This window comes from Chlorocebus sabaeus, chromosome X, assembly GCF_047675955.1.
Source record: "Chlorocebus sabaeus isolate Y175 chromosome X, mChlSab1.0.hap1, whole genome shotgun sequence".
NCBI classification, from domain to species: domain Eukaryota; kingdom Metazoa; phylum Chordata; class Mammalia; order Primates; family Cercopithecidae; genus Chlorocebus; species Chlorocebus sabaeus.
The window spans coordinates 4,682,742-4,754,830 of record NC_132933.1 but is presented as its reverse complement, the minus strand read 5'-3'; the positions used below and the strand labels follow the sequence as shown (position 1 = coordinate 4,754,830).

Sequence of the window (72,089 nt, the reverse complement as noted above, 5' to 3'; positions counted from 1 at the left end):
CATGAGTCCCTTTGCTCCTCTGCTGTGACCGCCCATAAATGCAGCTGCCCCCTTGGGCCCTGCACCTAGGGACTCTACTCTGCTCTCAAGAATTGTGGGCCAGAAGCATAGCCTCTCCCCTCCTAATCTCCATGGGCCTTCTCAGCTCTCAAGCCCTCTGGGTTTTCCCAGCCTGGCTTTTAGTCCTCACCCAACTGCTCCTCCCTTGCCAGGGACCCCAACACAGGATTTTCTTTCTTTTTTTTCTTTCTTTCTTTTTATTATACTTTAAGTTCTAGGGTACGTGTGCACAACATGTAGGTTTGTTACATATGTATACATGTGCCATGTTGGTGTGCTGCACCCATTAACTCGTCATTTACATTAGGTATATCTCCTAATGCTATCCCTCCCCCTTGCCCCCTCCCCACAATAGGCCCCAGTGTGTGATGTTCCCCTTCCTGTGTCCAAGTGACCTCATTGTTCAATTCCCACCTATGAGTGAGAACATGTGGTGTTTGGTTTTCTGTTCCTGCGATGGTTTGCTGAGAATAATGGTTTCCAGCTGCATCCATGTCCCTACAAAGGACACGAACTCATCCTTTTTTATGACTGTATAGTATTCCATGGTGTATATGTGCCACATTTTCTTAATCCAGTCTGTCACTGATGGACATTTGGGTTGATTCCAAGTCTTTGCTATTGTGAATAGTGCCGCAATAAACATATGTGTGCATGTGTCTTTATAGCAGCATGATTTATAATCCTTTGGGTATATCCCCAGTAATGGGATGGCTGGGTCAAATGGTATTTCTAGTTCTAGATCTTTGAGGAATTGCCACACTGTCTTCCACAATGGTTGAACTAGTTTACAGTCCCACCAACAGTGTAAAAGTGTTCCTATTTCTCCACATCCTCTCCAGCACCTGTTGTTTCCTGACTTTTTAATGATTGCCATTCTAACTGGTGTGAGATGGTATCTCACTGTGGTTTTGATTTGCATTTCTCTGATGCCGAGCCAACACAGGATTTTCAATTGGCACAGGGAAGCCACATGCAGGGCCCTGGCTCCTGCCTTTGCAATGTTCTTCTCTTTCCAGTCCCTGGCTCTGAGAAATTCCCCTTGGTGCCTACTTCCTGGCAGCTTCCCTCCATCCCTCTGTCACCTAGCACTCCCTGAGTACTGCCTTGTATCTTATCACCTGATTGCAGTTGTTATGTATTCACACTGCAAAGCCTCGGCTGACCTCGCAACTTCTCCATGATCCTTACGTTCGTTACCTGTACCTTGCCTACAGCTGACTTTTTACATCTCTTCCCCCTCAGGCCAGGCAGGGTGCTAAGACTGGCAAAGGACATGGTAGTGGTGTCTGAAATGCCTTTCTTTCTTTCCCCACTTTCTTACAGGCAAGCTTCTCCACCTCTCGCTCTCCCTCACCTTCAATGCCTGGACTTTATCTGGGCACATCAGTTACTCCATCTTGAAAGTAGCTCAGGTATACTGTCCACAGATCTAGCTCTTCCACAGCACAGTGTGGAGGCCATATCTCTGATTTAAGGTAAGGTTTATCATAACTCTTCACAGTCTTAAACTCAGGTAAAACTGCACTTAGCACTAGGCAGGAGTGGCCCTTGCCCTGGGACCTGCCCTTTAAGGGGTGGCATGGCTGGAGGAGGGCCAGAGCAATACCTGTTAAAGTGAATAACTCGTGGCAGGGTCAAGGAGTCCAGAGGATCAAGAGGTTGCACTAGACTAGAGCTGATACCTCTCCCCCCACTTCTAGACCATGCTCTAGTTGCCCAGGATGGAAGAGTTTCCTGTCCAAACTGCCCTTAGCCTTCTTTTAGGTACATCTTCCTGAAGGTGAGCTGAGACATTGACAACATGCAAGATGTGGCCAAGTGGTGGCTGTTTGTGGGGAGTTTGGCCAAAGTGTGGATGTGCATGCTCAGGTGTCCACAAGCATGTAAAGGGAGCCCCTCACAGTGTTGGATAGAGTGGGAGTGGGAAGAGAAAGAAGGTAGCCTCAACCAGGAGTTGGGGGATGACTATCCAAGTTTAAGAGTAGAACTCTGAGGAGTCTAAGAATTTTAAATTTGGACCTACACTTTTGGTCATTAGGAAGTTATAATTGCAAAGCTAGGAGAATAGAGCACATTTTTATTTAATGTCTTATTACCTTCATTAAAACTTAAATATTTAGACATACAACACATGGCCCTCCACTTTTTCTCTTGCCCTGGGTCCCACAAATGTTAGGGTGGATATGGACTCAGGAGTCAGCTCTTGTTTCACCAGCCAGCCTGTCCTGCCATTCTAACTTCCTCTTTGGCTCCATGCTATTTGGAGAATATATTTTATGACTCTTCTCTGAGGGGGCAGCAGTGGGGCCAGAATGAAGGGCAGTCTTTAGAATCAAGAGGGCTCTTGGAAACCATTTGCTTTACTTTCATATGCACTCTGACTCCAAGATTGCATAGAGATGGAAAACACTAAAGTCTATTCTCTGTAACTGCAGGCTACTACTGTAGCCAGGAGCCACATGTGGCTATTTAACTCTAAGTCTAAATTAATTAATAATTTAATACAATTTAAATATCACTTCCTCGGTTGTACTACCCACATTTAAAGTGTTCAATAGCCACAGGCAGCTAGTTGCTACCATATTGGAGAGCACTTCCATCATCACAGAAAGTTCTGCTGGACAGTGCTGGGTTAGAAATCAGGCTAAGTCATCCTGAGAGTGCTACAGATATATGTTATCTCTCAATTCTTTCTGAAAAACCATTACCAGAAATGAGTAACATGTCTTTTCTTCAATTTGAGCATAAACTGCTGTTTATTTTTCCCAAACGATCATGTATCACATAAGAAAAATTAAGCTAGTGAAAAATGGCAGTGTATCTGGGAACTTTAGACACAAAAATAAAAGACTGGTGGAAAAACGCTAGTTTCTTTCCCCTCACCATCAACATTTCACAGTGGTTTGATTTTGGATCCTATACAAGATAGTAAATTATAAAAGGATATATCCCATAATTCTTACAGAGTACTGAAGATACACGATTCATTTGCTGGGAATTAATTTTTCCAGATAGCCCTCTTAATATATCTCTCTGTCAGCTAGGATATCACACTGTGATCCAAAGAAGGAACCAATGCTGTGATTCTTTTGCTAATCCTCTTTTTGACATAGCCCCAAGTAAGGTTACTAAATACTTCTGCTTAAACCCACAGTCCCACACAAGACGGGGGTCTAGGACAAAGCATTTGGTCACACATCACGCACAGCTAAATAAAAGCTGCTGAGCCCCAAAGGGCATTTGCTCCTCTAAGGGAGTCTCTTTCTCCAGAATAGAGCATTAAGCATTGTTGTTTGGAACTGGTGTGGTCCTACTAAGCTTTCATAGAAATTATTTACTATCATTTCCATTCCTGAAAAGATCTTCAAAAATATGAAATTCTAAAAACTTAGAGCTGGCAATGCTTCTAGAAGTCATATACCGAAGTCTGCAGAGTCAAGGCAATTTGTTCAAATTGAATAGCATGAGAAATAGAGATCACGTCCTTTAAACTTGAGTTCAGTTGCCCATTGACATGTTGGTGAGAGGAAAAGAAAGAGCTGGAAAATAAATGGCCAGAGGAGTAAGTAGAGAGTCTAGAGAGTCAAGAGAGTATGTTGTCACGTAAGCAAAGAGAAGAGAGTGTTTCAAGAAGGGAATGGTTAATCTTATCATATATGGTAGAGATGTCAAAGAAGATGACTAATGGAAAATATTCATTGAATTTAGGAACATAGAGGTGGTTTTTGCATGACTTTGCCAAAGTCAGTTTCAAGAGAGTGGTGGAGATGAAATCCAGGTTATAGTAGCCTGAAGAGTGAAGAGGGCTACCATGTAAAGATGATAGACTGAGCACTCAGGTTTATCTTTAAGCCCTATTGAGATGCCACTAAAAATAATAAAAGGGAAAAAGTATAAATCAAGGATCACAAAGAGAACATGAGATAGTCCCATAGTAGAGAGATTTCAGTGACTGTTTGCAGGGCATAATGCAGATGAAAGAGCGGCAACTGACAAATAGAAATGAAAGGAACTGTCTGCTGGAGTATATGAAAAAGGGGCTGTTAAGGAGGGAACCAGTTTTGTGGAAGAGCTCTATAGACAATTAGGATTTGGAGATCCAAAGGACAAGAGAGAGATGGGAGGCTGAAAAAATGGAGGAAAGGAATGGTTTGGAAGTCTGTACATAGTGCAGTTGGACCATGCACTCCAGAATATAAATCTGTTTTCTGGCGTTGGGAACTCTCCTCATAGAAAATGAAATGGATTGAGGACTTCCGATTCTAGGAATATGGCAGGCTAGGTTAATTGAACCAACTCATCTGCTGAAAACAACCAGAGAAGTTAGACAGAATATATATTTTAAAAATCTTTGAAGCATACAACATCTGAAACAGAGAATGAAATTACAAGTCTGAAATCTAAGGAAATATGATAGCTCACAAAGTTTCATGGAATAAAACATTTGCTTTGAGGGTATCCTGGCAAACTTGAACTTAGGATTTGACAGCCTCATGGGGCAAGGGGTTCAGAAGCTAAAGGCTGGAGGGAATAGTCTAATAGGAGATCTTCCCTCAATACACTGGGACCCCAATATCAAGCTATAACCTCAAAGTAGAGGTAAAACAAAAGTATACCTGCCCCCTGCTAGGTGACTGCAAGATCCAGAGGATCTGTTGATTGACTTAGCAGCCAAAAATCTTCCAACAAAGAAAAGTCCAGGACCAAAAGCCTTCAATAGGGAATGCCACCAAACATTTAAAGAAGAATTAACACCAATGCTCCTCAAACTCTTCGAAAACACTGAAGAAGATAGAACCCTTCCAAACTCATCCCATGAAGCCAGCATTACCCTGATAACCAAACCAGGGAAAATCACTACAAGAAAATAAAACTATAAGCCGACATCCCTTATGAATATTGATGCAAAAATGTAAACAAAATACTAGCAAACCAAATTCAATGGCACAGTAAAATGATTATACACCATGATCAGGTGGGATTTATTCTTAGAATGCAAGGATGGGTCAACACACAAAAATCAATCAGTGGAATATTCATTAACAGAATGAAGCAAAAAACCCACATGGTCATCTCAATTGATGCAGAAAGAAACATTTGAAAAAATTCACAACCATGTCATGATAAAAAAAACAAACAAACAAAAAACAACAACAAACTGTGAATAAAACAGAAGGAAAATACCTCAACATAATAAAAGCCATAAGTAAAAATCCCACAGCTAACGACATACTCAATGTGAAAGACTGAAAATTTTTCCTCTAAGATCAAGAATGAGGCAAGGATGCCAACTCTAACTGCTTCTATTCAACATAGTACTGAAAGTACTAGCTGAAGTGATTTGGCAAGAAAAAGAAATAAAAGGCATCCAAATTTTAAAAAGATGTAAAATTAGCTGTGCTTACAGACAGCATGATCTTATGTATAGAAAACCCTTAAAGGTTACATAACAAAAAGTTAGAAGTAGTAAACAAATTCAGCAAGGTTGCAAGATATAAAATCAACACATAAAATTCAATTTAATTTTTATACACTAACAATGAACAATCCAAAAAGGAAATTAAGAAAACGATTGCATTTACAATGGCATCAAAAAGAATAAAATTGGCCAGGCACGGTGGCTCATGCCTGTAATACCAGTAATTTGGGAGGCTGAGGCGGGTGGATCACCTGAGGTCAGGAGTTCGAGACCAGCCTGGTCAATTTGGTGAAACCCTGTCTCTACTAAAAATACAAAAATTAGCCAGGCATGGTGGTGCGTGCCTGTAGTCTCAGCTACTCAGGAGGCTGAGGTGGGAGAATCACCTGAACCCAGGAGGTAGAGGTTGCAGTGAACCAAGATCATGCCACTGCATTCCAGCCTGCCTGGGCGACAGAGTGAGAGTCTGTCTCAAAAAACAAAACAAAACAAACAAACAAACAAAAAACGCATAGAAATAAAATTAATCAAGGAAGTGAAAGACTTGTATCCTAAAAACTACAAAGTATTGCTTAAATAAATTAAGAAGACACAAACACATGTATAAAAATTAGACTCCTACTTCACACAATACATAAAAAAATCAAGCCCAGATAGACTAGAGACCTAATGTGAAAGAAAAAACTAGAAAGCTTTTATAAGATAGTATAGGAGAGTATCTTCATGACCTAAAGGTAGGAAAGAATATCTTAAGAGCAGTAACAAAAAGCACTACCCAAAGCAGCCCAAGAATAGCTGTCGGTAGCCAGCCTGAAAAGAGAGGCTTGGCTGTCTTGGCAACAAGAAAAACAGCCCAAATATTCCCAGATATTTGACCAACTGACGCCTACTCAAAGGCAAGGTCAAAGGGATGCTTAAGGGTATGTTCCAAGTTCCCTCACCCGTCTCCGTGTGGGAGTTGGTGGAGCAGTGCTTGTGGTAGAGGAAGGCATGCATGCCCAGCCAGCCTTTTGGCTCAGCTTTTGAAGCACAGCAGCACTACCAGGACTTCAGCGTTTCACACCAGGGCAGCTGGTGCAAAGAAAACTGGGTGGAGCTAAGACTACCTTCCGGGACCTGGATAAGACCTGAGATCCTGGGGCTTTCTCTGCCTGCTTAAGCCCAGGGAAAGCATTCAGCTAGTCAGTTACATCCCAGAGTAAACCATCCCCCCATCATGCTGACCACAAGTCCAGCTCCTGGGTCTATCTTCACTGAGAGTGGACACGAGAGAGAGGAAGTTTGAGGAAAGAGAAGATGTGCCTGATAGGAAAGATGGCTTCTTCTCTCAGAGCCTCTGTTCCCTCATAACAGTGCCAGTGATCTTACTGGGTTTCTGTGAGGAATAAATGACATGAGGCACTGTGCGTAACACACAGATGCTATTGAAAAAGAGCAGCTGGCCAGGCACTGTGGCTCAAGCCTGTAGTCCCAGCACTTGGGGAGGCCAAGGTGGGTGGATCACGAGGTCAGGAGTTCGAGACCAGCCTGACCAACATGGTGAAACACTGTCTCTACTAAAAATACAAAAATTAGCTGGCTGTGGTGGCATACGCCTGCAATCCCAGCTGCTCTGGAGGTTGAGGCAGGAGAATCACTTGAACCCGGTAGGTGGAGGTTGCAGTGAGCCAAGATCTCGCCACTACCCTCCAGCCTGGGCAACAGAGGGAGACACAGTCTCGAAAGAAAGAAAGAAAGAAAGAGAGAGAGAGAGAGGAAGGAAGGAAGGAAGGAAGGAAGGAAGGAAGGAAGGAAGGAAGGAAGGAAAGAAGGAAGGAAGGAAGGAAGGAAGGAAGGAAGGAAGGAAGGAAGGAAGGAAGGAAGGAAGGAAGGAAAAGAAAGAGAGAGAGAGAGAGAGAGAGAGAAAGAGAAAGAGACAGAAAGAAGGAAGCTAAGGTCATTACTCCTCCTCACACATGGAGGGCAGCTAAATTCTGCCTCTCTGGAGAGGATAGGTAGATCCAGAAGCCTTCCTTCTCCGATGCAGTAGAATGTGACTGCAAGGAAGGAGGGAAGGAAAGGGTTTGGTGATCACCTCAAAATCCTTTCCAATCAAATTACTTGAGTTTTCCGTGAAAGCCAAAGGAGATGCCAAGTGGAAGGAAAGTCATAAGAATGTGTTTTGTTTGTTTGTTTGTTTTTTCATTTTGGAAAATGTAATGTGTCACAGTGATATGGTTTGACTCTGTGTCCCCAACCAAATCTCATCTTGAATTGTACTCCCATAATTCCCATGTGTTGTGAGGGGGACCTGGTGGGAGATAATTGGAATCATGGGGATGGTTCCCCCATACTGTTCTCGTGGTAGTGAATAAGTCTCACGAGATCTGATGGTTTTATCAGGGGTTTCCGCCTTTGCATCTTCCTCATTTTTCTCTTCCCATTTTTCTCTTGCTGTCATCATGTAAGAAGTGGCTTTCACCTCCCACCGTGATTCTGAGGCCTCCGCAGCCATGTGGAACTGTAAGTCCAATTAAACCTCTTTTTCTTCCCAGTCTCAGATATGTCTTTATCACACAGTGAGAACAGAAAACAGAAAGCAGACTGGCGACGTAAGGCAATTTTGACTAGAAAGTGGAACTTAACTATGAACTATTTGTTTCAGAGAGGATAGAAGCACCAGAACTTCTAGCTAATTGTCAGCAGGCAGTTATCTAAGGATGCAGGAGAGGAGGGGGCTTCTTTTTGACACCTACTTCATCAGGTGCTCCTCAGATCAGAGCCTTGCAGGTCAGGCCAGAGGGAAGACTCAGAAAGTGTTTTTGGTGTTTGTTCCAAATGGGAGCTCATTGTGGGCTCTGTGTCACTGGAATTACAATATCTGTTCAATCTAATTCCCTGGGGCTTTAAGTCTTACAAATTGGCCCTGGCCTCAGCAATGAGAAAAATTGGTGAAGTCTTGGAGTCTTTTTGACCCAGGCTAGTGTGGGATTGTTTCCTCATTTGCATCCACTTACAGAAAGTTCCAATGATTTCCTTTGGTGACTCTACAGCCAAATGAATGGTCCTGCCAGCGTGTTTTATTGTGATTTGTCCTTTTGCTTCTTTAATATTCCAGACAGACACATCTCCCCCTTGGGCCCTCCACACACTTTCCTCTCCTTTCCAGTAATACTTAGCTGAGGAGGTGGTACCTGTATATACAATTCCCCACCTTTCACTCATGGACCTCCCTGTGACTGGAATGGATATAGATGTAATAAGAAAGTCTCGACCCTCTGGCTTAGGTGACAAAGTTATTTCAATAAAAGTATACTTTTTTTCCCTGACTGCTCGTGCATTATAACATCATGTGAAAATGGCTAGATAGATGTTCTCTGCATTTGGAGGTAGCTTTACAATGGTCAGACTCAGAAGATATGTTACATGGAATATACAAAATTGATTTGAGTCCTGGGAAGGACCCCCAAAAGCTGAGTCTTCCAGGGCAGCTGAAATTGAGGTTCTGAGAGAGACTCACCATACCTATGAGATGGCATGGATACAAAACACACACAGTGGTTTCAAATATAAGCCCAATTCAAAACAGTATGTACATTCCTCAAATGCCAGGGGTCAATTTGCAGTTAAACTGCTACGTACAGGGGCAATTCTACAGTAGCATACTACTCAGGCAAACAGGAGACAGGTATGTTTTTAAGGATGAGTTATGAATCTCCTGAGCAAACAGAGGAGGCTGGCTAAAGTGAGTAGGAAATATACCAAACCAGTATCTGCCAGAGGCAGATGGCAAGTTGGTAGCCAGAACTGGGCCCCTCCAATCCTGAATCAATAGTTCCTGCTCCCCAGGGTTGACTGAGCCCCTTGTTGGGGGGAAGGGGAGAAAGAAAATCCCATTACCAGCCAATGCAAAGTCCTCATATTTTGCTCATTTAGGATCAGCTACAGGTGGTCTGCAGCTATAGAGCTGCCAGATAAAGTACACGGCAGCTGGCTAAATTTAAATTTCTGATAAACGGTGGATAATTTTGAGTATAAGTATGTCCGAATATTGCATGGAATATACTTATACTAAGAGTGTACTTGAAATTCAAATTTAACTGGGCATCCTGTATTTTTGATAAATAGGCAACCCTACTCAGGCAAGCCATCAGGATGAGTCTGGTAGCAGGAAGGTGGCCATAGTCAGGCCTCTGGTTGCCCTGTTTTCAGGGAGCTGGTCAGGTTATTATCAGGCATTGGGCTGGGAACCCCATCACCAGAACTGTGATAGAGGGTAGGGTTTAGTCTGAGGGTCAAAGCAAGATCTTATACACTAGAACAAGTTTATAAAGTCCCAGCAGGTACTAACATATAAACCCTCAGGAGGAAACTGGGCAGGAGTCACTGGATGACAGACCTAGACATCCCTAAATTGCAAAGGGCTAGGGGCAGGGCTGAGTTAAGAGCAGAATTTCTCTAGAAGGGATCCCTGGGCTGCTTGCATTATAATCACCTGAGACACTTGGGAAACATGCAGATTCCAGGACCCCGTCCACACCTGCCAAGTCACACTCTCTAGGGGAAGGCCTAGAAAGCTGCAATTTCTTAAGTACTCCTGTCTGCTCTATCATATACTAAATTTGAGACCCAGTGCTCTAGAGCCAGGAACCAGGTGTGGCCTGTAAATAAGCCATGAGGCACAGTGGTTAAAGCACAGACTCTGGAGCCAGACTGCCCAAGTTAGACTTCTGGCTCTACCGCTTATTACCTGTGTGACCTGGGGCAAGTGACTTAACCTCTCTGGGCCTCACTTTCTTCATCTGTGAAGCAGGCATAATAATAGTGCCTATTTCATAGGGCTATTGTGAGGATTAAATGAGAATATATAAACAAAGCCCTCAGAACAGTCTGACATCTAGGAAGCACACATTCATATGTGTTAGCTATTATTAGGTACTGAGTGGACTTGCAGGGTTTGCAGAAAGAGGACTGGTTTGGGCCTTAATGGGTACCCATGGCCTATGTCCTGCAGTGGGGTAAGCTGAAGCAGAACTCACAGAGCAGGTGGAGGAGGGCTTGTTTCATGAGAAGTCATGAGGATGACTAATAAAAGGGACAGTTGTTAAATGCACAGGTGATCATGCTTAGCTAGAATGAGAAACTAAGAAAATGGATATTGTTCATTAAGCTCTAATTAGTAGATAAATTGTACAAGGGGAAGGGAGTCCAAGTGTTACTATAAGTAATTAATGTGCTGCTTCTCTCCCTGGTCACCCTTTGATTTGAACCACCTAACCTGTACTCTTTATCAGACACTAAGATCCTGGAAATACTGGCTTCTAATTATTTTGGTGAGCCCCTCATTGCACTAAACAAAATAGATGTGTCCTGCTCTCTCTAATGACTCAAGCACAGGGAGAAGATAAAGTGGTTCTAACTATGATGAATTAAGCCTGGAGGAGTTGGAGAGGACAATCATTCTCTCTGTTCACTTAATAAATGTGAACGGTGCCTCCAAGTTGGTAAAGTAAATGTGACTAGACGCAGTCTGATTAGGAAAAAAATCAGTACCTGTCCCAAACTGCTCTTGAGTTGGTTAATGTCGTGACTTGGCTGGTTCTCAGTTCCAATGACTTGATTCCTGCCTAAATCCCTACTCATTTCCTTTGAAGATTCAACCTTACCATTGGAGTCCTGGCCCCACCTTCGACCTGGAACCAGAGCTCCCTTAGCCTGGACTGGCCCCAGGCTCCGTTGAAACCCAGCTTCTCCTGCCTGAGCTCTCCCAGCCACCTATGCACTTGGGATCTCACCTATTTCTAGGCCAACCATACTTCCTACTTTCATACTGAAACGATGTAAAGGAATTTGATTGTTCTTTCTTGTGGAAAAGGATACAAACTATGTCAGTGAAGCATCTCGGGGGTTGTGGGGACAGTGAAAAGGCAAGTCACTCTGTATGTCCCTTTCCATCTGACACACTCACAGGGGCCTGGGATGCTAGTGAGTGCCCATTGGTTGGCTTCTGCCAGGAATTGGAGCCTGGGTGTGCTGGGTGCAGAGTCTCCTGATATCGCAGAGAGCCCCTGTTCTCAACGGAAGTGCAACAGAGTAGAGTCTAGACAGAGTATTAGAAACTTTCAGGATAATAATCATGATAATCGCCAGTGGTTTTTGAATGCTTACTCTGTTCTGGGTAGTGTTCTAAGTGCTTACATGCATTATCTCATTTAACTTTCCTATCAACCCTATGATGAGACACTGTGATTATCTGCATTTTATAGTGAGGTAACTGAGACATAGAGAGGCTAAGTAACTTGCCCAGGGTCACATATCTGACTAGTAGTAAAGCTGGGTTCTGGGCTTGTTTTTATTTTCAAAAATTGGGTCAAATGTAGTCCCCCTTCATTAAGCTGCTGGGATGGGAGCAGCAGGAGGGGCAGGGCCTGGATGGGTGAAGCAGCCAACAGGCTCCTATGTAACTTCCTATGAAGAGATAGATGTCCCCAAATGTGTGGAAACAAATTGACAATGTTCTGCTTGTATTCAAACTGAAAGACATTTTCATTCTTATTGGGTTTGCATCAAATTCCCATTTTGCTAGTCTTATACATTAGAGTATCAACCAATGGTCCCATGTAGCTTTAACAAATGATCTAATAAATTCAGATAAGCATTGGCCAGAGAAAGTTGGAGTGCATGGGACAGGCCTTGGCTGGCTGTCCAGCTCTACCTGGGGTAGAGGGGAGGTGTGAGCTGGCACTAAGAGGCCCTCTGCCTGTCTAACTTGGGCCAGGGTTTCTTGGGGCTGAAAGAGAACCCAAAATGTTCATAGCAGCATTATTCACAATAATCAAAAAGTGGAAAGAACTCAAACATCCACCAAGGAATGAGTAAATGAAATGTGGTGTATCTATACAATGGAATATTATTCAGCCATGAAAAGGAATGAAGTGTTGACCCATGCTACTACATTGATGAATCTGAAAACATTATGCTAAGGGAAAAAAGCCAGATGCAAAGGCCACATATTGTAAGAGTCCGTTTTTGTGAAATGTCCAGAATAGGCAAGTCCATAGAGAGTGAAAGCAGATTTATGGTTTCTAGGAGCTGGAAAGTGGCGGGGAGTATGGAGTGACTACTAATTGGTATGAGGTTCTTTTTGGGGTGTTGAAAATATTCTGAAATTAGATTGTGATAATCGCACAACTTTGTGTATATACAAAAAACTACTGAATCCTACACTTTAAAGGGTGAATATTATGGTATATGAGGTATATGAATTATATCTCAATAAAAACAAGCAAACAAACAAAAAACCCAGAACATCAGCAACAAAAAAGAGAACACAAAGTCCACACTATTAAGGCCCAGAGCAAAACACCATCCTATGAAGCTGGGTTGTGGGAGAAAGACCTTGAGCTGAGAGGGAATCCAGCCTGGATTTAAGCCTTGGCATGACCTTGGACGAGTTCTTTCACCTCTCTGGGTCTCAGTTTTCCCAACTATTTAATGACATTGTTGTGAGAAAACATTTTCCCAATGAACTTTTGAAAACTATAATATGCTTATTTAAAACTGTACTCACTAGTTATAAGCAAGGTATTATTATAGTGCTGGAGAGTTAAACAGAGAGCTTAGGACGTTTGATAAAAAGGTAACCTTCCATTATTGCTGATATAAATCAGAGAACTGAAGATGCAGGCAGTACCTTCATGTGATCAGAAGGATTACCCATTCCTGAGCAGAAACTGCTCACTTGCCCTCTCATTCCTCAGGGAATGTTCCAGGTTTCCTCTATTTGGATTGGATATCTTAATAGCTTTAAAATCTCAAATAAAGGGTTTATGTCCACTCCAGTTATTTAGGGCCTCCTAACAAGCCTTTTAGAAAGAGACTTAATTAAAAATCCAGTGGAATCTTAAACCATGCACACTACACTCTATCCAATAAAGGACTCCCCCTTAAGTTTTCCAAAGTAATTGAACTTACTTCACATGAGACTTGTTTTGCCTCTGCAAACAGGGACCGATTCTCTCCCTCATATGTATCCTTATAACTGATTCAGTATCTGATTTTCTTAGTACTGGGGCAATGTTTAGTATCTTTATTAAGATGAGTTCATAAAAATAAGAAAATTATTTTAACCAGATACATAATTCTGTCCCCCTAGATTATTAAAATATTCACCTTTTCCACTTGTCTAGTATTGAAAAACCAAGTGCCACCAGGTCACAGTCAAGTAGTGTCCAAGGTAGGGGCCAGGGGGTCAGCTCACCCTCGCTCTCCTGCCTGCTCCTTAATCCCAGGGATGTTCAGGCTACATCCGCGGGGAATTCCCGGGGGCTCTAGCCACCTCATGTCAGAAGTGTAGTACACTGGAGTGTAGGTTTGCAAGCTCTCCTTACAGATTTGTTTGGGGCGGGGGGAGTCTAGTGTCTTAAGTCACTAGAGTGCTTGTTTCCTTTTTTCCTTCAAATGTATTTGGTTTACTTATTTGAATTCAAAATCGCCCCTTCCCACCAGTGAAGGGATCCAAACTCTCCGGGAATCAGCAGGAACAGCCTGATGTGCATCCTACAAAAGACTCCACTACGCGGACCGGCTTTTGACTGCCGGCCTCTTTACAGGGCGCACAGCTGTGCAGGGAGGACAGCGGAGCCCCTTCACTGTCTGCACTTACGAAAAAAAAAATTGCGAGAGCGCGCGGCCGGGAGTTCCAGTTAGCCAGGGGCAGTGAGATAATGAATGTGAAAAGCCTCCAGGCGGGAGATTGTAATTCGCGCCCGATCCAGTTCACAGAGGCGAAAGCTGCAGGATTGGGGTGGGGGCTTCATTTTCAAACAAGGAGACACATTCCCACTTTAGGCTTTTTAGGTAGAGACAGTGTGTGCAATCTTGGTTTTCGACAGAGTCTGTTTTTATCGTTAAAGGTATCTGAATGTTGAAGTTCGTCGCGAAACGGGCCCCTACCACCTTGTCCGTCCCCCTACCCATCCCGGGGCAAGGGGGCTGCTGTGTCCAGACGACGGCGCTCCCGGCCAGTGCAACCCCTCTCCCCTACTGTGGCAAGAAGACTAGTCTGGAACGAGTTTCAAGGTGTTTACTGAGATTTTGGAAGGCTTCTCGACAGGAGCCGTAACTTTTAGTAGCCGGCAGAAATCCATTCCGGTGACCAAGGTTATTGAGGGAACGAGTGTCCGAATCGCGCCCGTTTAATTTTGCCCGAATATTCGAATTTTCCGTGGTCCCGGTGCAGCGAGATCCTGGGCGCACCGCAGGGGAACCGTGACGCACGGCGACAGAGATCCTCGGTGTGGAGGGCGAGGGGGACGGCCTGACAGGGATGGGGTCGAAATGAGAACCCCAGGAGGGGATGGGAAAGGAGAAAGACCGAGATGAATCCTGACTGAGGCAGGGGTCGCCGGTCAGCCAGCGGCTTCTTGGCTTTGCCGCCTGACACCTCTGCACCTTTCCCCCTGCTGCGGCGCAGCTCCTTCAGCCTTCCGGACTGCCCCGTACCGCTCAGTAGAGAGTGCCGAACATCCCGAGAGGGGAGAGGCGTCAGAGCCTCTCGTCCTGGGTTTCCTCGAGAAGCGGGGACCCAAGGGAAGAGCTTTATTACCTGTTTTACTTTTTCCCAAAGCGTCCCTTGGCTCCCGCCGCCAGGTTGCCGGCAGCTGGGAAGGAGACGAGCTCCCGCTCCCGTTAGCCCCAAAACTGAGGACCGAGTGGCCACCGCTGCCTTCCCTAGGTCCCAGGGTGCAGACCCGCTCCCCACTTCCAGAGTCGGGCTTAGGGTACATCTCTTTATGGAGAGTGCAAGACCGGGACCGGACTGAGCGGCTCCTCGCAGCTGCCGCTAAGGGAGCCAAGCGGCTCCTGGCGAGAACGGGAGCGGGGATAAGTTCCCTAGGGATTAGGGACCCACATTGGGGGTGGAAGCTCCCAGCAGTAGTCCCATGTTCCCCGCGGGACACAGAAGGCTCTAGACAGGCAAGGACATGGGACGTGGGATGGACCTCACAAGGATACTTGCAGAGGCAAGTATCTAGCATTCAAGGGGCCACCGGCTATCCCCTACACCATGCTGGGGGCTGTGGACTGGCTTGGTCTAGCACTGGATCTTATGAAAGACCCCGTGCTCTGGCTCTGCAATCTACATCTCTTTGCCAGGTGTTTGCACTGGAGGACGGAGGGAGAAGAACTTGCTAGAAACGGATGCGCAGCGGCTGGTGGAGGGGTGGGGGGGGGGTGGACTGCGAGCTAGTCAGGATGCTTACAAGGTACCTGGGAGATTGAAGGGCAGGGTGGGCTGACTAGAGGGGAAGCACATACAAGGCAGTCGGAAGCAAGATGACACCTCAATGTGGATTTGCCCAATAAGAGAGGGTGGCCAAGGTGGTGGTGTTCAGGGAGCTCTGATTGGTCGGGGGGAGGGATTTGGGGTGGGGCTAGCCGCCTCTTGAGGCTTTAAAAGCTCATCGGAGAGACGCGGGATGCTGTCATTTGCTCTCTGACTCTCAGAGAGGGAGGCACGCTTTCCTGGAGCTCCTGGTGACAGAACAGGTGTTTGCTGTCTGGACCTGGCTGCTGATCCTGAGCCTGCTGGGAGATCGTAACGATCTTCAGGAACAACATGGGGCCCACACTAGCGGTTCCCACCCCCTATGGCTGTATTGGCTGTAAGCTACCCCAGCCAGACTACCCACCGGCTCTAATCATCTTTATGTTCTGCGCGATGGTTATCACCATCGTTGTAGACCTAATCGGCAACTCCATGGTCATTTTGGCTGTGACAAAAAACAAGAAGCTCCGGAATTCTGGTAAGCCACCCTTTCTTCTCCCTCTCCAGTGTGCAGAGACTTGCAACCCGTAGGGCGTTAGTTTTTGAGTGCCCCAAATAGAGAATCTATGGACAGTGCCCTCATATTGAACATCCCTGCTCCCAAATTCCCTGCAAGCCTGGGGGTGGTAGTATTCTGTCCGGGCCCTCTAAACGTAGAGGTTCTCAAGGCCGAGAGAGCACAGAGAATTAGCTTTGGGCATCCAAGTGCAAAGCGTTCCCGTGGTGCGCGGCAGCCCGAGGATCCCTGTCCCGTCGGGGCCTGATGCGGAGTGAGCCGGCACCCGAGCGGGAGAGTAAGGCGATTCACCCCGGTACAGCAAGCCGAGCCGGATGCCGCAAGGGCGGCCGCGCTGAGGCAGCGCGGACCGAACTGACGCGGAGGGAGCAGCTGGGCTGCGACCTGCTCTGTGAAAGTTAAGTTCGCGGCGGCCGCGGCGGCGCTTACCAGAGCGCAACGCAGTGGCCTCTCCCTAGCCGGGCCAAGACCCCGCTCGCCGCGGCCCTGGGGCTCCAGGGCGGCTCCCGGGCAGATCCCGGGCGGCGGAGCACAGACCCCCGCGCCCGAGAATCGAGCAGGGAGGTCTGAGCCCGCCGGAGCCGAGCTCCGTCCGCCCGTCCCAGGGCGAACGGCAGAGAGAGGCGAGCGGCGGGTCGGGCACAGCAGGCGGTGGCAGCGACGGCGGCGGCAGCGGAGATCCCGAGGTCCGTAAGCGGGGAACTGGGGGTCGCAGGGCGGGCAGGCGAAGAGGCTTGAGACCTGGGCATTGCTGGGGGTGGAGGGATAGAAGGCAGCAAAACTGAGTAGGAATTGGCGGGAGGGTGACGGGAGAGCTCAGAGGGGGCGATGGGGGACTCAGAGAGGCTGCGAAGGGCTGGAGTCCGGCAGCCGCAAGCGGGACTTCCCCCGCTGCTAGCCACTGCCGAGGGGGAGGGGCCGGGGGCGGGGGGCCGGGGGCCGGGGGCCGGGGGCCGGGGGCCGGGGGCGAGCAGGGCAGGAGGGAAGCGTGGGAGGATGCCGGGCACTGCGACATGTGCTGGGGGTGGGGGCGACAGACACTGCAAAGCAGCTAGTCGGGTTTACAGGTTGGGCGGGAGAGGGCTCTGGAAGGGAGGGGAAAGGGCGAAGGCGCCCAAACTCCGAGTTCAGGCAGGGGGAGGGAGGGGCGGCGCCTGGAATTTCCACCGCCAGGTTCTCGATCGGCTGCGGCAAGGAGTAGGGACCTAACGGGGTCTGAGAGGGTGGGGAGACCAACTGGATTCTCCCAGGGGGGGCGTGGGGGAGAGGTGGCGGCCAGAGTCTGGGGGATTACTTGGCTTGGGCAAGGAGTCACGAACACTGAACAAGTTTCAAAACGCACTGACTGGCACAGTCATTAAAAGTTTTCTTACAAAGTCTGGTGGGTGTCTCGGATTTCTCCTTCGTCTCCTGGAGTCGTGGGGCCATACACTAGGTCTTCACCTTCATCCCCGCGGTGCGGTCCCGAGGTGCAGTCCCACGGAGTCCCGGGGGCGACCTGCGAAGCCCATTTTATTTCCTTTAGGTTTCTTCTTTTCTTTCTTTTTCTCCTTTTCCTTCCTTCCTACTATAATTCAAATAAAGGCTTTTATGGTTGTTGTGGTTTTGTTTTTAAGGCTTTGCCCCTTCTCTTTTCGACTGTACTTTCCTGAATTCATTTGCGGGAAAACCCTAGAAAGAACCTCTTCAGTAGAAAGCGCTGAGGCCGAGTGCTGACAGCGCTGGAGGAAGGAGGAAGAAGGAGCCATACCTTTGCCCTTTTCAAAAGCGCTCATTTTCTCCTAGTCCAAGATGAAGTGCAATATTTTGCCAAACCAATGCTAATTAGCAACGAGGTGTTTCCAAAGAAAGAGGGCTCTGCGCCTACACTTGGCCTCTTCCTTCGCTTTTTTGTGAAAGGTTTTACAAAAAAGTTCCCACCTCAGTCTACAAGACCGGAGTGGGGGTGATCCTTCTTTATCCTGTTTAACCTGAAGGCTCCAGTAAAGTTCAGTGCCCGGAGCTGGGAGCTCTGTGCAGGGCTCTGAATGTGCCAGTGTGCGGCTCTGCGCGTGGACGCGGCATGAAACTGAAACAGGCACTTCTGCTAATCCTTGCAGGAATTGTCCTCCTCCCCCCAACCTCCCCTTGTCCCCCCACTCACCTCGTGTCGCCCTCCCCGCCCGCCCTCTCACTACTTCTTTGGTCTCAGACTAAATTTTACAGGGCTTCCCTACTTCCCCTCAGTTTTCACTCTTAGGTTACCTCGGGAACGGTAAGTATGTGACTTGGCAAGGTTTTAGGTTACTGCTTGATCCCATCGGAAAAGACTGTTTAAGAAGATGGCCTCTAATGCCTTTTCTCAGAATCTTCTCTCTAGTAATGTGTTTATTATAAATGCAATGCTAGGCTATAGGAGAGAGATAGCTAATTTATCTTTTCTAATTATTTATTTATTTTTTCAGTTTGAGGCTTCCTGACCTCCCTCCAGTGTCTTTCCTTGCCCCCCCACTCTCCAGCCTGTTTCCTAAAAACAAGTCCCTCTAGCTTACCTCTACTCCCCTCCTTCTCCCTCCCCTCACCTCCAGTGAAGGAAATGTTTGCATTTTGTTTTTCTCTAAGATGTTGGCAGCATGACCCTGTCTCATTGTGAAGGCTCCTGGCAGGGATTTTGTGCTCACTGCTGTCTGTCTCATGTTTGCTTCTTTCTCAGAGCAGAGATGACGTTGTTTTGAAAGGAAAAAAGGTGGGCAAAGTACAGGTCTCCCAAACCTGGCTGTTCATCAGAGCCATGTGGGACCTGCTTGTAAATAAAAATAAAAACACAACTGCATTTCTTTAAAAGAATTCTAGAATTATAAATGGTCATAATCCAGCTGGCCTTCCCCTGCACCTTAAATGTGTAGATTTCTGTACTTAAACCATTTATTCTTCTCTGTCTTTCCCTTTTCTCCCTCCCTTGATATGTTTTTCAGGCAACATCTTCGTGGTTAGTCTCTCTGTGGCCGACATGCTGGTGGCCATCTACCCATACCCTTTGATGCTGCATGCCATGTCCACTGGGGGCTGGGATCTGAGCCAGTTACAGTGCCAGATGGTCGGGTTCATCACAGGGCTGAGTGTGGTCAGCTCCATCTTCAACATTGTGGCAATCGCCATCAACCGTTACTGCTACATCTGCCACAGCCTCCAGTACGAGCGGATCTTCAGTGCGCGCAATACCTGCATCTACCTGGCCGTCACCTGGATCATGACCATCCTGGCTGTCCTGCCCAACATGTACATTGGCACCATCGAGTACGATCCTCGCACCTACACCTGCATCTTCAACTATCTGAACAACCCTGTCTTCACTGTTACCATCGTCTGCATCCACTTCGTCCTCCCTCTCCTCATCGTGGGTTTCTGCTACGTGAGGATCTGGACCAAAGTGCTGGCAGCCCGTGACCCTGCAGGGCAGAATCCTGACAACCAACTTGCTGAGGTTCGCAATTTTCTAACCATGTTTGTGATCTTCCTCCTCTTTGCAGTGTGCTGGTGCCCTATCAATGTGCTCACTGTCTTGGTGGCTGTCAGTCCGAAGGAGATGGCAGGCAAGATCCCCAACTGGCTTTATCTTGCAGCCTACTTCATAGCCTACTTCAACAGCTGCCTCAACGCTGTGATCTACGGGCTCCTCAATGAGAATTTCCGAAGAGAATACTGGACCATCTTCCATGCTATGCGGCACCCTATCATATTCTTCTCTGGCCTCATCAGTGATATTCGTGAGATGCAGGAGGCCCATGCCCTGGCCCGTGCCCGTGCCCATGCTCGTGACCAAACTTGTGAACAAGCCCTTGAACAAGACCGTGCCCATGCCTGTCCTGCTGTGGAGGAAACCCTGATGAATGCCCGGAATGTTCCATTACCTGGTGATACTGCAGCTGGCCACCCCGACCGTGCCTCTGGCCACCCTAAGCCCTATTCCAGATCTTCCTCTGCCTATCGCAAATCTGCCTCTACCCACCACAAATCTGTCTTTAGCCACTCCAAGGCTGCCTCTGGCCACCTCAAACCTGTCTCTGGCCACTCCAAGCCTGCCTCTGGTCACCCGAAATCTGCCACTGTCTACCCTAAGCCTGCCTCTGTCCATTTCAAGGCTGACTCTGTCCATTTTAAGCCTGCCTCTGTCCATTTCAAGGGTGACTCTGTCCATTTCAAGCCTGACTCTGTTCATTTCAAGCCTGCTTCCAGCCACCCCAAGCCCATCACTGGTCACCATGTCTCTACAGGCAGCCACTCCAAGTCTGCCTTCAGTGCTGCCACCAGCCACCCTAAACCCACCACTGGCCACATCAAGCCAGCTACCAGCCATGCTGAGCCCACCACTGCTGACTATCCCAAGCCTGCCACCACCAGCCACCCTGAGCCCATTGCTGCTGACCACCCTGAGCTCTCTGCCTCCCACTGCCCCGAGATCCCTGCCATTGCCCACCTTGAGTCTGACGACAGTGACCTCCCTGCATCGGCCTCTAGCCCTGCCAGTGGGCCCACCAAGCCTGCTGCCAGCCAGCTGGAGCCTGACACCATCGCTGACCTTCCTGACACTACTGTAGTCACTACCAATACCCATGATTACCATGATGTTGTGGTTATTGATGTTGAAGATGATCTCGATGAAATGGCTGTGTGAAAAATGCTCTCACAAGTGGCCAGGAAGTGGTCGCCTTTCTAGTTTGTTTTGCATATGTAATCCAAAGTGAGATACCTTACTGCACCTAGACACAGACACTGACACATAGAGATGGTGTAAGCTACGTCCACCTTTCAGGCGTACTCCTCCTTTACTTAATGTACTCTATTAAAGTGTGTGTGAGTGTGTGTGTGCTTGCTATTTTAGGGACCTTAATTTCCCTCAAGTTTAATGTCTGTTGTTCCAAACCTCCCTTTCCACCTATGGTCAACCTTCAGTCCTCAGTGATCCCTGAAATTTTTAGACTTTGATTTTTTTCCCACTCTTATGTCCCTCCTCCCCTTTCCTCATTTCCTCTGCCTTGTTCCTGCTTTCTTCTCCCATTCCCCGAGGGGGTTGGGAGAGGGGTGCATGCACAATGCTAAAGGTGTGTTGTGGTGAAGGCTTCCATTAATGTGACTGTACAGCTTTATGTTCTTAAATGTGTAACTCTATATTATACTTTTAATAGCAGTCAGAAAAGCGGTTGTGATCAAGTACAAGTACTGGAAAGTTTCTTCCTAAATTTCAGCAACAACATATGACCCCTATTTGAAGAATATAATTTGATAAGCTCTTATTAAAAATACATTTTTTATGCCTATGAAATCAAATGGCAAAAGGAAAGATATGGGCACACAAAATTATTTCTATTTTTTGAAAATTCGAACATTGGTGCTTTTTATAGTCAAACATGGTTGCAAATGATAAGAGGTTTTTACTTTATTTGTAATTATTTACCTTTTTAAGCATTTGCCAGGATTCTTTTTCATTTAGTTCCAGAGAAATAAATCCATTCATAAACTAGTTTCTTCTCCTAAAATCCAATCTTACGGTTGCTAGGATCAATTATGGTAATATTTTTAATATTATAAGTCATAACTACTCTTTACCACAGATTTTTTTTTAACAACCTGGTATTTTTACAGTTTTTACATTATTGTTTTCATTCAAAAGGGAATTTGAGGTGAATTTGAAGTGGCAGCAAGAAGTGAATTGAATACTGCTGGGAGGTTGTAAATGAGCATTCCTCCTGGATGGGGAGGGAGGCAAGGAGGAGAAAGAGATGCCGACACCAATCAATCCCACCACACATTCGACATCAGCCAATCCCACCACACTTGGCCAAGGTTCAGTGATACACGATGTTAAGTCATAGATGTCTTATATTAGCACACTTGACAGACCAGGAAATGATTTTTCTCTACAATTCAAGAAAATGGCTGTTTAATAAAAATTTCAATTGCTGATTCAAATAGACACTTTAAGCAAAGTTTACTGTATGAAAGCTTGTGAGGATAAGTGGAAATGTATTATACTGCCTTAATTCTATTCTGTATTTGTGGTAGCAATTAAATAAAAGTGTTTTTGTGGCTTTAGTTTGTGGTTTGTTGATAAATTCATTTCTCCACTGGAGTTACTTATGGGGAGGGTGTACAGGGTGAGGGGTGGCAAAGCATTGACCATGGGGGAATCAGAAGACTTGGGTGCAAGTTCCATCCCTGCTACCAGCTTGCTGTAGGCCAGGGCAAGTCCCTTGACCCCTCTCACCTCAGTCCCTTTACTTAGCAAACTGGAGAGGTGGTGGGGAGAGGGGAGCATGCTGGGGTTGCTATGTTCTTCACACTAGTGCATTGGATGACCTGACCTGCCTGCTCTTGGATATCTGAACTGTACCAGATATGGCTCTGAAAAGAGACCCCTTTTTACTCCCCTGAAAGGAGTGAAGCCAGGCCCCAATAATGTCATGACCCAAAGGCTTCTGGAATGAAGAAACAGAGCTCATGAGGGAATGGGGGAGGCACAAGAGTGAGAGGCAGGAGGGCTGGTGGTTTGCTCTCCAGCTCAGGGGTGGGTAGCAAGACCCCAGCCACTGGGCAAAGCTCCCGATCTTAGGAACACAGTTTCAAAAGAATCTCTGACAATAAGGAAATGCTCGAAATACACTGATCAGCAAAAATCAAACTGAATTCAAAGTAATATACAGTAGGACATAATTTTTTAAAAATATGCATACTTAACACATGCACATATAGACAAACAGTTACACATATGCAGTTGTTCTATCCGGGCTTTCCCGGGCTCTGAGTATAGATAGACTGAGGTCATCTTAATTTTTAATGCCCAAGTTAAAGTGGTTTGAGCCATCAAGGGCTGCCTGCCTGAGGACTGCCTGCACCCCTGTGCCAAATTTCTGTGCAGAAAATATAACTAAAAGGGATGTTTATTCATGTACTTACAAACTGGTTACGGTCAGCTCCCCATCCATGTATTCCATGTTCTCACTCTCCACTCACACCCAAGAAGTTGTTTTGCATGAGACTGCAAGTGTCCAAACCAAGGGTACTGTGTCCCAATGCTCCAAACTGCCACTCTCCAGGGGCTTACGGGGTGCAAGGTTTTGAAAGAAGATGAGAGAGGTGACGAAAATTATCTGCCATTATTACAACTTTGTTCTGCAATTTTCCCCCAGTGCCTGAAGCAACCCCACTCACACCAAGTCTCCTGAAAGTCATACCAAGTCTCTTGAAAGCAGCCACTTCCGCCATCTCTGCTTATCTCCTGCAGCTGCTTTCATCAAACTTGCCTGAGCCACTGCGCCTCCGCCTCTGGGCCCATAATCACCTGGATAGGAACAAGCAACACTTCCACCCCAATTCCTTCTCAGTTCCTTCACAGCCCAGAAACATTTTTTTTTCTGCTCTTTTCTCCCTTATCCTGTTCCCCTTCACTCTCAGAAGCCATTAAGATTCCTAAACACATCTCTGATTTACACCTCCCCCCCCCCACCAACACACACACACACACACACACACACTTCGAGTGACCAAGGCAAGAAGCTGAATCTCTGCTTCAGGTTTAAGGTGTGTCGTAGTTCTGCCTGGAAAAAATGCAGAGCTTCTGGCTTTACAGCAGTGAGAATGAAAGGGCCAACTTTGCTGACTTCCTCAAAGAGAGAATCTGCCTCCAGACGAGCCTAAATCTCCATAATCAAGGGATTTAAAAAATGCAAGCAACTTTTAAATGACAGTTTTTCTGAGTTTCTCCTCTTTTCTTTTTAAATGGAAATATAATTTATATACTGTAAAGTGACACCAGACTTTTTTTTTTTTTTAACATATGCCTACATCCATGTAACTACCACCCTGGCCAAGATATAGGTAGCCCTCTAGGAAGTTCCCTGTTGCCCCCTTCTAATCAATACCCCATCCAAAGGCAACCACTATCCTGACCTTACTATATATTAATTTTGCCTGTTCTAGAATTTCGTATAAATGGAAGCATACAGTATGTATTCTTTTGTGTCCAGATTCTTTTTAAAACAATTGTGATGAAATATACATAACATAAAATTGACCATTGTAAACTTTTTGAATGTACAATTCAGTGGTATTAAATATATTCACATTGTTATGCAACCGTCACCACTATTCATTTCCAGAACTACTTCATTATCTCAAACTGAAACTCTGTACTGATTAAATAATAACTTCCTTTCCCCTTAACCTCTGGTAACCACCATTCTATTTTCTGTCTCTATGAATTTACCTATTCTAGACACCTCATATGAGTGGAATCATACAATGTTGGTCCTTTTGTGTCTGGCTTCTTTCACTTAGCATAATGTGTTCAAGGTTCACCCATATCATAGCATGTATCCATACATTATTTTTTATAACTGAATAACATCCCATTCTAGGGATATACCAAATTTTGTTTACACTTTCATGTATTGATGGACATTTTGGTGGTTTCCATTTTTGGCTGTTGTGAATATTGCTGCTATGAAGATTGATGTACAAGTTTCTGCTTGAGCCCCTGCTTTCCACCTTTTTGGAGATATACCTAGGAGTGGAATTGCTGGGTCATGTAGTCCAGCTTCTTTTGCTCAATATTATGTCTTTGAGATTCATCTATGTTTCTGTGTATGTCAGTGGTTGGTTATTTTTCACTTTCATATAGCATTCTACAATATTAATATATTACAATTTATTTATTCTACTACTGATGGATATTTGGGTTGTTTCCAATTTGAAACTATGATAAAAATGCTTCTATAATCATTTGTGTACATGTCTTTTAATTTAATTTTGTATTGAGGTATAATTTTACATACAGTGAAGAACACTACTTCAGTGTCAAGCTCTACTTCAGTAGAGAGCTCAACAAATTTTAACATATGTGTATACCCATGTAACCACCACACACATCAAAATATAAAACATTTCCAGCACCCCAGAAAGCTCTTTTATGCCAGAGTAATTTTGCTGGTTTATTGAACTTTATTTAAATGGAAGCATACAGAATGCATTCTTTTGTGTTTGTGTTCTTTTCTTCATCATTTTGTTTGTGAGATTTATCCATGTTACTTTAGGTATAAGGAATTCATTTTCTTTTATTGTTATGTAGAACTTCTTTGTATGACTATAACACCACTTTTGAGCTATTCTACTGTGGCTGAACATTTGGGCTGTTTTCCAGTTTGGGGCTTTTAAGAAACCTGTTATGAACATTATTGTACATGTCTTTTGATGCACATATGGACTCATTGCTCTTGGAAATATACCCAGGCTTGGAATTGCCGAGTCATGAGTATGTATGTATTTAGTTTTAGTAGACACTGCTAAATATTTTTCCAAAGTTGTTTGTGTCCGTCCATTTTCATACTGCTATGAAGAAATACCTGAGGCTGGGTAATTTACACAGAAAAAGAGGTTTAATGGACTCACAGTCCCGCATGACTGGGGAGGCCTCACAACCATGGTGGAAGGTGAAGGAGGAGCAAAGGCACGTCTTACATGGCAGGGCGCAAGAGAGTATGTGCAGGGGAACTGCTCTTTATAAAGCCATCAGATCTTGTGAGACTTATTTAATATCAGAGAACAGCACAGGAAAAAACCCTCATGATTCAATTACCTCCCACTGGGTCCCTCCCCAAATACCCGAGGATTATGGGAGCTATAATTCAAGATGAGATTTGGGTGGTGACACAGCCGAACCATATCATTGTTGAACTGCTTTTTAGCCTCCCTAGTAAGGTATGGGAATTTGAGGTGCTCGGCATTCTTGCCAACATTAGATATTTTCAGCCCTTTTTAATGTGAGCTATTCTAGTGGGTGTCTAGTGCTATTTCATTGTGGTTTCAGTTTGCATTTCTCTAATGAGAAATGATGTTAATCGTCTTTTTACATGATTATTGACCATTTAAATATCTTCTTTATTGAAGGCCCTGAACAAATATTTTGACTATTTTAAAATGGAAGTTGCTGTCTTTTTCTTATTGACTTGTAACAGGATATGTATGTGTATATATGTCAATTTCATGAATATCTTCTCTCAGTCTGTGGTTTACCTTTTTGCTCTCTTAATTGTATCTTTTGATGAACAAAAATCCTTAATATTATAAAGTCCAATTTATCAGTTTTTCTGACTGTGCTTTGTGTTTAAGAAATTTCTGATTATTCTAAAATAATTAATATATTCTCCTATTTTTTATTTTAGAAATCTTACAGTTTTGTCTTTCACATTTAAGTCTATGTTCCATTTCAAGTTAATTTGTTTGTGTATGGTGCAGGTTAGGGATCAAAGTTCATGTTTTTGTATAGCCAGGGTTCATATTTTCATTTTATCACCATTTGTTGAAAAGACCATACTTTACCCCACTGAACTACAGTAAAGACTTTGTTGTCATTTAGGTAATCATATATAAACATGTCTCTCTTTTTATCTCTTTGTTTCCGGACTGTTTATTCTGTTCCATTAGTCTATCCTTGTACTAATACCACATCGTTTTCGAATTTAATTAACCATAACTTACGTACAGTGATGTGCACACATATCATGTACAGTTAAATGGATTTTATACTTTTTTGCATATTTTTGTAACCACCATTCAGATGAAGATATAGAACATTTCTAAGACCCCAGAAGGCTCTTTCATGCCCCAACTCAGTCAATACCTCCTTTACAGTTAATTAGTGGTTGAATCTCTATTATTACAAATTAGTTTTGCCTGTCCTTCATATAAAAGGAATAATACACGTATAGGTTTTTAAGTGTAGTTTCTTTTGTTAGACATTATAGATTTTAATTTATTTATTTTTTTGTTTCGGGTGGGGATCTCACTGTATTTCCCAGGCTGGTTTCAAACTCCTGGGTTCAAGTGACCCTTCCATCTCAGCCTTCCTAGTAGCTGGGATTACAGATGTGAGCCACTGTGACTGGCTTTCTTCTTAAACATTATGTTTTTGAGATGAATCTGTGTCATTGTGTGTTTTAGCAATTCTTTTTTAAAATTTTCGTAGAAAGGTTTACTGATATGGAATAGTTTCAATTTATATTAAGTTGAAAAAGGCACGTAATAAAATGGTACGTAATTTAGTTTGTTAATGAAACCAAAATGAGTATATGAAAAGACTGTATGTTTTTAACACTTTCTATAGTAAGTGTCTATATCTATATATATATATTATCTTTTTGAGACATATAGTTTTATTGAGGCATAATTCATATAGTACAAATTTGATCATTTTGAAGTGTTCAGTTCTGTGTTTATAGTGTTTTCACCAAGTTATGTCACCCCCAGAACCATTATCTAATTCTGAAATACTTTCATCACCCCAAAAGAAACCCTGTAACCATTAATGTTCACTCCCCATCCCCTTCTTCCCCGTGGCAACTACTAATCTTTCTGTGACTATGGATTTACCCATTCTGGATATTTCATATAAATGAAATTACATAATATGTAGCATTTTGTGTCTGGTTTCTCTCACTTAGTATACAGTTCTCAAAATGCATCTATGTTGTAGCAGGTATCAGAATCTCATTCATTTTAAAGGTTGAATAATATTCCATTTACATATACATCACATTTTGTTTACCCATTCATCTACCAATGAACATTTGGACTTTTTCCACCTTTTGGCTCTTATAAATAATATTGCTGTAAACACTGGCATACAAATCTGTTTGAGTCCCTGCTTTCAATTCCTTTGGGTATATACTCAGAAGTAGAATTGCTGGATCGTATGGAATTCTATGTTTAAATTTTTTGAGAAAATGTCATACTGTTTTCCACAGTGGCTGCATCATTTTACAATCCTAACTAACCTGGTAGAAGGGAAATACCCGACTCCAGTCCCCTTTAGCCTTCCTGTCTCACTTAAGGGTTAGGGAGTGAAACAGCACTTGTAAAGCTCACAGCTTAGGGACACAGGTTCACGAAAACACTGAGACTTAATCATAGGACTATAGAATTCTCCTTCCTTCACAATTTATCACCACACCAATAAGGTTCCATAAAACAGGGCATTGCAGCTGAAAAAAAAAAAAAAAAATCCCTGCAAGTTTCTAATCTTATTTAAAGAAAAAATTCTAGAAAAAGCTAAAGACAACAAGGGAGACGAAAACAAAGACACTAGAGGAAATTTTAGCCTCTGACACAACTATAGCAAACAGTGAAAACAGCCTGATTTCTAGCCAGAGAAACCTAAAACTTCACACTAAATGTATATTTACCTCAGCTTTTTGGTACGTCACGTTCAGATTCCATAAAAAAGTTAGAAGTCATGCTAAACGGCAAAAACACTGTCTGAAGAGATAAAACAAATGTCAGAACCACACTCAGTTATGGCAGACATTTTAGAATTACCAGACTAGGAATTGAAATCACTATGGTGAATATGCTAAGGGCTACAATGGAAAAAGGTAAGATAACATGGAAGAACAGATGAGTAATATGAGAGAAGGAAACTCCAAGAAAAATAAAAGGAAATGCTAGAAATAAAAAACACTGTAACAGAAATGGAGATTAGCTTTAATGGGCTCATTAGTTGGCTGGACTCTTCTGAAGAAAGAATCAGTGAACTTGAAGATATGACAATAGAAATTTTCCAAACTGAAAAGCAAAGAGAAAAAGGAATGAAAAAAAAAAAATAACAGAGCATCCACGGACTGTGGAACAATAACAAACAGTGTAACCTATGCATAATGAGAATATTAGAAAGAAAAGAGAGAAAGGAATTAAAGAAATCTTTGAAGTGATAATGGCTGAGAGTTTTCCAAAATTAGTTTCAGGCATCAAACTATAGATCCAGGAAACTCAGAGAACACTAAGCAGGATAAATACCAAAAACTTTATACCTAGGCATGTCATATTCAAACTGCAGAAAATTGAAGGCAAAGAAAAAAATCTTGAAAGAATTGAGAGGAAAAGAAATCTTATCTATAGAGGCAAAATATAAGAATTACATTGGACTTCTCTTTAGAAAGCACCCAAGTGAGAAGAGGGTGGAGTGAACTATTTAAAACGTTGAAAGAAAAAATCCAACAGCCTGGATGTATATATTGAACGTAATTATCCTTTAAAAGTGAAGGAGAAATAAAGGCTTTCTCAGACAAATAAGAATTGAGGGAAGTTGTCACTAATAGACCTACCTTGGAAGAGATGTTAAAAAATGGTTCTTCAGAGAAAACGTCAGAAGATTATTTCTGCATAAGTAAAGGAAGAACATTAGAAAAGCAATAAATGAAGGCAATATTAAATCCATTTTTCTTATGCTTAATTGATCCAATAGGTAACAGTTTGTTAAAATCATAGTAGCAACAATGTATTAGTTGATTATAGCTTATGGATAAGTGAATGAATGACGGCAATATTATTAGGGAGGGTAAGGAAGAATTGGGAATACTCTGTCATAAGGTACCTGCATTATCTGGGAGGTAGTATAGTGTTATTTGGAAGTTGGCTTAGATTAGTTGTAAATGTATATGTCAAACTCCAGGGAAACCACTAAAAAATAAACAAAGAAGTGCAATCAGTATATAAGAGAGGAGAGAAAATGGAATCACAAAATGTTCACTTAAACCCAGAAAAGGCAGAAAAAGACAGAAAAACCAAAGAAACAATGATATGGTTTGGTTCTGTATACCCACCCAAATCTCATCTCGAATTGTAAAGAACACGTGTCGATGGAGGGACCTGGTGGGAAGTGATTGGATCATGGGAGTGGTTTCCCCCATGCTGTTCTTGTGATAGTAAGGGAGTTCTCGTGAGATCTGATGGTTTTAAAAGTGGCATTTTCCCCTGCACTCTCTGTCTCTCCTGCTACCCTATGAAGAAGCTGCCTGCTTCTCCCTCACCTTCTGCCATAATTATAAGTTTCCTGAGGTCTCCCTAGCCATGCAGAACTATAAGTCAATTAAACCTGTTTCCTTTATAACCCAGCCACAGGTAGTATCTTTATAGCAGCATGAGAACAGATTAATACAAACAAAAAAACAAAAATCTGACACACACACACAAAAACCCTGAGAAACAAAGAACAAGGCAATGAATAGAAAACAGTTACAAATACGGTGTATATTAATCCAATTATATCAATAATCACTTAAATGTGAAGGTTTAAGACATCAATTAACAAGGGAGGTGGAGAAAAATGGCTGAAAAAAAGCCTCCAGTGATTATTCCCCTCCCAGAATACCAAATTGAACAACTATCCATACAAGAAAGCATGTTCATAATAATTAAACATCAGGTGAGCAACCATAGTATCCGATTTTAACATCATATTACTGAAGGAGGCACTGAAGAGGGTAGGAGAGATAGTCTTGAATTGCCACCCCTCCCTCACCCCCTGGCAGTACTGCATGGCTCAGAGACAGAATCTGTGAGCTTAAAAGAGGGAGAGCAAAGTGATTGTGGGGCTTTGCATTAGAACTCAGTTCTGTCCTGTCACAGTGGAAAGCAACATAGGACAGAATTCAGCTGGCTGTCATGGAGAGGGCACTTAGACCAGCCCTAGCCAGAGGGAAATTGTCCAACTCATCAGTGGAAAGGTGAGTTCCGGCAAGCCCCACCACCATAAGCTAAAACACTCTGGCATCCTAAATAAACTTGAAAGGCAGTCTAGCCATAAGGTCTAGTCCTTATGGCACCCAGGCAAGTCCTGGTGCTGTGCTAGGCTTAGGGATAGTGGACCTGGCGGACATGTAACCCAGTAAGACACCAGCTAGGGCAGCCAAGGGAGTGCTGGTGCCACCCTTCCCCTAATCCCAGTCAGCATCACTCACAGCTCCTCAAGAAAGTCCTTCCATCTGCTTGAGGAGAGAAGAAAGAGTAAAGAGGACTTCGTCTTGCAACTTGGATACCAGCTCAGCCACAGCTGACAGGGCACCAGGCAGAGTCCTGAAACCCACATTCCAGGCTACATCTCCTGGATGGCATTTCTAGACCAACCCTGGGCTAGAAGGGAACCTACTGCCTTGAATGGAACCACCCATCCTGGCAGAATTCATCACTTCCTGACTAAATAGCCCATGGGCCTTGAATAAACATCGGTAGTAGCCAGGCAGCAGTCATCATGGGCCTTGGGCAAGACCCAGTACCATGCTGGCTTTTGGTGTGACCCAGCACATTCCCAGCTCTAGTGGCCATGGGGAGAGACTTCTTCTGCTTGAGGAAAGGAGAGGGAAGAGTAAAAAAGACTTTGCCTTGCAACTTGGGTACCAACTCAGCCACAGTAAAATAAAATACCAAACAGACCACCAAAGACCCTGATTCCAGGCCTCAGCTCCTGAAGGACATTTCTAGACCTGCCCTGGGCCAGAAGGGAGCCCACTACCCAAAAGAAAGATCCAGTCCTGGCACTATTCATTGCCTGCTGACTAAAGAGCCCTTGAGCCTTGAATAAACATCAATGATAGGCAAGAAATAGTCGCCACCTGGGCCGTGGACAAGACCCATTACTGTGCTGGCTTCAGGTGTGATGCAGTACAGTCCCAGCAGTGGTGGCCATGGGAGTACTTGCATCACCTCTCTCCCAAATCCATGCAGCATACCGCACAGAGAGAGACTCTATTTATTTGGGAAAATGTAAGGGAAGAGAACAAGAGCTTACCTGGTAATCCATGGAATTCTCTCAGGTCTTACCCAACACCATCAAGGTGGTATCTCTACAAGTCTGCAAGAATCACAGAATTACTGGGCTTGGGGTGCCCCCTAATGCACATACGGCTGCAATGACCACTTAGATTATAACACTCAATTATCTCTGAATACTTGGAAAGCCTTCTCAAGAAGAAAAAGTGCAAACATGCCCAGACTGCAAAAATTAGAAGAAATACTTAACTCTTCAATGCCCAGACATTGATGAATATCCACATGAAGACCATTCAGGAAAACAGGACTTCACCAAACAAACTAAATAAGGCACCAGTGACCAATTCCAGAGTGACACAGATACGGGACCTTTCAGACAGAGAATTCAAAATATCTGTTTGGAGGAAGCTCAACACAATTTAACATAACAAGAGAAGAAATTCTAAATCCTATCAGATAAATTTAACAAAGAGATGGAAATAACTAAACAAAATTAAGCAGAAATTCTGGAGCTGAAAACTTCAATTGACAACTTGAAGAATGCCTCAGAGTTTCTCAACAGCAGAATTGATCAAGCAGAAGAAACAATTAGTGAACTTGAAGACAGTCTATTTAAAAACACAAAGTCAGAGGAATTAAAAAAAAACAGAATAAAAAATAATAAAGTATAACTATAGAATCTAGAAAGTAGCCACAAAAGAGCAAATCTAAGAGTATTGGCCTTAAAGAAGCAGTAGAGAGAGAGAGTGGAATAGAAAGATTACTTGAAAAGATAATAATGAGAACTTTCTAAACCTAGAGAAAAATGTCAATATTCAAGTGCAAGAAGGTTATAGAATACCAAGCAAATTTAGCCCCCAAAAGATTATGTCAAGACATTTAACATTCAAACTACCAAAGGTCAAGAATATATTGTGGGCTTTTTTTGTTTGTTTGTTTTTGTAGAGATGTGGTTTCGCCATGTTGCCCAGGCTGGTCTCAAACTCCTGGGCTTAAGGAATCCACTTGACTTGGCCTACCAAAGTGTTGGGATTACAGGCATGAACTATTGTGCCTGGCCCCAAAGGTCAAGGATAAAGAAAGCATCCTAAAAGCAGCAAGAGAAAAGTAAAAACAAACAAACAAACACAAAAGGAGCTTTAATATGTCTAGCAGTCGATTTCTCAGTGGAAACCTTATAGGCCAGGAGAGAGTGGCATGATATATTTAAAGTGCTAAAGGAAATAATCTTTTATCCTAGAATAGTATATTCAGTAAAAATATTCTTGAAACATGAAGAAGAAATACTTTCCCAGACATACAAAAGCTGAGGGATTTTATCAACACCATACCAGTCCTATAAGACATGCTAAAGTATCCAAAAGTCAGGCAATAACAAGTGCTGGCAAGAATATGGAGAAAAGGGAACCCTTGTACACTGTTGGTGAAAAGGTTAATTAGTACAACTACTGTGGAGACCACTTTTGAGGTCCCACAAGAAACTAAAAATAGAACTACCTTGCAGTCCAGCAATCTCACTCCTAGGTGTACAACCAAAAGAAAGGAAATCAGCATATCAAATATGTATCTGCACTCTCATGTTTATTGCAGCACTATTTACAATAGCCAAGATTTGGAAGCAATGTGTCCATCAACAGATGAATGGATAAAGAAAATGTGGCACATACATACAGTAGAGTACTATTCAGCCATAAAAAAGAATGAAATCCTGTCATTTGCAACACATGGATGGAACTGGAGGTCATAATATTAAGTGAAATAAGCCAGGCACAAAGAGACAAACATTGCGTGTTCTCACTAATTTGGGGACCTAAACTTTGAAACAATTGAACTCATGGAGATAGAGAGTAAATGGATGGTTACCAGAGGCTGGGAAGGGTAGTGGTGAGTGGTGAGGGAAAGTGGGGAGAGTTAATGGGCACAAAAAAAAAAAAAAAAAAAATAGAAAGAATGAATAAGACGTAGTATTTGCTAGCGCAACAGGAGGGCAAGAGTCAAAAATAATTTAATGGTACATTTAAAAATAACTGAAAGGGTATAACTGGATTGTTTGTAACACAAAGAATGCACAAATGCTTGAGGTGATGGATACCTCATTTACCCTGATGTGATTATTACATATTGTATTCCTGTATCTAAACATCTCACATACCCCATACATGGATATACCTACTAGGTGCCCACAAAAATTAAAAATTAAATAAAAAAGGAAATGCTACAGGGAATTCTTCAATCTGAAAGAAAAGGACATTGATAAGCAATATGCAATCATCTGATGGTACAACGCTCTCTGATAACAGTAAGTACTCAGACAAATACAGAATAGTATAGCACTATAATTGTAGTGTGTAAACTACTCACATTTTGTGTCAGAGAATAAAAGATGAACCTATTGAAAGTTATGAACAAGTTTTAAGACATAGAAAGTATAATAATATATAAATAGAAAAAACAAAAAGTTAAAAAGCAGGAGAGATGAAGTTAAAGTGTAGAGTTTTATGAGTTTTATCATTGCATGTTTGTTTGTTTGTTTTTGCAATCAGACTTAAGTTGTCATCACTTTCAAATAATGGGTTATCAGTGGAACAGAATAGAGAACCCACAAATAAGGCAACACACCTACAACTATCTGGTCTTTGACAAACCTGACAAAAATAAGCAATGGGGAAAGAACTCCTTATTCAATAAATGGTGCTGGGACAACTGGCTAGCCATATCTAGAATACTGAAACTGGACTCCTTCCTTACAACCTAAACAAAAATTGTAATAGCTCAAGATTAATTAAAGACTTAAATGTAACACCAAAAACTATAAAAACCCTAGAATAAAACCTAGGCAATACCATTCTGGACATAGGAATGGGCAAAGATTTCATGACAAAAACACCAAAAGCAATTGCAACAAAACCAAAAATTGACAAATGAGACCTAATTAAACTAAAGAGCTACTACACAGCAAAAGAAACTATCAAGGGAGTAAATAGACAACCTACAGAATAGGAGAAACCTTTTGCAAACTATGCATCTGACAAAGGTCTAATATCCAGCATCTATAAGGAACTTAAATTTACAAGAAAAAAAAAAAACCCCTATTATAAAGGGGGCAAAGGACATGCAGCTAACAAGCATATGAAAACAAGCTCAACATCACTTATTATTAGAGAAATGCAAATCAAAACCACAATGAGATACTATCTCACACCAGTCAGAATGGCTTTTATTAAAAAGTCAAAAAAATAGCAGATGCTGGCAAGGTTGTGGAGAAAAAGGAATATTTAGACATTGTTGGTGGGAGTATAAATTAGTTCAACCATTCTGGAAAACAGTGTATCAATTCCTCAAAGACCTAAAAACAGAAATACAATTTGACCCAGCAATCCCATTACTGGGTATATACTCAAAGGAATAGAAACCATTCTATCATAAAAACACATGCACGCCTATGTTCATTGAAGGACTATTCACAATAGCAAAGATATGGAATTAACATAAATGCCTATCAAAGGTAGACTGGATAAAGAAAATATGGTACATATATACCATGGAATACTATACAGCCATAAAAAGAATGAGATCATGTCCTTTGAGGGGACATGGATGAAGATGGAGGCCATTATCTTTAGCAAACAAACATAGGAACAGAAAACCACATACCACATATTCTCACTTATAAGTGGGAGCTAAATGATGAGAAGACATGGACACATAGTGGGGAACAACACACACTGAGGCCTATGAGAGGGTGGAAGATGACAGGAGGGAGAGGATCAGAAAAAGTAACTAATGAGTACTATGCTTAATTCCTCAGTGATAAAACAATCTATACAACAAAGCCCCATGACACAAGTTTATCTATATGACAAACCTGCACATGTTTGTTGAACTTAAAATAAAAGTTTAACTTGGTAGGTAAGTTGAATCCCTGAACTTGAAATAAAAGTTAAATTAAAAAATAAATAAAATAATGAGTTATAAGATGTTATTCTCAAGCTTCATGGTAACTTCAAATAAAAACCAACAACAGATACACAAAAATATATAAAGCAAGAAATTAAAACATATCATCAGAGAGAATCACTTTCATACAAGGGAAGACAAAGGAAGGAAGAAAGAGAAGGAAGGAAGAAAGGAAGGAAGGAAGGAAGGAAAGAAGGAAGGCAGGCCAGCCACGCAACAACAAGAAAACAAAACAAAATGGCAGTAGTAAATCATTACTTACAAATCCTAAGATTGAATGTAAATAGACTAAACTGCATAAAATGCAATCAAAAGACATACCGTGATTGAACGGATTTAAAAAAGACTCAGTGATCTATTGTCCACAAGAAACACACTCCACCTATAAAGACACACATAGACTGAAAATAAAGTAATGGAAAAAGATAGTCCATGAAAATGGAAACCAAAAAAAAAAAAGGAGTAGTACCTATACTTATATCAACCAAAATAGATTTCAAGACAAAAACTATAAAAAGAGAAAAAGAAGGTCATTATAATGATAAAAAGACCAATTCAGCAAGAGAAAATAACAATTGTAGATATCTATGAACCCAACACTGGAACACCAAGATATACAAAGCAAATATTATTAGAGCTAAGAAGAGAGATAGACCACAATACAATAAGAGTTTGGGATTTCAATACCTCACTTTCAGCATTGGTCTATCATCCAGACAGAGAATCAACAAAGAAACATCAGATTTAATCTATACTATAGGTCAAATGGATCTAATAGATATTTACAGAACATTTTATCCAATGTCTGCAGAATACACATTCTTCTCCTCAGCATATGGATCATTCTCAAGGATGGGCAATATATTAGTTGACAAAAACAAGTCTTAAAACATTCAAAAAATGAAACAATATCAAGCATCTTCTCTGACCACATGGAACAACACTAGAAATTAACAAAGAAATGAATATTGGAAACATACAAATACATGGAAATTAAACAATATGCTCCTGAATGACCATTGGGTCAATGAAGAAATTAAGAAGGAAACTGAAAAATTTCTTGAAATAAATGACAATGGAAACACAACATACCAAAACCTATGGGATGCAGTGAAAGGAGTACCAAGAAGAAGGTTTATAGCAATAAGAACCTGTATCAAAATGTAGAAAAACTTTAAATAAACCACCTAATTATACATCTTAAAGAATTAGAAAAGCAAGAGCAAACCAAAACCAAAATTAGTAGAAGAAAAGAAATAATAAAGATCAGAGCAGAAATAAAGGAAATTGAAATTAAAAAAACCAATAGGATCCATTCCAAGATGGCAGAATAGGAACAGCTCTGGTCTGTAGCTCCCATTGTGATTGATGCAGAAGATGGGTGATTTCTGCATTTCCAACTGAAGTACCTGGTTCATCTCATTGGAATTGGTTGGACAGTGGGTATGACCCACGGAGGGTGAGCTGAAGTGGGGCAGGGTGTTGCCTCACCCGGGAAGCACAAGGGGTTGAGGGATTTCCCTTTCCTAGCCAAGGGAAGCCATGACAGATTGCACCTGGAAAAATGGGACACTCCCGCCAAATACTGAACATTTCCCAAGGTCTTAGCAACCAGCAGACCAGGAGATTCTCTCTCGTGCCTGACTCGGAGAGTCCCTTGCCCACGTAGCCTTGCTTACTGCTAGTGCAGCAGTCTGAGATTGACCTGAGAGGCAGCAGACTGGCGGGGGGAGGGGCATCTGCCATTGCTGAGGCTTGAGTAGGTAAAAAAAGTGGCTAGGAAGCTGAAACTGGGCAGAGCACACTGCAATTCAGCAAGGCCTACTGCCTCTATAGATTCCACCTCTGTGGGCAGGGCGTAGCTGAACAAAAGGCAGCAGAAACTTCTGCAGAATTAAACGTCCCTGTTTGACAGCTCTGAAGAGAGTAGTGGTTCTCCCGGCATGGCATTTGAGCTCTCAGAATGGACAGACTGCCTCCTCAAGTGGGTCCCTGACCCCCATGTAGCCTAACTGGGAGACACCTCCCAGTAGGGGCCAACAGACACCTCATTCAGGCAGGTGCCCCTCTGGGACGAAGCTTCCAGAGAAAGGATCAGGCAGCAATATTTGCTGTTCTGCAGTATTTGCTGTTCTGTAGCCTCTGCTGGTGATACCCAGGCAAACAGGGTCTGGAGTGGACCTCCAGCAAACTCCAACAGACCTGCAGCTGAGGGACCTGACTGTTAGAAAGAAAACTAACAAACAGAAAGGAATACCATCAACTTCAACAAAAAGGACATCCACACCAAAACCCCATCTGTAGGTCACCAACATCAAAGACCAAAAGTAGATAAAGCCACAAAGATGGGGAGAAACCAGAGCAGAAAAGCTGAAAATTCTAAAAACCACAGCACCTCTTCTCTTTCAAAGGATCGCAGCTCCTCACCAGCAACAGAACAAAGCTGGACAGAAAGTGACTTTGATGAGTTGACAGAAGCAGGTTTCAGAAGGTCGGTAATAACAAACTTCTCTGAGCTAAAGGAGCATGTTCTAACCCATCATAAGGAAGCCGAAAACTTTGAAAAAAAGTTAGATGAAAGGTTAACTAGAATAAACAGGTAGAGAAGACCTTAAATGACCTGATGGAGCTGAAAACCATGGCATGAGAACTACGTGATGCATGCACAAGCTTCAATAGCCGATTCGACTAAGTGGAAGAAAGGATATCAGTGAAAGAAGATAACATCAATAAAATAAAGCAAGAAGATGAGTTTAGAGAAAAAACAGTAAAAAGAAACAAACAAATCCTCCAAGAAATATGGGACTATGTGAAAAGAACAAATCTACATTTGATTGGTGTACCTGAAAGTGATGGGGAGAATGGAACCAAGTTGGAAAACACTATTCAGAGTACTATCCAGAAGAACTTCCCCAACCTAGCACGGCAGGCCAACATTCAAATTCAGGAAATGCAGAGAACACCACAAAGAAACTCCCCGAGAAGGGCAACCCCAAGACACGCAATTGTCAGATTCACCAAAGTTGAAATGAAGGAAAAAATGTAAAGGGAAGCCAGACAGAAAGGTCGGGATACCCACAAAGGGAAGCCCATCAGGCTAACAGCAGATCATTCAGCAGAAACCTTACAAGCCAGAAGAGAGTGGGGGCCAATGTTCAACATTCTTAAAGAAAAGAATTTTCAACCCAGAATTTCATATCCAGGCAAACTAAGCTTCATAAGTGAAGGAGAAATAAAATCCTTTACAGACAAGCAAATGCAGAGAGGTTTTGTCATCACCTGGCCTACCTTACAAGAGCTCCTGAAGGAAACACTAAACATGAAAAGGGACAACCGGTACCAGCCACTGCAAAAACATGCCAGATTGTAAAGACCGTTGATGCTATGAAGAAACTGCATCAATTAACAGGCAAAATAACCAGGTAACATCATAATCTCAGGATCAAATTCACACATAACAATATTAACCTTACATGTAAATGGGCTAAATGCCCCAATTAAAAGACACAGACTGGCAAATTGGATAAACAATCAAGACCCATCAGGGTGCTGTATTCAAGAGACCCATCTCATGTGCAGAGATACACATAGGCTCAAAATAAAGGGATGGAGGAAGATCTACCAAGCAAATGGAAAGCCAAAAAAAAAAAAAAAAAAAAAAAAAAAAAAGCAGGGGTTGCAAACCTGGTCTCTGACAAAACAGACTTTAAACCAACAAAGATCAAAAGAGACAAAGAAGGCTATTACATAATGGTAAAGGGGTCACTTCAACAAGAAGAGCTAACTATCCTAAATATATACGCACCCAATACAGGAGCACCCAGATTCATAAAACAAGTCCTTAGAGACCTACAAAGAGACTTAGACTCCACACAATAATAATGGGAGACTTTAACACCCCACTGTCAGTATTAGACAGATCAATGAGACAGAAGGTTAACAAGGATATCCAGGACTTGAACTCAGCTCTGCAGGAAGCAGACCTAATAAACATCTACAGAACTCTCCACCCCAAATCAACAGACTATACATTCTTCTTAGCATCACATCACACCTATTCTAAAATTGACCACATAACTGGAAGTAAAGTACTCCTCAGCAAATGTACAAGAACAGAAATCACAACAAACTGTCTCTCAGACGACAGTGCAATCAAATTAGAACTCAGGATTAAGAAACTCAATCAAAACTGCACAACTACATGGAAACTGAACAACCTACTCCTGAATGACTACTGGGTAAACAACAAAATGAAGGCAGAAATAAAGATGTTCTCTGAAACCAATGAGAACAAAGACACAACGTACCAGAATCTCTGGAACACATTTAAAGAAGTGTGTAGAAGGAAATTTATAGTACTAAATGCCCACAAGAAAGCAGGAAAGATATAAAATTGACACTCTAACTTCACAATTAAAAGAACTAGAGAAGCAAGAGCAAACAAATTCAAAAACTAGCAGAAGGCAAGAAATAACCAAGATCAGAGCAGAACTGAAGGAGATGGAGACACACAAAAAAACCCTTCAAAAAATCAATGAATCCAGGAGCTGGTTTTTTCAAAAAGATCAACAAAATTGATAGACCGCTAGCAAGAATAATAAAGAAGAAAAGAGAGAAGAATCAGATAGATGCAATAAAAAATGATAAAAGGAATATCACCACTGATTCCACAGAAATACAAACTACCATCAGATAATACTATAAACACCTCTATGCAAATAAACTAGAAAATCTAGAAGAAATGGATAATTTCCTGGACACATACATCCTCCCAAGACTAAACCAGGAAGAAGTTGAATCTCTGAATAGACCAATAACAGGCTCTGAAATTCAGGCAATAATTAATAGCCTACCAACCAAAAAAAGTCCAGGACCAGATGGATTCACAGCCAAATTCTACCAGAGGTACAAAGAGGAGCTGGTACCATTCCTTCTGAAGCTAGTCTGATCAATGGAAAAAGAGGGAATCTTCCCTAACTCATTTTATGAGGCCAGCATCTTCCTGATACCAAAGCCTGGAAGAGACACAACAAAAAAAGAGAATTTTAGATCAATATCCCTGATGAACATCCATGCAAAAATCCTCAATAAAATACTGGCAAACCGAATCCAACAGCACATCAAAAAGCTTATCCACCATTATCAAGTGGGCTCCATCCCTGGGATGCAAGGCTGGTTCAACATACGCAGATCAATAAACGTAATCCAGCATATAAACAGAACCAAAGACAAAAACCACATGATTATCTCAATAGATGCAGAAAAGGCCTTTGACAAAATTAAACTGCACTTCATACTAAAAACTCTCAATAAACTAGGTATTGATGGAAAGTATCTCAAAATAATAAGAGCTATTTATGACAAACTTGCAGCCAATATCATACTGAATGGGCAAAAACTGGGAGCATTCCCTTTGAAAACCGGCACAAGACAAGGATGCCCTCTCTCACCATTCGTATTTAACATAGTGTTGGAAGTTTTGGCCAGGGCAATCAGGCAAGAGAAAGAGAGAAAGAAAGGGTATTCAATTAGGAAAAGAAGTCAAATTGTCCCTGTTCGCAGATGACATAATTGTGTGTTTAGAAAATCCCATTGTCTCAGCCCAAAATCACCTTAAACTGATAAGAAACTTCAGCAAAGTCTCAGGATACAAAATCAATGTGCAAAAATCACAAGCATTCTTATACACCAGTAACAGACAAACAGAGAGCCAAATCATGACTGAACTCCCATTCACAATTGCTACAAAGAGAATAAAATACCTAGGAATCCAACTTACAAGGGATGTGAAGGACCTCTTCAAGGAGAACTACAAACCACTGCTCAACAAAATAAAAGAGGACAAAAACAAATGGAAAAACATACCATGCTCATGGATAGGAAGAATCAATATTGTGAAAATGGTCAAATTGCCCAAGGTAATTTATAGATTCAATGCCATCCTCATCAAGCTACCAATGACTTTCTTCATAGAATTAGAAAAAACTACTTTAAAGTTCATATGCAACCAAAAAAGAGCCCACATAGCCAAGACAATCCTAAGCAAAAAGAACAAAGCTGGAGGCATCATGCTACCTCACTTCAAACTATACAACAAGGGTACAGTAACCAAAACAGAATGGTACTGGTACCAAAACCGATATATAGACCAATGGAACAGAACAGAGCCCTCAGATGTAACACTGCACATCTACAACTATCTGATCTTTGACAAACCTGACAAAAACAAGAAACGGGGAAAGGATTCCCTATTTAATAAATGGTGCTGGGAAAACTGGCTAGCCATATGTAGAAAGCTGAAACTGGATTCCTTCCGTACACTTTATACAAAAATTAATTCAAGATGGATTAAAGACTTAAATGTTAGGCCTAAAATCATAAAAACCCTAGAAGAAAACCTAGGCAATACCATTCAGGACATAGGCATGGGCAAAGACATCATGTCTAAAACACCAAAAGCAATGGCAACAAAAGCCAAAATACACAAATGGAATCTAATTAAACTAAAGAGTTTCTGCATGGCAAAAGAAACTACCATCAGAGTGAACAGGCAACCTACAGAATGGGAGAAAATGTTTGCAATCTACTCATCTGACAAAGGGCTAATATCCAGAATCTACAAAGAACTCAAACAAATTTACAAGAAAAAAACAAACAACCCCATCGAAAAGTGGGCCAAGGATATGAACAGACACTTCTCAAAAGAAGACATCTATGCAGCCAACAGACACATGAAAAAATGCTCATCATCACTGGTCATCAGAGAAATACAAATCAAAACCACAATGAGATACCATCTCACACCAGTTAGAATGGCAATCATTAAAAAGTCAGGAAACAGATGCTGGAGAGGATGTGGAGAAATAGGAACACTTTTACACTGTTGATGGGACTGTAAACTAGTTCAACCATTGTGGAAGACAGTGTGGTGATTCCTCAAGGATCTAGAACTAGAAATACCATTTGACTCAGCCATCCCACTACTGCATATATACCCAAAGGATTATAAATCGTGCTGCTATAAAGACACATGCACACGTATGTTTATTGTGGCACTATTCACAATAGTAAAGACGTGGAACCAACCCAAATGTCCATCAATGACAGACTGGATTAAGAAAATGTGGCACATATACACCATGGAATACTACACAGCCACAAAAAAGGATGAGTTCGTGTCCTTTGTAGGGACATGGATGAAGCTGGAAACCATCTTTCTGAGCAAACTATCACAAGGAAAGAAAACCAAACACTGCATATTCTCACTCATAGGTGGAAATTGAACAATGAGAACACTTGGACACAGGGTGGGGAACATCACACACATGTCGTGGGGTGGGGGGACGGGGGAGGGATAACATTAGGAGATATACCTAATGTAAATGATGAGTTAATGGGTGCAGCACACCAACATGACACATGTTTACATATGTAACAAACCTGCATGTTGTGCACATGTACCCTAGAACTTAAAGTATAATGAAAATAAAAATAAAAAAACAAAAAACAATATGAAAGATCAATGAAATGAAAAGTCATATTTTTTGAAAAGATAAGCAAATTGACCAACCTTTGATTAGACTGAGAAAAAAGAGAGAAGGCCCAAATGAATAAAATCAAAGATGAAGATGGAGACATTACGACTCATGCCTCAGAAGTTCACAGTATCATTAGAGACTACTATGAGCAACCATATGCCAATAAATTGGAAAACCCAGAAGAAAAGGATAAATTCCTAGACACGTACAACCTGCCAAGATGGAAACATGATTAAATCCAAAACCTGAATAGACCAACAGCAATTAATGAGACCAAAGCCCTAATAAAAGTCCTCCAGCAAAAAACACCTGAGACCTGATGGTTTCACTGCTGGATTCTACCAGTTTTGTTTGCAACTTTTATTTTAGAATCAGGGGGTACATGTGCAGGTTTGTTACATAGGTATACTGTGTGGTGCTGAGGTTTGAAATATGAAATAATCCGTCCCCCATGTGGTAGCATAGTACCCAACATGGAGGTTTTTCTCAACTCTTATCCACCTCCCTTCCTCCCCTTCTTGCATTCTCCAGTATCTATTGTTCTCATGTTTATGATCTTTTGTACCTCATGTTCAGCTCCCACTTATAAGTGAGAACATGTGTTATTTGGTTTTATTTCTATGTTAGTTCGCTTAGGATAATGGTTTCCAGCTACATACATATTGCTGCAAAGGATATCATTTCATTCTTTTTAATGGCTGTGTAGTATTTCACAGTGTATACATATCACATTTTATTTACTCCATCCACTGTTGACAGGCAGCTGGGTTGATTCTATGTCTTTGCAACTGTGAATACTACTGCAGTGAACATACAGGCACATATGTCTTTTTGGTAGAACAATTTATTTTACTTTGGGTATATACCCATTAGTGGGATTGCTGAGTCGAATGGTAGTTCAACTCTGAGTGCTTTGAGAAGTCTTTAAACTCCTTTCCATAGTGGGTGAACTAATTTGCATTCCCAACAGCAGTGTATAAGTGTTCCTTTTTCTCGACAACCTCACTAGCATCTGTTGTTTTTTGACTTATTTATAACAGCCATCATGACTGGTGTGAGATGGTATGTCTTGTTGTGGTTTTGATTTGCATTTCTCTGATGATTGGTGATGACAAGCATTTTTTCATGTTTCTTGGCCACTTGTATGTCTTCTTTTAAGAAGTGTGTCTGTTTGTGTCCTATGACCACTTTTTTTTTTTTTTTTTTTGAGACGGAGTCGCTCTGTCACCCCAGGCTGGACTACGGTGACTCAATCTTGGCTCACTGCAACTTCTGCCTCCTGGGTTCAAGTAATTCTTCTGCCTCAGCCTCCTGAGTAGCTGGGACTACAGGTGCCCACCACCACGTCCAGCTAATTTTTGTATTTTTAGTAGAGACAGGGTTTTGCCAAGTTGGCCAGGCTAGTCTCGAACTCCTGACCTCAGGTGATCTGCCCATCTCAGCCTCCCAAAGTGCTGGGATTACAGGTGTGAGCCACTGTACCTGGCCCTTTGTCTACTTTTTAATGGTGTTGTTTGCTTTGTTGTTTGTTGATTTAAGTTCCTTATAAATGTTGGATATTAGACATTTATTAGATGCATAGTTTGTGAATATTTTCTCTTATTTTATAGGTGGTCTGTTATTCCCTTGGTAGTTTCTTTTGCTGTGCAGAAGTGCTTTAGTTTAATTAGGTTTCATTTGTCAATTTTTGTTTTGTTGCGTTTGCTTTTGAGGACTTAGCCATAAATTCTTTTCCAAGGCTGATATTAGGAAGGGAGTTTCCTAGGGTTTCTTTTAGGATTTTTATAGTTTGAGGTCTTATATTAATTCAAGATGGAGTAAAGACTTAATCCATCTTGAGTTAATATTTATATATGGTGATAGGTAGAGGTCAAGTTTCATAGGACCATTTATTGCATAGGGAGTCTTTTCCCAATTTCTTATGTCTGTTGGCTTTGTCGAAGATCAGGTGGTTGTAGGTGTGCAGCTTTATTGCTGGTTTCTCTATTTTCTTTTCCTGTTTTCTTCTGCTGGTCTACATGTCTGTTTTTGTACCAGCACCATGCTGTTTGTGTTACTCTGTAGCCTTGTAGTATAGTTTAAAGTTAGGTGAAGTGATGCCTCTGGCTTTGTTGGTTTTTTTTTTTTTTTTTTTTTTTTTTGCTTAGGATTGCTTTGGCTATTTGGGTTCTTTTATGTTCCACAGGAATTTTAGAATAATTTGTTCTTATTCTTAGAAAAATGACATTGGTAGTTTGATAGGAATAGCATTTAATCTGTAAATTGCTTTGGCAATATGGCCATTTAAATGATGTTGATTCTTCCAATCCATGAGCATGAGATGTTTTTCCATTTATTTGTGTTATGTCTGATTTCTTTATGCAATGTTTTGTAATTCTCCTTGTGGATCTCTTTCACCTCCTTGGTTAGCTAAATTCTTAAGTATGTTTTTTTTTGTGTGTGGCTATTATAAATGGGATTGCCTTCTTGATTTGGCTCTCAGCTTGGACATTATTGATTTATAGAAATGCTAATGATTTTTCTACACTGAAGTCATTTATCAGCTCTAGGAGCCTTGTGGCAGAGTCTTTAGGGTTTTTAGGTATATCATATACCTAGATTGGTGAATCATTGATGATCATTGATAAATCATATCATCAATGAAGAAAGATAGCTTGACTTCTTCATTTCCTATTTGTATGTTTTTTATTTCCTTCTCTTGCCTGGTTGCCCTGGCTAGGACTTCAGTACTATGTTGAATAGGAGTGGTGAGTATGAGCATTCTTGTCTTGTTCCAGTTCTCAAGGGGAAAGCTTCCAGTTTTTGCCCACTCAGTATGATGTTGGCTGTGGGTTTCTCATAGATGGGTCTTATTATTTTGATGTATGTTCCTTCAGTGCCTCATTTGTTGAGGGTTTTTGCATGAAGGGATATTAAATTCTATCAAAAGTTTTTTTCTGATCTATTGAGATGATCATATGGTTTTTATTTTTAGTTCTGTTTATGTGGTGAATCACATTTATTGATTTGCATATGTTGAATCAACCTTGCATCCCAGGAATAATGCCTGCTTGATCATAGTGAATTACCTTTTTGATGCACTGCTGGATTTGGTTTGCTAGTATTTAGTTGAGGATTTTTGCATCTGTGTTCATCAGTGATATTGCTCTGAAGTTTTCTCTTTTTTTCATTGTGCCTCTGCCAGCTTTTTCCACCAAACGTTACAGGAGAACTAATACCAATCCTACTCAAACTATTCCAAAAATTAAAGTAAGAGGGAATACTTTCATACTCATTCTATGAGGCCAGCATTACCCTGATACCAAAACCAAACAAATATAAAAAAATAGAAAACTACAGGCCAATATATCTGATGAACATTAATGCAAAAACCTTTGACAAAATACTAGCAAACTGAATTTGTTAACTTACTAAAAAAATGTATTCATTATGACCAAGCAGGGTTCATCCCAGGGATGCAAGGATGACAAAACTTATGCAAATCAATCAATATGATATATCAGCAGAGTGAAGGACAAAATCCATATGATTATTTCAATTGATGCTGAAAAAGCATTCAATAAATTTAACATCTCTGCATAACAAAACCCTAAAAAACCTGGGCATAGAAGGAAGAAACATACCTCAACACAATAAAAGTTATTTTTTGAACTTTACAAGTTGATTCTGAATTTCTTCTTAATGTAATTATAAATAAGACACATTTGATAAGAAGAATAATAAGAGAGGACATATCTACTAAAGTCTCATTAATGAAAACAATGTGGAACCAGCACAGAAAGAGTTTAGTCAGTCAATGGAACAGAATAAGCATTTTAGAAACAAACACATATGTCTGTCTATGAAGGTACTGTTTAATAAGGTTGGTATTTCAAGTCAGTGAGACAAGTAAGTATTATTCAACAAATAGAATGCAGGGACTATTAACTATCTATATAGAAGAAAACATATACAGATACCCAGTTCATTCATTATATTAAAAAAATCAGGTTACTTAAAGATCTAAATATAAAAACTATGGAGTTTTAGGAGAAGATACAAAAGAATTATTTCCCTGAGGTAAAATGCCTGAACTCAGAAGCCATAAAGTAAAATATTGACAATATGACTACATAAAAGATTTAAAGCTATATGGTAGCCATCTGACAAGGGATTAATTACCAGGATATCTAAGGAGCTCAAACCACTCATTAAGGAAAAAATAATCCAATTTGAAAATGGGCAAGAGATCTAAATAGACATTTCTCTAAAGAAGACATACAAATGGCAAACGAGTATGTGAAAAGGTGCTCAACATAACTGATCATCAGAGAAATGCAAATAAAAACGGCAATGAGATATCATTTCACCTCAGCTAAAATGGTTTCCATCTAAAATACCTGCAATAATGAATGCTAGCGAAAATGTCGAGAAAGGAGACCCCTTGTACACTGTTGGTGGGAATGTAAATTAGTACAGCTACCATAGAGAATCCTCCATGTACATAGGATCCTCCAGTACTGAGGGTCCTTAAAACACTAGAACTAGAACTACCATATGATTCAGCAATGCCACTGCCAGATATATACCCAAAGAAAAGAAATCAGTATATCAAACATTTATCTGCACTCCCATGTTTATTGCAGCACTATTCACAATAGCCAAAATTTGGAATCAACCTAAATGTACATCAGTAGACAAATGGATAAAAAAAATGTGGTGCATATGCACAATGAAGCACTATTCAGCCATAAAAAGAACAAGATTATGCCATTTGTAACAACATGAATGAAAATGAAGGACATAATGTTAAGTGAAATAAGCCAGACACAGAAAGACAAACTTCACATGTTCTTACTCATTTGTGGGATCTAAAAATTAAAAAAATTGAACTCATGGAGACAGTAGAATGATGGATAACAGAGGGTTGGAAGGGCAGTGGGGTAAGGGTGATGGGGATGGTTAATGGGTACAAAATATAGTAAGATACGAGGGGCGGAGCAAGATGGCAGAATAGGAACAGCTCCAGTCTTCAACTCCCAGCGCGAGCGACACAGAAGACCGGTGATTTCTGCATTTTCAACTGAGCCTCTGCTGCTGATACCCAGGCAAACAGGGTCTGGAGTAGACCTCAAGCAATCTCCAACAGACCTACAGCTGAGGGTCCTGACTGTTAGAAGGAAAACTATCAAACAGGAAGGACACCTACACCAAAACCCCATCAGTACGTCACCATCATCAAAGACCAGAGGCAGATAAAACCACAAAGATGGGGAAAAAGCAGGGCAGAAAAGCTGGAAATTCAAAAAATAAGAGCGCATCTCCCCCAGCAAAGGAGCGTAGCTCATCGTCAGCAACGGATCAAAGCTGGACGGAGAATGACTTTGACGAGATGAGAGAAGAAGGCTTCAGTCCATCAAACTTCTCAGAGCTAAAGGAGGAATTACGTATCCAGTGCAAAGAAATGAAAAATCTTGAAAAAAAAGTGGAAGAATTGATAGCTAGAGTAATTAATGCAGAGAAGGTCATAAACGAAATGACAGAGATGAAAACCATGACACGAGAAATACGTGACAAATGCACAATTTCAGTAACCGACTCGATCAACTGGAAGAAAGAGTATCAGTGATTGAGGATCAAATGAATGAAATGAAGTGAGAAGAGAAACCAAAAGAAAAAAGAAGAAAAAGAAATGAACAAAGCCTGCAAGAAGTATGGGATTATGTAAAAAGACCAAATCTACATCTGATTGGGGTGCCTGAAAGTGAGGGGGAAAATGGAACCAAGTTGGAAAACACTCTACAGGATATCATCCAGGAGAATTTCCCCAACCTAGTAGGGCAGGCCAACATTCAAATCCAGGAAATACAGAGAACGCCACAAAGACACTCCTCGAGAAGAGCAACTCCAAGACACATAATTGCCAGATTCACCAAAGTTGAAATGAAGGAAAAAATCTTAAGGGCACCCAGAGAGAAAGGTCGGGTTACCCACAAAGGGAAGCCCATCAGACTAACAGCAGATCTCTCGGCAGAAACTCTACAAGCCAGAAGAGAGTGGGGGCCAATATTCAACGTTCTTAAATAAAATAATTTTAAACCCAGAATTTCATATCCAGCCAAACTAAATTTCATAAGTGAAGGAGAAATAAAATCCTTTACAGATAAGCAAATGCTTAGAGATTTTGTCACCACTAGGCCTGCCTTACGAGAGACCCTGAAGGAAGCACTAAACATGGAAAGGAACAACCGGTACCAGCCATTGCAAAAACATGCCAAAATGTAAAGACCATTCATGCTAGGAAGAAACTGCATCAACTAACGAGCAAAATAACCAGTTAATATCATAATGGCAGGATCAAGTTCACACATAACAATATTAACCTTAAATGTGAATGGACTAAATGCTCCAATTAAAAGACACAGACTGGCAAACAGGATAAAGAGTCAAGACCCATCAGTCTGTTGTATTCAGGAGACCCATCTCACATGCAGAGACATACATAGGCTCAAAATAAAGGGATGCAGGAAGATTTACCAAGCAAATGGAAAACAAAAAAAAGCAGGGATTGCAATACTAGTCTCTGATAAAACAGACTTTAAACCATCAAAGATCAAAAGAGACAAAGAAGGCCATTACATAATGGTAAAGGGATCAATTCAACAGGAAGAGATAACTATCCTAAATATATATGCACCCAATACAGGAGCACCCAGATTCATAAAGCAAGTCCTTAGAGACTTACAAAGAGACTTAGACTCCCATACAATAATAATGGGAGACTTCAACACTCCACTGTCAACATTAGACAGATCAACGAGACAGAAAGTTAACAAGGATATCCAGGAATTGAACTCATCTCTGCAGCAAGCAGACCTCATAGACATCTATAGAACTCTCCACCCCAAATCAACAGAATATACATTCTTCTCAGCACCACATTGCACTTATTCCAAAATTGACCACATAATTGGAAGTAAAGCACTCCTCAGCAAATGTACAAGAACAGAAATGTACAAGAACAAACTGTCTCTCAGACAACAGTGCAATCAAACTAGAACTCAGGATTAAGAAACTCAATCATAACCTCTCAACTACATGGAAACTGAACAACCTGCTCCTGAATGACTACTGGGTACATAACGAAATGAAGGCAGAAATAAAGATGTTCTTTGAAACCAATGAAAACAAAGATACAACATACCAGAATCTCTGGGACACATTTAAAGCAGTGTGTAGAGGGAAATTTATAGCACTAAATGCCCACAAGAGAAAGCAGGAAAGATATAAAATTGACACTCTAACATCACAATTAAAAGAACTAGAGAAGCAAGAGCAAACACATTCGAAAGCTAGCAGAAGGCAAGAAATAACTAAGATCAGAGCAGAACTGAAAGAGATAGAGACACAAAAAACCCTCCAAAAAATCAATGAATCCAGGAGTTGGTTTTTTGAAAAGATCAACAAAATTGACAGACCGCTAGCAAGACTAATAAAGAAGAAAAGAGAGAAGAATCAAATAGACGCAATAAAAAATGATAAAGGGGATATCACCACCTACCCCACAGAAATACAAACTACCATCAGAGAATACTATAAACACCTCTACGCAAATAAACTAGAAAATCTAAGAAATGGATAATTTCCTGGACACTTACACTCTTCCAAGACTAAACCAGGAAGAAGTTGAATCCCTGAATAGACCAATAGCAGGCTCTGAAATTGAGGCAATAATTAATAGCCTACCAACCAAAAAAAGTCCAGGACCAGATGGATTCACAGCCAAATTCTACCAGAGGTACAAGGAGGAGCTGGTACCTTTCCTTCTGAAACTATTCCAATCAATAGAAAAAGACGGAATCCTCCCTAACTCATTTTATGAGGCCAACATCATCCTGATACCAAAGCCTGGCAGAGACACAACAAAAAAAGAGAATTTTAGACCAATATCGCTGATGAATATCGATGCAAAAATCCTCAATAAAATACTGGCAAACCAGATTCAGCAGCACACCAAAAAGCTTATCCACCATGATCAAGTGGGCTTCATCCCTGGGATGCAAGGCTGGTTCAACATTCGCAAATCAATAAACATAATCCAGCATATAAACAGAACCAAAGACAAGAACCACATGATTATCTCAATAGATGCAGAAAAGGCTTTTGACAAAATTCAACAGCCCCTCATGCTAAAAACGCTCAACAAATTCGGTATTGATATAATGTACCTCAAAATAATAAGAGCTATTTATGACAAACCCACAGCCAATATCATACTGAATGGGCAAAAACTGGAAGCATTCCCTTTGAAAACTGGCACAGGACAAGGATGCCCTCTCTCACCACTCCTATTCAACATAGTGTTGGAAGTTTTGGCTAGGGCAATCAGGCAAGAGAAAGAAATCAAGGGTATTCAGTTAGGAAAAGAAGAAGTCAAATTGTCCCTGTTTGCAGATGACATGATTGTATATTTAGAAAACCCCATTGTCTCAGCCCAAAATCTGCTTAAGCTGATAAGCAACTTCAGCAAAGTCTCAGGATACAAAATCAATGTGCAAAAATCACAAGCATTCTTATACACCAGTAACAGACAAACAGAAAGCCAAATCATGACTGAACTCCCATTCACAATAGCTTCAAAGAGAATAAAATACCTAGGAATCCAACTTACAAGGAATGTAAAGGACCACTTCAAGGAGAACTACAAACCACTGCTCAGTGAAATAAAAGAGGACACAAACAAATGGAAGAGCATACCATGCTCATGGATAGGAAGAATCAATATCGTGAAAATGGCCAAGGTTATTTATAGATTCAATGCCATCCCCATCAAGCTACCAATGAGTTTCTTCACAGAATTGGTAAAAACTGCTTTAAAGTTCATATGGAATCACAAAAGAGCCCGCATTGCCAAGACAATTCTAAGTCAAAAGAACAAAGCTGGAGACATCACACTACCTGACTTCAAACTATACTACAAGGCTACAGTAACCAAAACAGCATGGTACTGGTACCAAAACAGAGATATAGATCAATGGAACAGAACAGAGTCCTCAGAAATAATACCACACATCTGCAGCCATCTGATCTTTGACAAACCTGAGAGAAACAAGAAATGGGGAAAGGATTCCCTATTTAATAAATGGTGCTGGGAAAATTGGCTAGCCATAAGTAGAAAGCTGAAACTGGATCCTTTCCTTACTCCTTATATGAAAACTAATTCAAGATGGATTAGAGACTTAAATGTTAGACCTAATACCATAAAAACCCTAGAGGAAAACCTAGGTAGTACCATTCAGGACATAGGCATGGGCAAAGACTTCATGTCTAAAACACCAAAAGCAACGGCAGCAAAAGCCAAAATTGACAAATGGGATCTCATTAAACTAAAGAGCTTCTGCACAGCAAAAGAAACTACCATCAGAGTGAACAGACAACCTATAGAATGGGAGAAAATTTTTGCAATCTACTCATCTGACAAAGGGCTAATATCCAGAACCTACAAAGAACTCAAACAAATTTATGAGAAAATAACAAACAACCCCATCAAAATGTGGGCAAAGAATATGAACAGACATTTCTCAAAAGAAGACATTCATACAGCCAACAGACACATGAAAAAATGGTCATCATCACTGGCCATCAGAGAAATGCAAATCAAAACCACAATGAGATACCATCTCACACCAGTTAGAATGGCGATCATTCAAAAGTCAGGAAACAACAGGTGCTGGAGAGGATGTGGAGAAATAGGAACACTTTTACACTGTTGGTGGGATTGTAAACTAGTTCAACCATTATGGAAAACAGTATGGCGATTCCTCAAGGATCTAGAACTAGATGTACCATATGACCCAGCCATCCCATTACTGGGTATATACCCAAAGGATTATAAATCATGCTGCTATAAAGGCACATGCACACGTATGTTTATTGCGGCACTATTCACAATAGCAAAGACTTGGAATCAACCCAAATGTCCATCAGTGACAGACTGGATTAAGAAAATGTGGCACAAAAAAGGATGAGTTTGTGTCCTTTGTAGGGACATGGATGCAGCTGGAAACCATCATTCTCAGCAAACTATCGCAAGAACAGAAAACCAAACACCGCATGTTCTCACTCATAGTTGGGAACTGAACAATGAGTTCACTTGGACTCGGGAAGGGGAACATCACACACCGGGGCCTATCATGGGGAGGGGGGAGGGGGGAGGGATTGCATTGGGAGTTAAACCTGATGTAAATGACGAGTTGATGGGTGCTGACGAGTTGATGGGTGCAGCACAGCAACATGGCACAAGTATATATACGTAACAAACCTGCACGTTATCCACATGTACCCTAGAACTTAAAGTATAATAATAATAAATAAATAAATAAATAAACAAAATATAGTAAGATACAATGAATGAGATCTAGTATTTGATAGTACAATAGGGTGACCATGGTCAACAATAATTTGTTGTACATTTTAGAATAACTGAGGGAGTACAATTGGAATGTTTTCCATGTTGAGTTGTTTGAGGTCTATATACATTCTGGTTATTAATCCTTCATCAGATGGGTAATTTGCAAACGTTTTCTCCCTTTCTGTGATTTGTCTCTACACTTTGTTGATTGTCTCCTCTTCTGTGCAGAAGCTTTTTGGCTTGATGGGATCCCATTTGTTCATTTTTGCTTTGGTTGCCTGTGCTTATGGAGTATTGCTCAGAAAATTTTTGTCCAGACCAATGTCTTGAAGATTTTCCCCAATGTTTTCTTGTAGTAGTTTCAGAGTTTAAGGTCTTAGATTTATGTCTTTGATCCATTTTGATTTGATTTTTGTATATAGTAAGAGACAGGATCTAGTTTCACTCTTCTGCATATGGATATCCAGTTTTCTCAGCACAATTTATTGAAGAGACTATCCTTTCCCCAATGCATGGTCTTGGCAGCTTTATTGAATGTTCATAACACAAAGAAATGATGAATTTTTGAGCTGACGGCTACCCCATTTACCCTATTACACATTATATACTGTATCTAAACATCTCATGTACTCCGTAAACATGTTCACCTACTGTGTATCCATAAAAATTAAAAAAATAAATTACAAGACATAGACTGTCAGAGTGGATTATAAAAACAAGATGGAACTATGAGTTACCTATAAGAAATCCACATTAAATATAAAGACAGTTATATTTGTTTAAAGACAGATTTAAAGACAGATTTAAAGATTTAAAGTAAAGGGATGGAAAATGGTAGTTCATGCTAACACTAATCAAAAGAAAGCTGTAGTAGCTATATTAATTTCAGATAAAGCACACCTCAGAACAAGGGAAATAATCAGGGATATAGAGGGCATTATATGATGATAAAGGGTTCAATTATGCAAGAATAAATGATAATTCTTAAGAGTAATTCTTAAGGTGTTTTCCCCTATCAACCAAGTGCCAAAACACATGAGGCAAAAAACTGATAGAACTGCAAGGAGAAATAGACAAATCCACAAATAAAGTTGGAGGCTTCCATACCCCTTATCAGCATTTGAACAGACCTAACAGGTGGCAAGTCAGTAAGAACACTGTTGAACTGAACAGTATTATCAATCAACTGTGTATAATTAACATTTATGTAATACTTCATCCAATAAATGCAGAGTATAGATTGTTCTGAAGCTCACATTCATCAGGATAGATTACATTCTGATGAAAAATAAATACACCTTAACAAATTTGAAGGAATAGAAATCATATAAAGTGTCTTCTCAGACTAAGCATGGAATTAAACTAGAGCTAGAAATCAATGACAGAGAAATAGCTAGAACTGCCCCCCAGCCCCCCAAATATTAGCAGGTTCTAAGGATTGAGGAAAAAAAGAGAAATTATCCAAATAACTACAGATTAAATGACTCACTTCTAAACAGCTCATGGGCCAAGAAATCACAAGAGAAATTCAAAAAATATTTTGAATTAAATAAAAATGAAAATACAATTACCAAAATTTGTGAGGTACAGCAAAAGTAGTGCTTAGGAGGAAATTTATAGCATTGAATGCATATATGAGGAAAGAAAATCTAAAATCAATAATCTAAGCTTCCACCTTGGAAAACTAGAGAAAGGGCTGGGTGTGGTGGCTCACGCCTCTAGTCCCAGCGCTTTGGGAGGCAGAAATTGGTGGATCACTTGAGGTCAGGAGTTCGAGACCAGCCTGGCCAACATGGTGAGACCCCGTCTCTACTAAAAAAATACAAAAAATAGCCAGGCATTGTGGTGCGTGCCTGTAATCCCAACTGCTTAGGAGGCTGAGGCAGGAGAATCGCTTGAACCTGGGAGGCGGAGGTTGCAGCAAGCTGAGATAGTACCATTGCATTCCAGCCTGGGCAGAGTGAGACTACGCCTCAAAACAAACAAAAACAACAGAAAAAAAAAAACCCAAAAAACAAAAAAACAAAACAAAACAAAAAAACAAACCTAGCAAAGTCAGGAGCTTGCTTGAGCCCAGAAGTTTGAGGTTACAGTGAGCTATGATAAGCCAGTGCACTCCAGCCTGGGTGACAGGGCAAGATCTCATCTCTAAAAAAATGAAATGAAATAAAATAAAGTAAACTTAGAAAAAGAAGATAAATAGGGCCGGGTGCAGTGGCTGACGCCTGTAATCCCAGCACTTTGGGAGTCCAAGGCGGACGAATCACGAGGTCAGGAGATTGAGACCATCCTGGCAAACATGGTGAAACCCAGTCCCTACTAACACACAAAAAATTAGCCCGGCGTCGTGGCACGCGCCTGTACTCCCAGCTACTCCGGAGGCTGAGACAAGCGAATTGCTTGAATCTGGGAGGCGGAGGTTGCAGTGAGCCGAGATGGCGCCACTGCACTCTGTCCAGCCTGGGCGGCAGAGCAAGGCTCCGTCTCAAAAAAAAAAAAAAAAAAAAAAAAGATAAATATAAGCCTAAAACAAGCAAAAAATAAATAAATAAAAGATTGAGCAGAAATCAATGACACCGAAGACAGGAAATTGATAGGGAAAATAAATGTTTAAAAACCCAGTCAAGAGAAACTGTTCTGAGAAAGGGTAGACATGGGAATTACTTGACAAAGACTTCAAGTCAGCTATTTTAAATACATTGAAACAACTAAAGGGAAACAACGTCTACAGAACTGAAGCAAAGCATGAAAAGGATGCCTCCCCAAAATGAGAATATCAATAAAGAAATAAAATTTCAAAAAAGAAACAAATTCTGAGGTAAAAAATATGACTGAAATGAAAAGTTCACTAGAGGGGGCTCCACAGATTTGAGTAGGCAGAAGATAAAAACAACCAACTTGAAAATAGATAAATTGACATTATCTAGTGTGAAGAACAGAGAAAAAAATTTTTTTTAAATTAACAGAGCCTTAGGGACCTGTGGGATACCATCAAGAATATTAACAAAATGGGATTTATAGAAAAAGAGGAGAGAGAGAGAATGGGGCATGTCTTGGTTTATTTGTGCTACTGTAACAGAACACTAGAGACTGGGTAATATATAAAGAACAGAAATGTATTTCTTACAGTCCTGGAGGCGGGGAAATCCAAGATCAAGGTGCTGGCAGATTAGGTTTTCTGGTGAGGGCTGCTCTCTGCTTCCAAGATGGTGAACTTATTGCTGCACCCTTCAGAGGGGAAGAACGCTGTGTCCTCACATGGCAGATGGGAGAAGGGCAAAAGGGGCAAAAGGAGCAAAAGGGCCAAAAGGTGCATGAAGCTTTCTTTATAAAGGCCTTAATCCCAGTTATGAAGGAGGAGCCCTCATGGCCTAATCCCCTCTTAAAGGCCCCATCTCTTAACACTATGACGTTGACAACACCTGAATTTTGGAGGGGACATATTCAAACTATAGCAGGGCAGTAAGACTATTTGAAGAAACAATGGCCCAAACCTCCCAAATTAGATGAAAGGCATTGATCTGCATATCTAAGAAGCTAAATGACCTCTAAGTAGGAGAAACCCAAAGAGATCTACACCTTGACACAGGATACTCAAACTGTCAGAAGACAAAGAAAGAATATTGCAAGCTTCAAGAAAAAAACAATGCATCTCATACAAGTCATTCTCAATAAGATTGACAGCTTATTTCATATAAGAAGCCATAAAGACAAGAAGCAGTGGGATAACGTATAGTAGTCCCCCCTTATCCGTGGTTTTACTCTCCTCAGTTTCAGTCACCCATGGTCAACTTTAATTCAAAAACAGGTAATATAGTACAATAAGCTGTTTTGAGAGAGAGAGAAAAAGACCACATTTGCATAACTTTTACATAGTACATTGTTATAATTGTTCATTTTATTATTGTTGTTAATCTCTTACTATGCCTAATTTATTTTTAAAAATTTTACTTTAAGTTCTGGGATACAGGTGGAGAATGTACAGGTTCATTACATAGGTATACGTGTGCCGTGGTGGTTTGCTGCACCTATCAACCTATCATCTAGATTTTAAGCCCTGCATGCATTAGCTGTTTGTCCTGATGCTCTCTCTCCCTCCCCACCCCCCTGACAGGCCCCAGTGTATGATGTTTCCTTCCCTGTGTCCAGGTGTTCTCATTGTTCAACTCCCACTTATGAGTGAGAACATGCGGTGTTTGGTTTTCTGTTCCTGTGTTACTTTGCTGAGGATGATGGATTCCAGCTTCATCCATGTCCTTGCAAAGGACATGATCTCATTCCTTTTTATGGCTGTATAGTATTCCATGTTGTATATGTACCACATTTTCTTTATCCAGTCTATCATTGATGGGCATTTGGGTAGTTTCCATGTCTTTGCTATTGTAAATAGTGCTGCAATGAACATATGTGTGCATGTATCTTTACAGTAGAATTATTTATATTCCTTTGGGTATATACCCAGTTGTGAAATTGCTGGGTCAAATGGTATTTCTGGTTCTAGGTCCTTGAGGAATCACCACACTGTTTTCACAATGGTTGAACTAATTTACATTCCCACCAACAGTGTAAAAGCATGCCTATTTCCCCACAGCCTCAGTAGCATCTGTCATTCCTTGACTTTTTAATAATTGTTATTCTGATTGTCTCTATGCCTAATTTATAAATTAAACTTCACCATAGGTATGTATGTATAGAAGAAACTATACATAAGGTTTGTTACTATCCAGAGTTTCAGGCTGGGGGTCTTGGAATGCATCCCTTGCAGATAAAGGGGAACTACTGTATTCAACTGCTAAAAGAAAAAGGCTGTTCAAGCAAGAAACTTATATGCTGCAAAACTACTTTAAAAAGTGAATTCCTAATGGTATATGATGTTAAGCATCTTTTAATATGTTTATTTTGCTATCTGTACCTCCTCTTTGATGAGGCGTCTGTTCAAATATATGGCCCATTTTTAAATTGGTTTGTATGTTTTCTTGTTGTTGAGTTTTGAGTTCTTTGTACATTTTGGATACAGACCTTAATTGGGTATATGTTTTGCAAATATTTTCTCCTAGTCTGTAGTTTGTCTTTTCATTTGCTTAACAGAGTAGAAGTTTTGAATTTAATGGAGTTTATCATTTTTTTTCTTTTATAGATTGACCTTTTGTTAAAGTCATTACCAAACTCAAGGTCACCCAGATTTTCTCCTTTGTTATCTTCTAGAAGTTTTATAGCCTTGCATTTTACATTTAACACTACAGTCTATTTTAATTATATCTATTTAATTTGGGGGAAAGGTGTAAATTCTGTCTCTAGATTCTTGTGGGGCTTTTTGTTTATTTGTTTTTGGGCTTTTAAAAATCTTTTTACATGTGGTTGTACAGTTGTTTCAGCATCATTTGCTAAAAAAGAATAATTTTTTCCATTGAATTACCTTTATTCCTTTGGCAAAAATAAGTTGACTATATTTATGTGGAACTCTTTCTGGGCTCTCCATTCTCTTTCATTAATTTATTTGTCTGTTCTTTCATCAATACCACACTACCTTGATCACTATAGCTTTATGGTACGTCTTGAAGTGAGATAGGGTAAATCCTCTGACTTTGTTCTTCTTGGATCTTTCCTAAGCATGTACACAATCACGGGCATGTGCACAGCCTTTGGCATATGTGAGGTCTTCCAGATTTCCAGGAACATTCTGGAGCTTTTTAAAGCCCTCTATGGTCATCTCATTTCCCAGTTTTTCCTCTCAAGTTTTTTGGTCAGCTTCTTATTAATCCCAACTGATAATGCAGCCTCGGGCAGTTCCAATATTCATTGCCAATGATTGTTTTCGACAAATGCCCTGGGGATAAGCCTATTAACACAGCGTAAGCTTTGAGTCGGCTCAAAGAATGACAACTCCTGAGCATGGAACTTTTCAGCAAATTATCAGACAATCAGAATAGTTGACAATTGAAATTTCTCTGGGGATGGGACCTTTGGATGCTTGTAAACCTCTGTGCCCTTTCTAGTGGCTACTAGGCTACTGATTTTCACAACTACTATCATTGGGACACTGTTGGTTTTTAAGGTTACTATGGGACTAAGGGAGAGGAATGGAAGTAGGGCAAGTTAAAGCGCCATGAAACTCACTGTTCTTACCAAGATGCAGTGATTTTTTTCTTGAATAAATGCTCTGTGGATTATTGCCAGCCTTAGGTTAATTTCTGGAGTTCTAAAAATTTGATTTTTCACAGTTTTTATGTTGTTTTCATTGCTTTTATTAAGAAACACATTTTTGGAATTCCTTACTCTGCCATTCCAGAAGCGGTCTCCTGCACTTTGATTTTTTTTCATTTGGGTAGTGTGTCATGGACCCACTCCACTTCACTTCATAGAGATCTTCCTTATTCTTTTTTTTTTTTTTTTTTTACAGCTGTATAGAATGCCACTGAGCTGATGTTGAATAATTTATTTAACCACTCTTCTATGTACAGGCATTTAAGTTGTTTCCAATATTTTACAATTACAAACTATGCTGCAATGAATAACTTCATACATATGTATTTTTGAATGTAAAAAATGTTCATATTAGAGATAGTTTCTTAGAACTGGGATTTCTGGGTTGAAAGGTTATGTTACATATTGCCAAATTCCCTCTCAAAGAGCTGTACTGGTTTGCCTTCTCAGTAGCAACGAGAATGCCTGTTTCCCTAAGACTCATCAACAGAATTGGCAGTTACACTTCTGGGTATCTGGTCCTTTGACACTTAGTCTTTTAAAATTTCAAATTACTCTTTATTTTTATAGAGTTGCTAATCAATGCCTGAGATTTGATATTCTTGTGAAAGTATTTCAGATCAAATTAAATGTCTTTTCAGTGGCTATGATTCACCATGATTAAATACAACATGTTTGACCAAGTTGTTAATTGACTGTTCTTAATTCTGGCAGAAGTTCTGGAGATCAGCAACAATTTTGGAATAGGTTCAGCAGCCCAGGTAATTCTCAACACAGTCAAGCCAGATGGGGATCGAGATTCTATTATTGAATGAAACTCTTGTAAGGGCTTGGGAGTGCAGATAGGGGGAGTTCTCAAGAAATTTTATAAGAAAGTGTTATGTATTGTGAAGCATGGGTTATTGTTTGTTTGTAAGTAAAATAAAGAGAGAGAGAGAGAGAGGGAAAGAGAGAGAGAGAGAGAGATTAAGCGAAATAAACATTAAACAAGGAGAAGGTGCTCCAACCATTTAAGTGATACTTTTAAAATGAAGATTAACAGCCTTTGGCAGATTAGAAGAAAAAAATAAAAGAAAAAGGTCAAGCAGAAAACAATTACCACAGATTTGATCAGTATTTACTATCTATCAACTGTAAGACTGTTCTAGGCAGGTGGGGTCTATGGGAAAGACAAAGATAAATGAGAGAGAATCCCCTAAAACCAATAATATTGTTTTATGTTTAATTTATCATTTATTAAGATCCTACTATGTGACAGACACCACTTCAGGCACTTGACTTCTCTTATTTCTTATCCAAAACATTACTGGGTTGATATTATTACTCCCATTTACAAGAAAGAGATTGAAGCCAAGAAAGGTTAAGAAATTTGTCTAGAGTCACAAAGCTGGAAAGTTATGCAACTTGAAACCAGATCTGCTTAGAGAATGTTAAATATCAACTGTGAATAGTATTTCATAGTAAATTATATTAGGATTAATCAAACCAGTTTAGCCTAAGAGAACAGCAGCAATAGCTAACCTTATTATATATTTTCTGTATGCCGGGAACAGCACTGAACAATTTTTTTAAATTTTTTTTTAAATTATACTTTAAGTTCTAGGGTACATGTGCACAACATACAGGTTTGTTACACATGTATACATGTGCCATGTTGGTGTGCTGTACTCATCAACTCGTCAGCACCCGTCAACTCGTCATTTACATCAGGTATAACTCCCAATGCCAACCCCTCCCCTCCCCCCTCCCTACAATAGGCCCCGGTGTGTGATGTTCCCCTTCCTGTGTCCAAGTGATCTCATTGTTCAATTCCCACCTATGAGTGGGAACATGCAGTGTTTGGTTTTCTGTTCTTGTGATAGTTTGCTGAGAATGATGGTTTCCAGCTGCATCCATGTCCCTACAAAGGACATGAACTCATCCTTTTTTATGGCTGCATAGTATTCCATGGTGTATATGTGTCACATTTTCTTAATCCAGTCTGTCACTGATGGACATTTGGGTTGATTCCAAGTCTTTGCTATTGTGAATAGTGCTGCAATAAACATACATGTGCATGTGCCTTTATAGCAGCATGATTTATAATCCTTTGAGTATATACCCAGTAATGAAATGGCTGGGTCATATGGTATTTCTAGTTCTAGATCCTTGAGGCATCTCCATACTGTTTTCCACAATGGTTGAACTAGTTTACAATCCCACCAACAGTGTAAAAGTGTTCCTATTTCTCCACATCCTCTCCAGCACCTGTTGTTTCCTGACTTTTTAATGATTGCCATTCTAACTGGTGTGAGATGGTATCTCATTGTGGTTTTGATTTGCATTTCTCTGATGGCCAGCAGCACTGAACAATTAATATGGACCACTGTATTTAGTCTTCAGATTGTATTTTTTTTTTTTTTTAAGATAGGGTCTTGCTCTGTCACCCAGACTGGAGTATAGTGACGCAATCACAGTTCATCACAACCTCTGCCTCCCAGGTTCAAGCGATTCTCCCACCTCAACCTCCAGAGTAGCTGGGACTACAGGCACATGCCACCACACCTGGCTAATTTTTTTTTTTTTTTGTAGAGACGGGGGGTCACTATGTCGCCCAAGCTAGTCTTGAACTCCTGGGCTCAAGTGATCTACCCGCCTCGGCCTCCCAAAGTGCTGGGATTACAGGTGTGAGCCACTGCATCCAGCCCAGACTGAATGTAGATGCCTGCATTCTCTACATTCTTTATAAGACTACCACCTATCTCACTGCCTATGTTAAAATCCTGGGTTTCATCCAGGACTCCTACCTCACCCACATAATTTGGTTTATAAATCCAGTGAATTCTGCCTCTTCAATAGCTCTTTATCTTTTCTCTTAATCCTTATAGTCACTACCTTATTATGAAGCACCGTTATCTCTCAGATGGATTACTTTAAGTTTCTGAACCCCTCTCCCTGCCTTTCTAATTCACATTCACCAAGCCAACAGAGTGTTCTTTCTAAACTGCAGATCTAAACATATCTCTCCTCCTAACCCAGAGAAGCATACTCTAAACCTCTAGCTTGATAGTACACTACTTTGACCCACTCTGTACGTTAGGCTTATTGAACTGTCTGCCTATCTCTGATTCTGTCTGTATGTCCCTTAATATTTTTTATTTGTACAAATTTAAGGGGTACAAGTGCGATTTTGTTATATGGATATATTGCATAGTGGCAAAGTCCGGGCTTTTGCCCCTCAATTTTTAAGAGTTCTTCATATGTTAGATAGATGTGTCCTTTCTCTGTGTTATACGTTGTAAATATTTTCTACCAGTTTACCTCTCATGTTTTGATTTTGTTATGGTGCATTTGTTATGCACATTTAAAAAATGTAATCAAATTTAATAGACTTTTGTTGCCTCTGGATTTTGAGTCATGGTTAGAGAGCCTTTCCCTACATCAAGGTTAAAAAGAAATTCATGCATGTTTTCTTCTAGTAATTGGCCTGGTTTTATTTTTTACATTTAGCTCTCTAATCCATTTGGAGTCTGTCTTTTTGTACTTGGTGTGAGATATGAATCTAACTTTGTCGTTTTCTTGTGAAACCATCTGGGCTTGTTGCTTTTTGTGTAAAGCATTCTCTTAATAACGTCCTGTATTACTTCTATAGAAACTGGTCTGTTTAAGCTTTCTAACACAAACGGGGCCAATTTTAGTAAGTTGAATTCCCTTATGAAATTATCTATTTCCTCTGGGTTTTCAAATTTGTTTGCATAGTCTTAGCTTAGTCTGTTTGGGTTATTATAGCAAAACGCCATAGATTAGGTGGCTTATAAACAACAGAAATTTATTTCTTGCAGTTCTAGAGGCTGAGGAGTTCAAAATCAAGGTGCTGACCAATCTGAGCTTTGGTGAAGTCCCGCTTTCTCAAAAACAGCTGTCTTCTCACTGTAACCTCACATGGTGGAAGGGGTGAGGGCTCTCCCTGGAGTCTTAAATAAAGGCATTAATCCCATTTATCAGGGTTCCACCCCTATGACCTAATCATTTCCCAAAAGTCTGACTTCCTAATACCATCATCCTGGGGGTTAAGATTTCAACATACAAATTTTGGGCAGCATAAACTTTCAATCCATTGTGATTATCATATGATTAAAGCATTTCTTTTGTTTCAATGGCTATTTCTCCTTTGTCATTTCTTTATAGATTTGTGATTTTTTCTCTATTTCTTTTCTTAGTAAAGTTATTTAGTAGTTTGTCTATATTGTTAACTTTTGAAAAAATAATTTTACTTTTAGGTCTACTGTTATTTTGTTCTCTTCATTAATTTCCAATTTTATCTATATTATTGCTTTCTTTGTGTTTTCATTTGGTTTACTTTTTGATTCTTTTTCTAATTTTATGAACTGGGAATTAAATTGAGTTAGTATTGCTCTTTCAGTTTTCAGGATAAAAGTGTTTAAACCAAAAAATTTCCCCTGATCACTGCTTTAAATATATCCCATAGATTCTGATATGTAGTACTTTTATTGTCATCATTTTTTAAAAATTACGTCATTTCAGTTTGTAGTTTCCATTGTAGTTTGGAGTTTTTTAATAGATTTCTAAATTTTGAGGTGGAAGGACCTTTATGTTTTTATTTTTGTTAGTAAATTCTAGTTGTGAGTGCATTTTAATCAAAGAGTGTTTATTATAATATTTATATTTCATGGACATAATTTTTGTGAACTAATAAGTGATTACTTTTATAAATGTGCCATGACCACTTGAGAAGAATGTATATATTTCCTACTATCATGATGTAGATTTCAATACATTTTCAAGATATCTATCCTATTGATTGTTGTTTCCTAATTCATATGCATGTTTTATTTCTATACATATTTTTTGCTCACTTGATTTGTCTTGTAATGAAAATGGTATATTAAAGTGTCCTGTTTTTATGAATATACGTGTCTCCTTGCATCTTCTGTAGTTTTTGCCTTAAAAAGGTAGTTGTTGTGTTATTTAATGTATAACTATGAATAAGTGATATCTGTTCATTATAGACTGTAACTTTTGTGTTAAAATTGTCCTTCTTTACCATATATAATGCTTTTGGAGTTGAATTCTGCTCTGTGTGATATCAGGATCATTACACTTTCTTTCAAAAGGTTTTGGTGAGCCTGGTAAATTTTTACCTATACTCTTTATATTTAGTCTTTCTGAATTACTTTGTTGTAGCTCTGTATCTTGCATACAGCATACAGTTGTTTTTAAAGTAGCTTTATTGAGGTACAATTTATCTAACAAAATTCACCCTTTATAAGTGTACAAATCAATGATTTTCAGTAAGTTCATAGAGTTTTGCAAACATCAACCACGATGCAATTTTAGAACATTTCCACCACTCCAAAAAGATTCCTCAAGGCAATCTGCAGTCACTCCCTGTTTGTGTTGCTATGAAGGAATACCCAAGCCTGGGTAATTTGTAAAGAAAAGAGGTTTACTTGGCTCACAGTTTTGCATGTTGTACAAAAATGATGACACCAGCATCTGCTCAGCTTCTGGTAGGGCCTTAGGCTGCTTCCACTCATGGTGGAAGATGACAGGAAGCCAGTGTGTTCAGAGGTCACATGGTGAGGGTGGCAGAGAGGTGCCAGGTTCTTTTTAACAACCAGCCCTTGCAGGAACTAATAAACAAAGAACTCATTACTGTGAGGATGGTACCAAGACATTCATGATTGATGTGACCACATGACCCAAACATCTCCCATGATCCCCACCTCTAACTGTGGGGACCAAGTTTCAGCATGGATTTGGAGGGTCAAATATCCAAACCATACACTCCCTATTCTCATCCCCAGATCTAGGCAAGCAATGATCTACTTTCTGTATCAAAGCATTCACCTTTTTTTTGGGAAACCTGATATATATAGAATCATGCAATATGTATTTATTTTGTATTTGGCTTCTTTCACTTAGGATAAAGTTTTTGAGGTTCATTCTTGTTGTAGCATGTATCGATTTCTGATTCATTTTACTGAATAGTGTTCTATTGTATGGATAGACTACATTTTGTTTATTCATTCATCAATTCATTATCATTTGGATTGTTTCTACTTTTTGGTTATTATGAACAATGCTCTTATAAATTTTTGCTGTATTTTTTTGTGCACATACATTTTCAATTCGGTTGAGTGTATATCCCTGAGTGGAATCACTAGGTGATAGGTTAACTCTTTGTTTAAAATTCTGATGAACTTTCCATGTTTAACGTTTTAAGAACATACCAAACTCTTTTCTAAAGTGTTTGCACCATTTTACACCTGGCGTGCAATGTATGTAGGTTCCATTTTCTTGGCATTCTTACTAATGCTTGTTATTAACTTTCTTTTTTATTATGGTCATCCTAAGAGTTGTGTAACAGTATCTCGTTGTGTTTTTAATGTGCATTTCCTTGAAGACCAATGGGGTTGAACATGTTTTCATGTTCTTATTTGCCATTGCTGTATTTTTGGTGAAGTGTCTATTCAAATTGTTTGTCTAAAATTGGGCTATCATTTTTATTCTTACTAACAGGTAAGAGTTCTTTAAATATTATAGATACAAGTCTCTTGCCAAGTACATGATTTGCAATCATGTCTCCAGTTCCATGGGTAGTCTTTTTACTTTGTTATTATGTATTAATCATGCTTTTTTATTTTGTGTATTTTTGAAGCTTTGGCATCTTGGGCTTTTGCTGACTGTGGCAGGACTGCTCCTCTCAGGGCTAGCCAATTCCTGGAGATAGTAAACCTGTGAATGTGCTTTCCAGATACAAACCAATCACTCCAGAGCTCCTGCCCTCAAACTTCTTTATCAGGCTTTTATACTCCAAGCCACTATTCCCCTGCCCTTGTCAACCCAGGGCCAAGTACCAGAAAAGGGACAGCCCCTATGCCCCAGATCTTGTTGAAATTATTGAATTATTCAAATCCGTTCCTTCTAAGTGCACGTTTTTCCCTTACTCCCTATGGCTCCTGACCAATTCTGTGCTTCCCCGTGTGGACCCACCATGTGGCATTCTGTGCCTCCTATTTCTAGAGATCTGTGAGTATAAACTTATTCCTTCAAGATTGTCGTCTCTATTTTGGTATGTCTTACCATGCCAGATTAAAACAGATCCCAGGTACTGTTAAAACATGATGGTGTCTTTAAAACACAAAGGTTTTAAATTTTGATAAAATCTAAATTTATTTACTTTTTTGTTTGTCACTTGTGTTTTTGGTATCATATCTAAGAAGGATTTGGCTTACCCCAAATCATAAATATTTACACTTGTGTTTTCTTCCAAGAGTTTTACAATTTTATCTATTACATTTTGTTCTATGATCCATTTTGAGTTGATTTTTGTGTATAATGTGAGGTAAGGGTCTGATTTCATTGTTTTGAATGTGGATATCCAACTGTTTCAGCCAAGTTTGTTGAAAAGATTTTTGTACTCTACTGAATTTTCTTGATACCTTTGTCAAACATCATTGTGTTCTGTGCCCTATCTGTTCCTTTGATTTATATTTCAATCATTATGCCAATAACACAGTGTCTCGAACACTGAACACTATAGCTTTTTTTCCTACTTTGCTGACTGTTTCTAACAGTAATTGATGTTAGATTTTACCAAATGCTCTTTCTGTGTCTATGAGATGATCATATGAATTTTGTTTGTTTGTTAATATGGTGAATTGTATTGATATATTTTTGAATGTTAAACTCACCTTGAATTCCTGAGATAAGCCCCACTTGGTAATGATTTATTATTCTTATATTGTTGGAGTAGATTTGCTAAAACTTTTTCCAGAGTGTTTGCATCTATAGCTTTACTAAATTTCTGTTTACTTGTTCTATCAGTTCTTGAGGGAAAGATATTTAAATTTTTTACTATAGTTGTGGATTACTTATTTTCTTTTGAAGTTCTATCTGTTTTGCGTTGTTTCAAAGCTTTGTTGTTAGGTGCATACATGTCTAGGATCTTTATGCTGTTTTGATAAATCTGCCCTTTATTACTATGAAATGAATTTCCTTATTCTTGGTGATGTTCTTTGCTCTGCAATCTATTTTGACTGATATTAATATAGCCACTTTAGCTTTCTTTTTGTTAGCATTATGGTATATTTATTCTATCCTTTTACTTTAAGCCTATTTGTGTCTTATATTTAAGGTGTGTGTAAACAGCATACAGTTAGGTCTTGATTTTTTTAATGCACTTTGGCAATCTCTGCCTCTTAATTGAGGTATTTAGAATATTTACTTTTAACGTGATTATTGATATATTTAGGTTTAAATATGTAATCTTGCTTGTTATTTATTCTATACTTATCCCATTTGCTCTTTGTTTCCATGTTCCACTTTTTCTATTCAGTTTGAATGAATCCTATACATTTTAAATTTTCATTTTATATTTGTTGGTATATTAGCTATAACTGTTGTTTTTTCAGGGTTTATAGTACTCATATTTAACTTATCAGATTCTACCTTCAAGTGCCATTATTCCTCTTCAAGTATAGTATAAAAAGCTGAAGATAGTAACTTCCATTTCTGCCCTGCCCTGTCCTTTGGGCTATTGGTGTCATACATTTTACTTGTTTAGATGTTTTAACACTGATATGGTTTGACTGTGTCCCCACCCAAATCTCATCTTGAGTTGTAGCTCCCATAATTCCCACGTGTCATGGAAGGGACTCGATGGGAGGTAATTGAATCATGGGGGTGGGTCTTTCCCATGCTGTTCTCATGATAGTGAATAAGTCTCACGAGATCTGATGGTTTTATAAAGGGGAGTTTCCCCTACACAAGCCCTCTTGCCTGACACCATGTAAGACATGCCTTTGCTCTTCCTTCACCTTCTGTCATGATTGTGAGGCCTCCCCAGCCATGTGGAACTGTGAGCCCATTAAACCTGTTTTCTTTATAAATTATCCAGTCTCAAGTATGTCTTTATTAGCAGCGTGAGAACAGACTAATACAAATACCTTCACTGTATTGCTATTATTTTTGTTTTAAAAGTTGATTTAAAACATCTCTTAAAGGTATTTGCATAAGAAAAGAATCTCAGGTATTTAGCCATGTAGTTACTATTTTTGATGATCTTCATGTCTTTGTGTAAATCCATATTCCATCCGGCATTTTCTTTCTACAAGAAAGAGTTGCATTTGTTGTAATGTGCATCTGCTAGTGATGAATTCTTTCAATATTTAATGTCTGAAAAATGCTTTCTTTTGCCATCATGTTCGAAAATTATTTTCCCTGGACATGCAATTCTAGGTTGACAGTTTTTTCTTTCTGCAATTTAAAGATGTCACTCCACTATCTTCTCACTTGCATTATACCTTATAAGAAATATTTTATCACCCTTATCTTTGTTCCTCTGAATATGATGTGTCTATTTTTCCAACTGCTTTAAAACTTTCTCTATGTCACTGGTCTTGAGCCATTTAATTATGATGTGTTATAATTAAATGCAGCCATAGTTTTCCTCATGCTTCTTGTGCTTGGACTTCACTGAGCTTCTTGAATCTATATTTATAATATTTATCAAATTTGGAAAAACTTTGGCCATTGTTTCTTTTTTCTTTTGGAAATGGAGTCTCACTTTGTCAACCAGGCTGGAGTGTGGTGGTATGATTTTGGCTCACTGCAACCTCTGCCTCCCAGGTTCAAGCAATTCTCCTGCCTCAGCCTCCTGAGTAACTGAGATTACAGGTGTGCGCCATCATGCCCGGCTAATTTTTGTATTTTTAGTAGAGACGGGGTTTCCATATGTTGGCCAAGCTGGTCTCGAACTCCTGACCTCAAGTGATCCTCCAGCCTCGGCCTCCCAAAGTTTTGGGATTACAGACGAGAGTCACCATATCTGGCCATCATTTCTTAAAATACTTTTTCGTTACTCCCTTCTCTTGTTTCCTATGGGTACTCAAATTAAACCTATATTAGGCTACTTGAAGTTATCCCACAGCTCTTTGTTGTTCTATTTATTAACTTTAATTATCTTCGTGCATAATTGTGGGTAGTTTCTTTGCTACATCCTCAACTTCATTTATCTTTTATTCTGCAGTGCCAAATCTATTGTTGACCACATTCAGCAAATCATATTTTACATACTGTAGTTTCCATTATTAGAAGTTTGATTTGGCCCTTTAAAATATATTTTGAATGTATAAATTTAAGGTATTGAATATATGGAATACAGTCATAATAACTGTTTTATTGCTCTTGTCTGCTAATTTTAACATCTTTGTCAGTTCTGAGTTTGCTTTATTTATTTAGCTCACATCATGGCATATATATGTGTAAATATATATATATATATATATATATTTACTTCTCTGCACGCCTTGTGATCTTTGGTTTATGACAAGCATTGCAAATTTAACCTTTTGGATGCTGGATATTTTTGCATTCCTATAAATCTTGAGCTTTGTTCTGGAATGCAATTGAGTTACTTGGAAACAATTTGCTACTTTTGGGTCTTATTTTGGAATTTGTTAAGTGGGACTTAAACTATGCTCAATCTAGACCTAATTATCCCTACTGAGACAAGACTTTTTTTGTGTGTACTCTACCTAATACCCCATGAATCTTTAGCATTTACAATAATGCTAGTGGTAACCAGTACACTTCCTCGTCCTGTTTGAGTGCAAGGCTCTGTTGCTTCTTATCTTTTCTGATGGTTCTTTCTCCTTGTTTATATTGACTGATTTTTCTCCTGGTAATGGTTTATTTTAATGAGGTGACACACATTATGGAAATTATGATGTTAAATGTCTGGATTTTATTGTCTTTATTTACAGACTGTTGTGTTTTTATTCAGCAAAATTTCCAAGATCTACCTGGGTTCTCCCTCCCTTTGTTGCAGTCTGGCAATTGCCTTGAAGCAAAAAGCCTGGGTAAATATAGGGCTCACCTCATTAATTCCCCTACTGTCTCGGATCACTGTCCTGCTTTGCTTCTTGTACAATGTCTGAAAGCAGTTGTTTCATTTATTTTGTCTAGTTTCACAGTTGCTTGTTGTGAGATAGCTACTCTTACATCAGTTATTTCCTATGGGCGAAACAGAAATACCCATAGCTAAAAAATTTGGACTGTATGATGGACATTATTAGTGGTATGTTTTTGTTTGTTTGTTTGTTTGTTTTGAGATGGAGTCTTGTACTGTCGCCTGGGCTGGTGTGCAGTGGCACGAACTCAGCTCACTGCAACCTCCACCTCCTGAGTTCAAGCAATTCTCCTGCCTCAGCCTCCCGAGTAGCTGGGACTACAGGCACATGCCACCGTGCCTGGCTAATTTTTGTATTTTTAGTAGAGAAGGGATTTCACTATATTGGCCAGGCTGGAGTGGTATGTTTTTGAATGTCTGCATTTTGTTATATTCTTTAATTGTATTCAATTTTATTTTAGCAGACAATTTACTGTGCATCAGCTTGATCCTTTTGAGGCTTATATTTTTGTTGGAGTGGGTCTAGAATAACTTTTACCCTTGAGATAGTTGTTCCCTACTCCTAAAGTGTGGTCTCTCTGGGATCTCTACTGGAATGTCCTGGATGTTCAATGATGTCTATACATTCTGATTGGTTGACACCTAAGTTTCTTACAGTCTTATGTGAGTTTTAGTAGTTGTCCAGTTGTTTCTTTCTCAGTAATATTTATTTCCTCAGTAGCTATTCTTTGCCTAACCTCCTGGAGGCTTGCTCTGTATATAAATGCTAACTATGGTAGGCAAAATTCTATGATGGGTCCCAAGGTTCCCCTACCCTTGTGTTCATGCCCTCTATGATCTTTTCCCCTTGAGTGTGGGTGGAACCTCTGGCTAGCTTCTAGTCAATAGAATATAACAAAGGTGAGAGATTTTTCAGGTGTAGTTAAGGTTGTAAATCAGTTGACTTTGGGTTAATCAAAAAAGGAAATTACAGTGGATGAGCCTCATTTAACTAGCTAAAAGCCTTTAAAAGAGGTACTGGGTCCTCTGTGAGGTAAGAAATCCCTCTTGCTGATTTGATGAAGTAAGCAGCCATGACAAGAAAGCCCACATGGGAAAAAACTGGGAACTGCAGGTGGCCCCTAAGACATGAAGATGACTGTCAGCTGGCAGTCAGCAAAAAAGCCGGTGCATTCAGTCATATAGTCACAAACGAAGACAT

The 72,089-nt window shown here is 40.2% G+C and overlaps 2 protein-coding genes across 2 annotated transcripts; one reads left to right on the top strand and one right to left on the bottom strand.

Annotated features, from left to right (window-relative positions):
• Positions 1–14,534: 14,534 nt before the first annotated feature.
• On the bottom strand, positions 14,535–15,853 carry LOC140710823 (uncharacterized). The gene has a single exon (XM_073013358.1). The coding sequence runs from the start codon at positions 15,499–15,501 to the stop codon at positions 14,872–14,874; it is 630 nt and encodes a 209-aa protein (XP_072869459.1). The 5' UTR covers positions 15,502–15,853; the 3' UTR covers positions 14,535–14,871.
• A 90-nt stretch (positions 15,854–15,943) lies between these two features.
• Positions 15,944–22,380, top strand: GPR50 (G protein-coupled receptor 50). Its single transcript, XM_007992985.3, has 2 exons — positions 15,944–16,269; positions 19,263–22,380. Exons 1-2 carry the CDS (start codon positions 16,083–16,085, stop codon positions 20,960–20,962), a joined length of 1,887 nt encoding a protein of 628 aa, XP_007991176.2. The 5' UTR covers positions 15,944–16,082; the 3' UTR covers positions 20,963–22,380.
• Positions 22,381–72,089: the final 49,709 nt, after the last annotated feature.

What these genes read in the sequence shown, in the direction of transcription:
- LOC140710823 (XM_073013358.1), bottom strand. Translation starts at nt 15,501, where the DNA reads ATGCTAGATACTTGCCTCTGCAAGTATCCTTGTGAGGTCCATCCCACG.
- GPR50 (XM_007992985.3), top strand. Translation starts at nt 16,083, where the DNA reads ATGGGGCCCACACTAGCGGTTCCCACCCCCTATGGCTGTATTGGCTGT. An exon ending in CAAGAAGCTCCGGAATTCTG is followed by an intron (nt 16,270 to 19,262) that starts GTAAGCCACCCT and finishes TATGTTTTTCAG; the next exon opens with GCAACATCTTCGTGGTTAGT.